At 43.7% G+C, this 72,089-nt stretch overlaps 1 protein-coding gene across 4 annotated transcripts; it reads left to right on the top strand.

The window, feature by feature from the left end:
- Window positions 1–14,928: 14,928 nt before the first annotated feature.
- Window positions 14,929–64,301, top strand: NADSYN1 (NAD synthetase 1). 4 transcript variants are annotated; one of them, XM_056851025.1, is made up of 21 exons: window positions 14,929–15,013; window positions 17,276–17,336; window positions 17,917–18,033; window positions 24,783–24,836; window positions 27,074–27,163; window positions 28,961–29,012; window positions 32,399–32,487; window positions 34,009–34,126; window positions 37,067–37,198; window positions 37,747–37,821; window positions 38,021–38,145; window positions 42,060–42,108; window positions 46,037–46,139; window positions 48,488–48,656; window positions 49,496–49,631; window positions 51,665–51,771; window positions 52,785–52,916; window positions 54,370–54,439; window positions 55,591–55,719; window positions 57,028–57,204; window positions 64,234–64,301. In XM_056851025.1, the coding sequence occupies exons 1-21, from the start codon at window positions 14,929–14,931 to the stop codon at window positions 64,285–64,287; spliced, it is 2,124 nt and encodes a 707-aa protein (XP_056707003.1). In that variant the 3' UTR covers window positions 64,288–64,301. The 4 variants fall into 4 exon arrangements, with proteins under 4 accessions (XP_056707003.1, XP_056707000.1, XP_056707001.1 ...); XM_056851022.1 differs by lacking the exon at window positions 24,783–24,836; XM_056851023.1 differs by lacking the exons at window positions 24,783–24,836; window positions 64,234–64,301 and adding an exon at window positions 60,536–60,571.
- The last annotated feature ends 7,788 nt before the right edge of the window (window positions 64,302–72,089 follow it).

Here is a 72,089-nt window from a genome sequence, read left to right as displayed (position 1 = left end):
CACAGGAACTCTGGCAGGAAAAGAGCAGCAATCTAGCATAGCTGTATGAGGAAGTTTAGATAAATATAAATACATCTTTTCATTAGGTGCTTACACCATTTCAAAATTAGACTGCAGACCAGCCCCAAGTGCAAGGAAGAAGAACTTCCAGCTGTAGATGTTATTTCATTGTATAAACAGAGCGAGTAATAACAGGCTGTGCAACATGTTTTAAAGATAACCCTTTTTATCCGCTGGTGATCGAACCCATTCTCAGAGGAAAGCAAGACACAATAGCTTGGCTTCCTGTCTTGAAAACCTCCAGACTAACAAAGACTACAGTCAACGATAGCCATGCAGATTAGCTTTGGATTTCACACATTAACAGATCACTTCAGGATACAATGGTTCCATATTAACATACCACACCCTCATTAGCACATTATCTTGATACTTACAGGACAATGGTTAGCACATTACCTTTGATACTTTTTGCAGGACAATGATTCAGTTCAAACCCAACCCCTTTTTGACTATATATTACTCTTCCTACACACTTGACACTGAGAGACACTGTCCTTCAGTGTTACTCCTCTGAAAATGCCGGCCACAGCTGCTGGCAAAACGTCAGGAAAGAAAATACCAAGACCACAGTTACACAGCCCGGATAACCTACGAGAACCAATGAACTCTGACCGTGAAAGCCTTCGACAATACAATAGCCTATGTTACATATAGGCATGCTGGATGGAGCCATTGTTCCACACAGAACTACAAGCTGTGTACAAATCAAATATTTTTCTACCTAGCTTGCAACACAACAGACTGGGAGGCAAGTTACCCAACACAACATTTGCTTTATTCATCATCATTGGCATACAAACACAATTCAAAAGGTTACAAAAGGAATGGAAATGTTACACGGTGCCCTTTATAACATGGTTAAACGGCGGTTACATTGAGAAATAGAGCTTGTTGATACTGCCATCTAATTAGCTGTTTGGCGGGCTTTTAAAACAAACGTTTAAAACTGTGCCACCGTCTCCAGTATTTGGGGCGAACGATTGTTCAATGAATAGACGTCTTGATTGTGGGCTTCCTAGAGGCACCTGGTTGGCCACTGTGTGAACAGACTGCTGGACTTGATGGGCCTTAGTCTGATCCAGCATAGCCTTTCTTATGTTCTTATGTTAAAAGACTCTGAGACATTCAGTCTATTTACCAACAGGGGACTTAGTAGTTCATTACGAGATTCTGTGTAGAAACTGCAATAAAATAAAACGCGAGCAACTATTTCTATACAATTGTCACAAGGGCAGAGCCTGTCAGAGGAATTTTCCGAAATCTGCCTTCGAGTAGCGCAGATGGCAAAACATTAAATCTGGCCAGAGAGATAGCTCTACGTTGAGATGGATCACACAGGTGAGATAAGTATGGAGAGGGTGCCCCTAAATTTAATGGGGAACATATTTTATTAGCAGCACTATTTAGTTCTTGAAGTCCTATATCTAATAGTCTGCGTTTTATCCTTTCGAAAGCTTCTTCCTCAGTAAGCATAAGCAAGGAGTCGAAATTAAGGCCGATAGATTTAATTTTGCTCTCAATATGTTGAAACCACCTAAAAGCATGTGACTCCATAAGCATACAGTAAATACGAGAAGAGGGGTCTGCCTTAAAGTGGAGGCGTAACCAGAATTTTACCATCAAGAGCCACGCTCTAGTTTCAATTTGCTTTATTCAATCATTCTCCCTCAACAAAGAAAAGCAGCCAACAGTCTAGGAATCAAACATAGCACTCTAACTTCAAAGCTCTGGTTTCAAGAACCCAAGCGCTTTTCCTGTGCAAGCCGAGACAATCAAGGATTCTTAACCTGCTGCACCGTAGGGTTTTGCCAGAGCCTTCGCATTACTATGCATTTCAGCCACTCATCCCAAGCCATGGATAAAAGGCCTTTTAAAGCCTTCCAGAGCTCTCCCCACCTCCAAACCACCAACAAAAAGCTCAGACTGTGTAGGAGTGGAATGGTAAAGCATCAACAAGCATGGGTGGGGCTTAAAAATACACCTGCTTCACACACATCAGAAGGAATTAATGTGCACGCCCTTCAGTTCTCATTCAATTAAAAATAATAGTTCTGACGTAAAATAGTCACCTAACAGGAATAGTTACACAGAGCCCACAGGGAAGCCTATTGGCTTATTATCTTTTATTAAAGGGAACGTTTTCAAATAGCTCTTATAAAGACACATGTTGTGGGGATAGTTGGTGTTGCAATCCTTTCCATCCATACTCGAGAGCAAGCCTCACTGAACTACTGACATTCGCTTGGGAGAACAGCTGCTTATATGTCAAGTCTATCATGAAGTATCTTCCTGACTAAAAAAAAAAACACAGGGAGCTCTAGTTATACTGTTAAATACTAGGGTTACCAACTCTGAGTTAGGAAATTCCTGGAGATTTGGAGATGGAGCCTGGGGAAGACAAACTTTGTTAGGGGAAAGACTTTGGTGGGAATGCGAAGCCATAGAGCCCACCCTCCAAAGCAGTGATTTTCTCCAGGGGAACTGATGTCTGTAGTCTGGAGATCAGTTGTAACCCCAGGAGATCTCCAGCCCCCACCTGGAGGTTGGCAACCTGAATGCTGCTTTCACCTTCATCTTCCTCCCCAGAACCACAAGGTAAATGAAGCCTGTTTCCTGCATATTTTTAACACTCTCATATAGCGCCAAAAGCCGCACAACAGGCTAATTGTGAGAGATCCCCCTCTCTGAGTTTGCTTCTCCAAATCAGTTGCTCAGACGTTGATACAGAAACAATCGATTTATTGAAGCCTTCAGGAGATGAGACAGGCACAGGTAGAAAGTTGCAAGTGAGGGGCTATACGGGTTTACAGAATATATTGACTCCAGGGCACTGGGGCACTGGGGTTCACACTTATTGTTATGGGAAGTTACAAGCTTGGCATAATACAAAACATCAGACAGATCCCAGGAAGTCTGGGCGGCTATCACACTTCCAAGGCCGCATCGGCCTGAGGGAGTACTGGCAGGAAGAACAGCGGGGGGGGGGGGAAGATACATGGGCCATCAGGCCTGGCGCCTGAGACCAGAAGGTGTGAACTGCTTTTACGAGTTCACTGATAACACAGCAGGTGATGGAAAGCAGAGACACAAAGACAGAGACCCTCACATTCTGCCCCCCTTAAGGCCCCCCCCCGGGGTCCCCGAGAGGACGAGGCTTATCGGGATAAGCAAGGTGGAATTCCCGGACTAAGCGAGGAGCCGCCATGTGGGGTGCGGCCACCCATTCGTCATGAGCGGAGCCAAGGTTTTTCCAGCGAACAAAGTAAAACAGTTTCCCTTTCTTCCATTTGGAGTCTAAAACCTTGGATATTTCCAAATGGGTGTCCCCTCCTACTACGGTAGGAATCTCGTGTGCGGGAGGGGGGTGGAACTGGGGGGCTGCCACATAGGGTTTGAGGAGGCTTATATGAAAGACTGGATGGACTCCTTTCAGAGTTTTTGGGAGGTCCAGTTCCACAGTAACCTCGTTGATTACTCTGGTAATGGGGAAAGGTCCCACATAACGGTCGCTCAGTTTTTTGCAGGGGCGAAGAGAGCGGAGGTTTTTGGTGGACAGATAGACTTGCTCCCCCACCTTGAGTTCCCATCCCGGAGACCGGTGTTTGTCTGCTTGTTCCTTGTACTTGCTTTTTGCCCTTTCCAGATTTTTGAGCAACCATGGCCAGGTGGATTTAACCACCTGAATCCACTCCTGAAGGTCAGGGGTAGACTGGAGCTCTGGCGAGACGGGGGCAGAACCGAAAGGGCCGAAATCCGTCCCGTATATGACTTGGAAGGGACTAAAGCCGGTAGAGGAATGAGGCGCATTGTTATACGCATATTCGGCAAATGGCAGCAGGTCGACCCAGTCGTCCTGGTGGAAATTTACATAGCAACGCAAATAACATTCTACCACCGCATTTACTCGTTCTGTTTGACCATCCGTTTGGGGGTGATAGGCGGAAGAAAGGCCCTGCTCTTCCACTCCCATTAACTTTAGGAAGGCCCGCCAGAATTTGGCAACAAACTGGACCCCCCGGTCGGAGAGGACCTTCCTCGGGATCGAGTGTAGCCTGAGGACGTGTGTGATGAACAGTTTAGCTAAGCCCTGGGCTGAAGGAAGGCCTGCACATGGAACGAAGTGAACCTGTTTGGAAAAGAGGTCTGTGATAACCCAAAGAACCGTTTTTCCCCGACTCGGAGGTAGGTCGGTGATAAAATCCATGGCGATGACTTCCCAGGGACGGGAGGGGCTCTCAAGCGGTTTGAGAAGCCCTGGGGGTTTTCCCATCCGTTTCTTGGCTGTGGCGCAGGTGGGGCAGCTGCGCACATACAACTCTACATCAGATCTCATACCGGGCCACCAGAATTGTCTTCGAACCAGGTGAAGCGTTTTTATGAAACCAAAATGACCCGCTAGCCTGGCACCATGTACAAGTCCCAATACTTCCTTGCGAAGAGAGGAGGGGACGTACAGTTTCCCCCCTTGCACCCACCAAGTGTTGGTACGTTCCAGACCAGTGGGGAGGAGATGATGCTCCTCCTCCTGCAAGGAGGCGTCCCGGAGTCGCTGTTGGAAGGCTTCCGGGATGCCTTTGAGTGTAGGGGGGGTCTCCGGTGGTCGGGCTTGGGACCGGGTGGTGACGGCTAAGCTAGGAACTTCCCCTCGCTGCTCGGGAGTGAACAGGGAGTCGACTGGGCGATCGAAATCGTTGCGATACTGGGGAAGTCGTGACAAAGCGTCGGCTAGGGCATTTTCTTTGCCAGGGACATGTCTGAGAGTGAACCGGAACTTAGCGAAAAATTGGGCCCACCGAACCTGTTTGGCATTGAGTTTTCTAGCCCCCTTGAGGGCCTCAAGATTCTTGTGATCGGTACACACTTCGAATGGCAGTTCGGCCCCTTCCAAGAAGTGTCGCCATATGGTAAGGGCATGTTTGACCGCTGCTGCCTCCTTCTCCCAAATGGCCCAGTTGATTTCAGACTGGGAAAACTTCTTGGAGAAGTAGGCGCATGGTCTCAACCGTCCCCCCTCATCCCTCTGCAATAGGGCCCCGCCCATGGCTACATCCGAGGCATCCACTTGCACCACAAAAGGCTTGGTGCAATCTGGGTGAGCCAAAACGGGTTCGGATGAAAAAAGTAGCTTCAAACGTTCAAAAGCTAGCTGGCACTGGGGGGACCATTGCAAACGGGCTGAGGGAAGCGCGGCGCTAGCCCCCTTGTCCTTGGTACGCAACAGGGCAGTGAGGGGAAGCGCAACTTGGGCAAAGTTAGGAATGAAGTTCCGGTAAAAATTGGCAAACCCCAAAAACTGCTGAAGTTGGCGGCGGGTAGTGGGGGGTTCCCAGTCCCGCACTGCCTGGACCTTGGCGGGGTCCATTTCCAACCCTTGGTGGGAGATCACATACCCCAGAAATGTAATGGAGGGTTGGTGGAATTCACATTTGGACACCTTAGCATACAGTTTGTGCTCCCGCAGCCGCTGGAGCACCTCTCGCACTAGGCGCACATGGTCTTCCATGGTTTCAGAGTAAATAAGGATGTCATCGAGAAATACCACCACCCCCCGAAACAGCAAATCATGCAAAACCTCATTAATTAATTGCATAAAGACACTCGGAGCCCCCGAAAGTCCGAACGGCATGACTAGGTACTCAAACATCCCAAAACAACTGGAAAAGGCCGTTTTGGGTTCGTCTCCTTCTTTGATGCGAATGCGGTGGTAGGCTTCTACCAAGTCCAGTTTGGTGAAGATTCGGCCCCCCTTTAATTGTGCTAGAAGGTCAGGAATAAGAGGGAGGGGGTAAGCATTAGACTGGGTGACTGCGTTCAGTCTGCGAAAGTCAATACACAGTCTTAAATCTCCCGTCTTTTTCTTTACAAAGAAAGCTGGGGCTGAATAAGGAGCCTTGGAGGGGCGTATGAAACCCCTCGCCAGATTGACATCCAGATAGTCTCGCAACACTGTCTTTTCACTAGGGCTCATGGGGTAAACCTTTCCCTTAGACAGTTTGCCTTCCCCTACAATCTCGATGGCACAGTCCGTTTCTCTGTGGGGAGGCAGTTCGTCGCACTCTCTAACATCAAAAACATCAGTAAATTGCGAGTACTCAGAGGGTAATTGAGGAGAGACTGGGGCGGGGGACCCTACCAGTGCGGCGGCTGGAGTCCTGAGTACCCGTTCCTTGTCATGCAACCCACAGGGGTTTTCGGGGAAGGAAAGCACCCGTTTAACCCAATCAATGGAGGGATTGTGCCCCCTTAACCAGTTCATCCCTAACACCACAGGGGTTACAATAGGGGCGATAGTGAAATACAACCGTTCCCAATGTTCCCCCACGGACATAATCACGGCTGCAGTTCTGTGGGTCACCGGGCCCCGTTTAAAGTCACTCCCGTCCATTTGGGAAAAACGGAGGGGTCCCGGAAGCCGCTTGCGCCGGACACCCAACTTCTTGGCAGTTTCCTCATTTATCATGGTGCGGGCACACCCCGAGTCGACCAACGCGGGGACCTCTAACGGGGGACCCCCTTTGGGTAGGGACAGATGGACACGCACAAATACATTGTCCTCTTGGGCGCTTACCATCGGTGGAGCTCCTTGCACAACGATAGGGACGGTCTGCTGCGGAGCCCCCTCTACAGCAGACCGACGGCGTTTTTTGCCGGCTGTTCCCACTCTTCCTCCTCGCTGGAAGAGGGGGACGGGGTAGTGACCTCCGGGGAGCCGTCCGAATCAAAGACGGTATTTGTAATCCGGGACCCCGATGGGACCGTAGAGTCGGATGCCCCATCCTGGGGACGTGCGTGGAGAGCGGAGGGTGCGCCGGAGCGCCGGCTCAGTGGTCCACTTCTGCGGCGAGGCTGGCTGTCGGCGGCCGGTTTCGTCGGCTCGGCCTGGGTTTGGCGGGGAGGGGTCGGACGGCCTGAGCGAGAGGGGCATTGCGATGCAAAGTGACCCTTTCCCCCGCAGATCAGGCAGACGCCGGCCTCGAACCGCTTGCGGCGTTCCGCGGCCGAGAGGACCCCGCCACCCCCTTGCCGGAGTTCCCGGCCACGGTCACCCCGGGGCCTGGGGTCTCGCCCAATCCGTTGCTTGGACAAGTTCAGGAGTTGTTTGCGATTCTCGATGTCAGCAGCATGGCGAACCCAACCTTCCACATCCGGGGGGTTCCCTTGCATGAAGGCCCAATGTTGGAGGTCTGGGTTGAGACCCTCCCTGAAACATTGTACCAAGGTAGCCTCACTCCAGTCCAGAATTCGGCTAGCCAGTGACTGGAACTCACTTGCATACTGCGCCACCGACTTAGTCCCTTGGCGCAGTTGCATCAGGGAGGCTTTAGCCCGCTCACCTAGAGTCGGGTCCTCAAAACGGTTTCGGAGTGCTACCATGAACTCGTCCAGGGTTCGCAGCACCGGCGAGCGGAGTTCATACTGCAACACCATCCAGGCAGCCGCCTCCCCTTGCAGTAAGGAAGCCACGTACTGCACCCGGGACTCCTCAGAAACGAAGGTTCGGCCTTGTTCCCGCATAAAAATGTCTACTTGGACCATAAAAAAGGTCAACTGGTCTCCCGACCCGTCATACGTGACTTTCAGGTCCCGACGGGCCGGGGGGGCAGGGGTTGCGGGCGGAACTACTGGCGCCCCGTCTGGGGGAGCACCGGCTGGAGGTTGCAATTTCAGCGCATCTAGGGTCGTGGCCATCTCACCCATTACGCGTTGCATGATCTCCATCTGTTCCTGCATAGCCCGGCGGTCTTCCTGCCACTGCTTTCGTTCTTCCTCCATGAGGGCCTCTTTGCGGGCCGGGTCCCCTTCGAGTCCCGTGCTGGGGAAGGCCAACCGGCGATCCTTCGCCGCAGTCCGCGAGAGCGACCAGCCCTTGGGAGAGTCCAGCCAATAAGTGAGCCCCCGGGGACGTCCGTCCCGATCTTGGTCGGGGGCGCGACCCTTCGGTTTCTTTGGCTTGGCTCCCTCCTCTTTAGGGTCCGGCTTCTCCGGCTCGTCCGGTTCCTTGGGGGCATCGGGGTTAGGGGTGGTGTCCTCGTCGGCTGACATTCTGTCCAAAGCGGTACAGCTGCAGTCCGAGAGGCAAGGACTTGCAACTTAATGTGAGAGATCCCCCTCTCTGAGTTTGCTTCTCCAAATCAGTTGCTCAGACGTTGATACAGAAACAATCGATTTATTGAAGCCTTCAGGAGATGAGACAGGCACAGGTAGAAAGTTGCAAGTGAGGGGCTATACGGGTTTACAGAATATATTGACTCCAGGGCACTGGGGCACTGGGGTTCACACTTATTGTTATGGGAAGTTACAAGCTTGGCATAATACAAAACATCAGACAGATCCCAGGAAGTCTGGGCGGCTATCACACTTCCAAGGCCGCATCGGCCTGAGGGAGTACTGGCAGGAAGAACAGCGGGGGGGGGGGGGAAGATACATGGGCCATCAGGCCTGGCGCCTGAGACCAGAAGGTGTGAACTGCTTTTACGAGTTCACTGATAACACAGCAGGTGATGGAAAGCAGAGACACAAAGACAGAGACCCTCACACTAATAACTTCCACAGCCAGATACTCCTTTGGATTTGGCTCGATTCTACTACGTCATGCAATTATTAACTATTCTAGCCTTGCAAACGTACACACGGCAGCGTTTTTTTTGGGGGAACTCTGCGTGCTTAGCTAATTATTTCTTCGAGCAACTTACTTGGCTAAACAACCACTAATCAAGCCAAAGAAAACAAGTTGGAATTGCCGAGGAGAAAGCCTTCCAGAGTTACACAATACAATACCTTTTATTGGCATCTCGCCTTTGAAAGTGGGTAGCCCTGTTAGTCTGTCTGCAGTAGTAGAAAAGGGCAAGAGTCCAGGAGCACCTGAAAGACTAACAAAAGTATTTTCTGGCAGGGTATGAGCTTTCGCGAGCCACACGTGGCTCACGAAAGCACATACCCTACCAGAAAATATTTTTGCATACCCTATCTTCAGTTATCTGAAGAAGTGAGCTGTGGCTCACGAAAGCTCATACCCTGCCAGAAAATGTGTTTGGTAGTCTTTAAAGTGCTCCTGGACTCTGGCCCTTTTCGCCTTTCAAAGTTAACCTAAGCAGCATTCAAAACGGCCTCCGCGCATCAGCCCCTCTTTCTAGTCCTGACTGGCAGGAAAGAATGGAGACTCCAATTGCAGCAGAGGCAACGCTTTCACTGGCTGTTTGCTATATATGGAGCTTCTGAAACCTGTTGGGCACCAGCTGCCGACCCACGTGCGTCTTGCTCATTTATGAGGGTCCCAACAATGCGCCGCTGGCTGCTTCGTTACGAAAGCCTAAAGGCACGTGTCTAAGACTCCACAAAAGGAAGCTAGCCGCCACCCCACCCCCCCTTACCTGCACTGTTAGGTGTCAGTTGATCTCTCCGCGGGATCTCAAACGCAGGCAGAACCCCCCGCGCCTATCCCGCCGGCACACTTCTTTTTGTCTCATCTCGGCTCCGCCCCCTGCGCGACACACTACGATCACCGCCCAATCGCCGGCGGGAGTTTTCAGCATCATTCCCTGCTTCCCCGGTGGATTGGTGCAGCGGCCTGAACCCATCGTCTGAGCCGATCTCAGTCGCCATGGCAACCGCCATGGCAACGGGGATTAAAGGACGGCTGAACTGTGTGTGTGTGTGTGTGTGTGAGTGAGAGAATAGTGGGTTTTTGTCATTAAAAAAAATGCATTTCAGCAATCCAGTATAAATGTTCTATTTGTTTTTTTTATTAAATATTTTTAATAACAAATTATTAAATTAAATATATTTTATTAAATATTTTTATTGATTTACTGATTTTCAGCGATATAGGGGTACAAAAGGGAAAAAGGGATAGGGAGAAGAAAAAAAACAGCAATAAATTATTAAAATAATATTTAGCGGTGCAGCGCCTAGTACTACCCCCTTACATCTTTTATTAATACAATTATTTTTCTAGCAGGGTGGATTTAGAAACTTCTATTTGTTTAGAAGAAGAATTGATTTTTATACGCCCACTTTTGCGACCTTTTAAGGAGAATCAAACTGGTATACAATGTCCTCCTCTGCTCCCCACAACAGACACCTTGTGAGGTAGGTGAGGCTGAGATAGCTCGAAGAGAGCTGTGACAAGCCCAAGGTCACCCAGCTGGCTTCCTGTGGAGGAGTGGGGAAACCAATCCAGCTCTCCAGATTAGAGTCCACCACTCTTAACTACTACACCGCGCTGGCTCCTTGCTGGTTTGCAATTGCTGTGGAGCAAACAGAAATTCAACATGTGCAGCATAGCTCTTTTTTGTGCTTTGGGTGTAAAAGTGTCCAAAGGACCAGAATGAGCATGGCATCCTTGGATATTCTGACATGTTTTTACTTGGGTCAAGAGTCATCGCTAAAAATTTTTGTTGATAACATGTCTCAGCAATGGAATATGTAAGCTCACAGTAATGCAAGACACTATTTAAAGATGAGTAGAGGCATTTGGTCTACAACTACATGACCATCTCAAGAACTACAGGACGTGGTTTATCTGAACCTCTTTTCATAGAATGGGCATACAAGAGGAAAAAAAACAGGAAGTTACACATAGACCTTCTTCTCCCAGCAAAACCAACATCTCCTTTTTATGTGATGTACCTGCTGTATTAAACACAAAAATGAATTTGTGTTCTGGGGGTGGGGGGCCCCTGCTCCATTAGATGGGAGCAGAAGAGTATTTTGCCACACAAATGATCTCCCCAACAGATAGCCAGATTCTGTAATAGTTGGCACCCTCTAGCTGTTAATAGTGTGCCAATTATGGGACACATGCACAGCTGGTATTATGGGACACATGCACAGCTGGTATTACTTGCCTTGTGCAAACATTTAAAAAGACATAACTGTGTTCATATAGAGAAACTCTGACCCTTTCCCTTATGCCTGAGCATTCAGACATCAGTAGTGAGCTTAGACTCCTCTATGCCATGTTCCCTGTTGCATTTGCATCCAAGTGTGTGTATATGTGTGTGTGTGTGTATGTATATGTGTGTATATGTGTATATATATATATGTGTGTGTGTGTATATATATATATATGTGTATATATATATATATATATATATATATATATATATATATATATGTATAGACCTTGCTACACTGTCGAACACACAGATGTTCCTGTTTCTCTTTATGTGAGTACAGAATACACATTTTAAAATGTCTGCATAGTTATTCTGTAACTTACTTCTTACTTCCCCAGACTATAAAAAATCCAGGGATAGGGCTGTCAGTCCAATCCTATCCATGTTTAATTCTTTCAACGGGATGTACTCAAAAGTAAGTGTGCACATGATTGCAGCTGTAGTTTGTTTGTTTGGAATACAAAAACAGTGGAGACAGAAGGTCTTTGAAATATTTATTTTATTTACAAATATTCCTACAGAGCATACTGGAAGCAAATAAGAACTCCTATAGCAGTCAGCTGATCTGATAACCTTTCAGATCCCAAAGAGCAACCCAACTTTTAGCTAACTCTGGTCAGAAACTCCCTAAAATTAAAAAGTGTTCCCTCACTAGAAGGAAAATCCTACAATGGCAGCAGGCCAAAAAAGAGACCTAGTTTGGCAATATTTTTATGATGTTCCTCTACCTGTGGACAGGACAGGCATATGTGCAAAATGTAAATAATACAACAAATAAATGCAGTGTTCACTGAATGAAACGACATGAGAAGTGCTCCTTCTCAAGAGGAAGCTCCATTGAACTTGAAGATGACACAAATAACATGTCTGAATGTACAGGATGTTTAGGTAGGCAAACCTTTTCATTTAATATTTCTTAAGGACTGGCTGTGCTCCTTCTGGACTATCCTTGCATTATCAAGTTTATTGCTTCTCTATAGTATGAAGCAGTTGTGATGAAAAACAAGCTGAAATAGCCAGTACAATTTCACCTTTAAAGTAGTACTGAGTGTACACAGTGAGTAATATCAATTGAGAAACATGGTTAATAATAATAAAATAACTGCACTAACTTCTTTTGTTTAGAAGAATCCATCCTGAACATACAGGACCATAAAGACTATCAGCCTTGAAGATCACTATAATTTTCTATTGTTTATTTATTCATTTTGTGATTTATAACCCACCCTCCCTGGCCGAAGCCGGCTCAGAGCGGTTTCAGAGTCATCTGCCAAAGGTAGTACTGCAGGCTCATCAGGTATGTCACATAGCCACAGTACCTCACCTGTAGCAAAAAAAAAAAAAAAAAAACTCCATCATCCATCAATCATGCGTTCAGGATTCATTTAAAAAATGTCTGTCTCATCTCACCAGCAAAAAGGTTTTGAAAGTGGAAAACAAAAGTGCCAAAAATTAAAATACAATGTGAAAAGGACTCCCTGGGGAAAAAGTTGCAGAATTTTGGTGCCATAGAATCATAGTTTGAAGGGACCACAAAGGTCATCTAGTCCAACCCCCTGCACAATGCAGGAAATTAACAACTACCTCCCCCCACACCCCCAGTGACTCATACTCCTTGCCCAGAAGATGGCCAAGATGCCCTCCCTCTCATGATCTGCCTAAGCTCATAGAATCAGCATTGCTGACAGATGGCTATCTAGCCTCTGCTTAAAAACTCCAGGAAAGGAGAGCTTACCACCTCCTGAGGAAGCCAGTTTTCTGCTAGAAAAAGTCTTCCTAATGTCTAGACCAGGGGTTCCCAACCTCTTTTGGCCATGCCCCACCTAAGCATCTCTAAAACCCTGACATATGCTTATTATTCAAAAAGGGAACTCCTATTCGCTACACCTAATTGTCATGGTATAGTGGTTAGTGTGTTAGCATAGAAACAGTGAGACCAGGGTTCAAAAATTCACTGTTAATAACTCATTCTCGAATTGCCCCCCTTAAAAATCAAATTGCCCCCCTGTGGGGCGTGTGCCCCACGTTGGGAACCACTGGTCTAGACGGAAACTCTTTTGATTTAATTTCAACCCACTGGTTCTGGTCCGACTTTCTGGGGCAACAGAAAACAACTCGGCACCCTCCTCTATCTGACAGCCCTTCAAGTACTTGAAGATGGTCTTCTCCTCTTCAGTCTAAATATACCCAGCTCCTTCATCCTTTCCTCATGACCATGAAGGCGTTCTCTCGGGTTACCACCTGCCTAGTCTCAGAAGGCAGGATCACCCAAAGAAGGGCCTCAGAAGATGACCGCAGGCAGCCAAGTAAGTTTGTAGGAGAACAATAACTACCAATAACCATCACTCAACATTTAGGGTTGTGGGGGGACATACAAAATAGTTCATTATTAATACCTCCACATAGCAGATGGGGAGAGGAATTTACAATAACTGTGCCATATTATTAGCTCCACACTTCACATAACAGGGTGAGATTGATACAGTGGCTTACAATAATATTCGTAACAAATGCTTTAAAGAACTATTGTCGAAGGCTTTCACGGTCAGAGTTCATTGGTTCTGGTAGGTTATCTGGGCTGTGTGACCGTGGTCTTGGTATTTTCTTTCCTGATGTTTCGCCAGCAGCTGTGGCAGGCATCTTCAGAGGAGTAACACTGAAGGACTTTAAAGAACTGTCACCTACTCGATATTTATTTGGGAAACACATTGCAGAGATATGTTCCCACTGTAATGTTACATGGTATGTATGCATTATCAAGATGGAGGGAACTTTACAAGGTAAAGATATGGAAGATTTTAAAAGATCTTGGTCAAAAGCCGTCGTATATTGGGACAAACTGGCGAAAATGAATTTTACTAAAACAGTTAATGAGTTATAGAGATATTGTTATTTTTATATAGTATATTATTAATAATCAATAATTTTAATACTGTTCAAACACTTCTCTGGAAGTCAAATACTGGTGGTGGGATACATGTATTAGGGTGGGTGGTGAGTTTTAAGAGTACTTTAAATTACTGTAATATTTAAAATAATTGTATGTACTCTTGTATTTTGTATTTTTGTTATTTTTATTTTTGTATTTTTTCCCATTGTTGTTTCTTTTGTTTTATATTATAAAATTAATAAAAATTTATATAAAAAAAGAAAAAGATGGAGGGGATTGGTTCTTGTAGGTTAACCAGGCTGTGTGACCGTGGTCTTGGTCCTTCAGTGTTACTCCTCTGAAGATGCCTGCCACAGCTGCTGGCGAAACGTCAGGAAAGAAAATACCAAGACCACGGTCACACAGCCCGGATAACCTACAAGAACCAATGAACTCTGACCGCGAAAGCCTTTGGCAATAGATGGAGGGGACTTTCATACATGCTGAATAATGCACTTTCAAAGCACTTGGATTTTACTCTGTGAAACAGCAAAGCCCACTTGCAAACGATCGTTAAAGTGCATTGAAAGTGGATTAAAAGTGCATTATTCGGCATGTGTGAAAGTGCCCGGAGAAGAAGCAGAGCAAGTATGTAACAGGATATCCAGATTTTCCCAATGAACTCAATTCACTAGTAGAGTCCACGTGTCTGTGCCACCTGAAACCATCACACGCTCATGCGGAAGGGAAACATTTCAGCAGGAGAAATAAAAGGGCACAGAAATAAACACACAGACACACACCTGGCTAAGGCAAACCCAATTCGATTACTACCTCCTTCTCCCCCCACCCACCCCCCGAAAAGAAACGCTATCACGCCGAGCTTCCCACTGACACCCTTCCCCAACCAAAACCGGAAGCCAGCTCTCTTCCTCGTCTCTATGGTAGGGAAGTCGAACGCTCCGTGGAGGACTCACGGGCGGCGGGAGGGAAAGGGACGGGAAGCGAAAAGCGAAGCTGGTGGCCTCCTGGCTTTGGAAGGAGGCGGTTCCGGGTTTCTCCCTTGGCGGAGGGGGGGAAGGGAGCTTCGCGGGCAGGATGGGCAGAAAAGTGACGGTGGCCGCCTGCGCCCTGAATCAGTGGGCGCTGGACTTCGGTGGCAACCTGGAAAGGATTTTAAAAAGTAAGCCCCGTGGTTGAGATTCTAAAAGTCGAAAAGGGCCAGAGTCCAGGAGCACCTTAAAGACTAACAAGAATATTTTCTGGCAGGGTGTGAGCTTTCGTGAGCCACAGCTCACTTCTTCAGATACAGCTAGAATGTGAGTCCATCTGTCTTTTAAGTAGAGGAGAGTGAATTCAGACAAGCGTTAGTATGTAAATGTTAACAGTGTGTCAATGCGAATAGCAGGCGTGATGGGATTAGGTGTGTTATGCAGAAGAGTCTGTGATGTCCAGGGGAGAGGTGGGTGTGGAGAAATCAGCACTGGTAATGAGCCATGAATGCAAGGTCTGTATTCAGCCCAGGTAAATGCATTGACAGTCATGCTAGGAAAAGTTGAGGGCAGCAGGAAAAGAGGAAGACCCAACAAGAGATGGATTGACTCAATAAAGGAAGCCACGGCCTTCAATTTGCAGGATCTGAGCAGGGCTGTCAAAGATAGGACATTTTGGAGGACTTTCATTCATAGGGTCGCCATGAGTCGGAAGCGACTTGACGACACTTAACACACACACACACAAATGCATTGACTTTAGTTTGAATATCAGCTATAATTCAGCAGTTTCTCTTTCCAATCTCCCTTTGAAGTTCCTTTGTAAGAGAACTGCTACTTTTAAATCTGCAACCGAATGACCTGATTTTAAAAGGCAGCTTCGAGGCAGGTGCCACGTTGTCCTCTGGATCCTTTCTTTACAGCCTGGTGTCAAAGCGGGGAGATTTCCCCCAGCAGCAGAGCAGTAAGGGGGTGATGCTAAACCAAGCAGGTTTTTGTCCCACCCAGCCTCAGGGAGCTCAAGGTGGTGCATCTAGTTGCCCCTCCTTTTATCTTCACCGCAACCCTGCAAGCTGTATATATTGAGAGAGATTGATTAGTCCAAGGTCTCACAGTAAGCTTGGTGGTGCTGGTGGTATTTCAACCCCATTCTTCTGCATCCTGATTTGACACTTCAGCCACTGTGCTTCACTGGTTCTTACTGCTGTGCTAGTTTACTGTGTGTGTGGACCTTTTAACGGGAATCATAAAAACATGACATGCACCATTTAGTTTTGTATAATGCGTAGGTCAGCTAAACATGTTCATGAGTGTTCCTAAAAAATTCGAGCTGGGGCCATAGATGTTTGCACATGTACAGGTGATAAAATAGAAATAAACTGGAGTTTTAAGTTCTTAATCTGGGTGGAATTTCTCACATTTCTGTTGCTTTTTACTTGTGTGTGTGTGTTTGCTGATGGGGAATTTACTACAGGTTCCAACGAGGGTTGTCCAGTGATGCACTCCAAACAAAACAGAGCTGTTAAAGTAAACCTTTATTATTAAAAGCTTGAGCACCCACCTGAACCTTGATAAAAATGCCCTCCTGAACAATTATGTTTTACATATTTTGCAAAATGACAGCAGCGTGGGGGTCTTACTGGCATCCTCAGGCAGACTATTCTACAAGGTGGAGACCACAACATGGAAAGCACATGTATGTACAGTTGTTGATCTTTCCCATTTGCAGAGTGGCATGTGCAGAAGGCAATAATCAGATGAGCAAAGCTACCATGGCACAGTGCAGGAGGTGTGGGTCCAAGGCCATGTAGGGTTTTGTATGTGATAGCCAGTACTTTGAATTGAAGCCAGTAACAGATGGGCAGCCAATGGAATGACTGCAAAATGGGTGTAATATTCATGTTCCAGCCAACTCCAGATAAGTGAGCTATGGCTTTCTATACTAACTGGAGTCCCTGAGCTGACTTCAAGGGCAGACCCATGTAGAGTGCATTACGGCAGTCTAGTCTTGATTTTACTGTGACATGGATCCAGGTGGCCACATCAGCAGAGTCAAGGTGGCGGGGGGGCATCTTCTAGGCTGAAGAAAGTTTTTCCGCAACTTGCTTCTCCAGCAGTAATATTGGGTCCAGTATAACCCCAAGGCTCTCAAATGAGCAAGGGGCAGCTGAACCCCATCAAAGATGGGAAGCACAGTGTCCTTCAAGATATAGTGCTTCCTGACCAGCATTATCTCCATCTTGTCAGGATTCGGTTTCAATTTGTTCTCTTAGCCATTTAACCACAGCAGTCATTTAACCACCTTTACTGCATAACAGCTGATTTTTTAACAGGGAAGGTAACGGCTGATATGATTCAGAAGTCTAGCACACAGAGTGGCCAATCACATTATCACTTGTCATCAAAAAAATTTTCATTGAAAAGTTATACTAATAACTAAACATTTTTGTTAGGCATTGAAATTGCTAAATGCAAGGGAGCGAGATATCGGCTTGGTCCAGAACTTGAGATTTGGTAAGAATTGCTTAACCTTCTCATATTGAGCCTTTTCTCTTGAGTGCTAAAAATGTATGTCGTTCCTTGCCAGTTGCCTTTCTTACAGTTATGTCTCTGATTTGTCAGCTGTTATCTTGCACTGGGATAATTTAGTTTAGACAACATGATTTTGCCGATGTAGGTGCTGAGGGTGATTCTCACAAGATAAGTTTCCTATAGAGAGGAAGTAAACTGTGCTTATGTGACATAAACTGTGTGTACCTTCTGTATACACTGTCAAATTTGGTGAACGCCCTCATTTACTGTGTACTAATTTACTCTAATTTAGTGTGCACTAATTTACTCTAATTTAGTGTGCACTAATATACTCTCATTTACTGTGTGCACATCCTCAGGAATGTGCTTTCAGTCAGGGCTTGCTGCTGCACATTCACATAATGATATAGATATGCAGTCACTCTACATGATGATTTTTATGTGAGGTGAGCAGTGTTCTAAATGGACACAATGTCAGTATAGCTCTGAGTCTTCTCCTTAGTATATAATATCTGTTGTATAATTCTGGCTTGTTATAGTGTTCTGTTTTGTTTTTGTTCAGTGGCTATGGCTGTTCGGATCATTACTTTGAGTCTGATACTCTCTTGCATTCATTTCAAGCTTTGGCTAAGCTTCTGGAATCTCCTGTGACTCAGGACATAATATGTGATGTTGGCATGTAAGTATTGCATATTCATCAGCTTGGATCCTGCCTAGATTTCTAGGATGCAAGGAGGGAAGGATGATTTTCACCAATTCCTCCATTCTGTTGCCCAAAACACACCCTGAAATGCTGCTCCTGTGGGATGGGGGATCCCCCAGGAATTTGTAGGGAGGAACAAGAGGTATTCTGTTGGGGGGGGGGGAAATCATAAAAATTGTCCCTGCCCTGCACCTGTGAAAATCTAGGTGGAATCCAAGCCATAATGTACAAAATTCCTCTTATCAGGAAACTCCCCCTTTCGCCCCTGAAATGTTGCCTTCAGATAAGATGAAATGAATGTCATTTTATTAGGGGATCTACAGTTTCATTATATTGGTTCCTCCAAAGCTATGTTGCATAGATAAAAATGGTTCTATGCCAAATATGTTCCAAGCTTCTGGTAGCTAAATGTTCTACTATACTGTGTCCTAGTGTCAGTTGAAAAACTCATTATACTGTATGTTGAGATAGAGACAACACTGTGTTTCTAGGTTTACGTCTCTGGTCATGGTCTGCTGATGATTCATGCAATGTAGCTCTAATTCATCACGAATCCATGGGAATTGCATTATTACAGTGGCTGGTTGTTGTAAATAAACAAGTTAGTGTGTCATGGATGTACACGCAAAGGGGATGTCTTGCAGTTTTAGCGGCCTTGAGATCACAAAATCACACTAGGTTGGAAGAGACCACAAGGGCCATCCAGTCCAACCCCCTGCCATGCAGGATCCCACAATCAAAGCACTCCCAACAGATGGCCATCCAACCTCTGCTTAAAGACCTCCAAAGACGGGGACTCCACCACCTCCCGAGGCAGCGCATTCCACTGTCGAACAGCCCTTACCGTCAGAAAGTTCTTCCTAATGTTTAGGTGGAATCACTTTTCTTAGTTTAAATCCATTACTCCATGTCCTAGTCTCTGAAGCAACTGAGAACAAGCTAGTTCCCTCATTAACATGGCATCCCTTCAAATATTTAAACATGGCTATCATGTCACCCCTTAACCGTTTCTTCTCCAAACTAAACAAACCCAGCTCCCTAAGTCTCCTCATAGAGCATAGATTCCAGACCTTTGACCATTTTGGTCGCTCTCCTCTGGACATGCTCCAACTTATCAACATCCTTCTTAAATTGTGGAGCCCAAAACTGGACACAGTATTCCAAGTGAGGTCTGACCAATGCAGAATACAGTGGTAGTATTACTTCCCTTGATCGAGACACAATACTCCTATTGATTCAGCCCAGAATTGCATTGGCCTTCTTAGCTGCCATATCACACTGTTGACTCATATTCAGTTTATGGTCCACTAAGACTCCCAAATCTCTTTCACATGTACTGTTTTCAAACCAACTATCTCTCATCATGTACCTGTGCCTTATGTTGTTTCTTCCTAGGTGAAGTACCTTACACTTATCCCTATTGAAATCCATTTTATTGTTTACGGTCCAGCTCTCCAGTCTATCAAGGTCATTCTGAACTCTGACCCTGTCCTCTGGGGTGTTAACTACCCCTCCCAACTTGGTGTCATCTGCAAATTTAATTATCATGTCCTCTATTCCATCATCCAAGTAATTTATAATTTTTTTAAAATAGTACCCGTCCCAGGACAGACCCCTGTGGCACCCCACTGGTCACTCCTCTTCAGGATGAAGTTGTGCTGTTAATGAGCACTCTTTGGGTTCAATTGGTCAACCAATTACCAATCCATCTGACAGTAGCATTATCCAGCCCACATTTTACTAACTTTATTTCAAGAAGATCATGGGGGACTTTATCAAAGGCTTTACTGAAATCAAGGTACACTACATCTACAGCATTCCCTTCATCTACCATACTTGTCACTCTATCAAAAAAAGATATGAGATTAGTTTGGCATGACCTGTTTTTGAGAAACCCATGTTGACTATCAGTGATCATGGCATTTCTTTCTAAGTGCTTACAGACCATCTGTTTAATTATCTGGTCTAGTATCTTACCTGGTGTCGATGTCAAGCTGACTGGACGATAATTGTTTGGGATTTCTCTCCCCCCCCCCCCCCGTTTAAAGATGGGGACCACATTTGCCCTCCTCCAGTCTGCTGGTATTTCTCCTGTTCTCCAGGAATTCTCAAAGATTATTGCCAGTGGTTCTGAGATCAGTTTTTCCTTCCCTTCCCAAGCCGCGGCCTACTACAGGAAGGACTGATGAAAACACAACCTGTGCTCCCAGTTCCTTCACCTTTTTACCCAGAGCTGTATAGTCCCTTTTAATACTTTCTGGGCTGTGCTGGGCAGTATCGTTTGTTCCCACATGGGTAAGCAGGAAGGGATAATGATCTGTGGGTCTAACAAGTCTATCCAGACTTTCCGTCACATCCCAGGTGCATGCTCCCAGCAGACAGCACACCTCTCCAGATGACAGGTCTGGTCGACACACTTTACCCTCTACCCCTCTCAGTAGGGAATCCCCAATAACCAACACTCGTCTCCTCCTACAATGGGGAGCAGAGGTTTGAGTACTGTCATCCATAGGGACCTGAGAGACCAGACAGGACTGGGTGCTTAGCCTTTGTTCCAATAATCCAGACTAGGGCTGTTAAAAAAAAAATTCGGGAAAATTCCGATTTGGGAAAATTCAGCCCATTTTTATTCGGGAAATGCCAAAGTCCGAACTCGCCCTATTCGGAGTCATGGAATTTGGCTTGAAATTCGGCATTCCTGAATAAATTCGGCTGAATAAAGCAATTTAAAGCACATTTGTGGCTTTCCGAGGCTCCGGGGGGGCATTTTTGGAGGTAGCGGTCCCAATCTTTCAGGGTAGCTTGGAGGGACCCTACTTGCAAGAACCCCCAAGTTTGGTGAAGATTGGGTCAGGGGGTCCCAGGTTATGGGGTCTGGAAGGGGTCCCCCCATCCACCCATTGGAATGAATGGGAGCAGGCAATCCTTAATGTGCATCTAGAGAGCGGTAAATTCAAGGCAAAACCTCCCATTGTTTCTCGTTGGCTATTTATGCATGGGAGGTTTTGCCTTGGTTTTTCTGCTTTCTAGATGCACATTTCTGAATTCTCAAAACTCTGCAGGGGGGCTTATTGTTGAGATTTGGAAATTTGGATGGGGGAAATGTGCATCTAGAGAGCAGCAAATCCAAGGCAAAACCTCCCATTGTTTCTGGGGCAGCCAGAGAGAGACTCACCGACCTCCAGACGAAGGTGGCAGCCAGTGAAAACAGCAACAATCACACTTGCAAAGAGATCAAGCCCCCCCAGGACAGGTAACCCCCCCAAATAACACTCCACAGAGGCAATCAAGCCCCCCCAGCAAAACAGCCCCCCCCCAAACCAGAAGACGCAAATTCCTAACGAAGGAGAACAACGGGCCAAACAGAGAGAGACTCACTGACGTGGGATTTACTAAAGCGAATGACAGGCTAGCCCATTAGAAACAACAGAAGCGGCTGCACAGCCCATTGGAAACAATAGGAGCTGAAAGGAATAAATGCGCAGTCAATTCGAGAAAATATCTATAAAATGATGTACAGATGGCATTTAACACCTAAGAAGATTGCAAGGATTTACAAAGTGACATCCCCTAAATGTTGGAAATGTAATAAAGAAGTTGGTTCTTTTTATCATATGTGGTGGACTTGTGATAAAGCTAAGGATTTTTGGGATATGATTTATAATGAATTAAGACTAATAGTACAAAAAAATATACCCAAAACACCAGAAATGATGCTATTAAGTATGATACCTGATGATTTGTTAATACAAAGGACTTTTTTGATTTATGCGACAACAGCTGCAAGACTGCTTTATGCAGCAAAATGGAAAGGGGCAGACACTCCTGGGAAAAAAGACTGGATTATGAAAATATTTGAACTGGTGGAAATGGCAAAACTTACAGCTACTTTAAATCAAAAAGACAATGTTCAATTTATGGGGGAATGGGAGGCTTGGATGAAATACTGTGAATATGAATTAGGACTGGGGAAAATGGAAGAGTACCTTTTAATCTGATCTAGATGACATTGCTAACATAAAGAAGTGTAATCAATTATTTTAATAGTATATTGTGATTGAAACTTAATTGAGATATAAGAATAATTAAGATCAGACCATATCACGATGGGATAGAATACTTTATTAAGAGGCGGACGGAGGTGATGGGGAAGTCAGTAAATTTTCCTTTATTTTTTATTTTTATTTAGCATTTAAATAATTATAACAACATTACTTATGATTTAGTTTTTTATATTACTTTTATTGTTGTTTGTTAACATGGAAAATTTATATTATAAAAACCAATAAAAATTTTCCAAAAAAAAAGAAAAAAGGAAACAATAGGAGACAGCCAGAGAGAGACTCACTGACCCACAGTTAACTCCAGATGAGGTTTTCAACCGGTGAAAACAGCAGAAAGCACAGTCCCACACAGAGGCAATCAAGCCCACCCCCTAGCAGAACAGGTAAACCCACCCCCCTTTGGCTTCCCCCCTCACAAACACACACAGAATCTGCTTCTCCCCCCCCCCGCCTACACACAGGAAAAAAGTTATAGAGAAAAGCCCCCAAATGGGTCAAACTGTGAATATCTTCCATCAGGAGCAGGGACTGGGAGTCAGGACTCAGGAGTAATCCAATATGATTCTAGCAGCAGGTCAGCTCAGGATCAGCAGCACAGCAGCAGGACTCGTGGCAGCCAGCGAGTATTTCTTCTCTTCTGGCCAATTCAGAGAGGTTCAAATGGGAGAATCCCTACTCTGATTGGCCAGAAGAAGACCCAGCTTGGCCACCGGTGTTTGGTAACGGTTGTCTCTCCTGAAAGGCAAGTTTGCTTGCCTTCCAGAAAAGAGCTTCTTTTCAGGAAGGCGCCGTGGGAGAATGCCGATTTGGGGACGCCAAATTTGTACAAATTTATTCGGCGTCTGCCCGAACTCGGCGAATTCGGTTCGTCGTTTCCCCGCCTTTTTTGACTTTGGCTCTATCCGAACTGGAAACCGCCGAATCGGGGAAAATTCGGCTGTGTTTCAGTTCGGATGAACCAAATAGACAGCCCTAGTCCAGACTCAGCATCTATGGGGAGGTTTTCAAACCGATTGCTAAGCAGCAGAGGAACGGAATGTCTCCTGGCTTTCCTATTCCTGTGGGTAACATTCTTCCACGTGTTCTCCTCCTGAGGTTGGTCACCCTCCCTACAATAAGTTATGTGACCCTCCTCTTGCCCTCTCAAGAGTATTTTAAGACTTCGGTCCATGAACTCCTCACCCTCTTTTGTAATTTTCAGTGTGGACAAGTGTGCCTCAAGTCCCTTTACTTTCTCCTCCAATAGAGCCACCAACTGGCACTTACTACATATGTAACTGCAGTTACCCTCAGGCAGGAAAACAAACATTCTACAGACCTTACACGTCACTGCCTCCGCTCCCTCACCAGCCATTCCGCTTGAATTCATTGCAGACATGGTATTGTTTCTTGTACACTCCCCCAATGATAACCCTACCAATAGTCTCACGAGACTCACCGGTTGCAGAGTAAAGAACAGAAACAAAACTTTGTTTCAAGGCCCCCAGACACAACCCCAAACACAACTCCCAGGCGGCTCGCACCTCTGGTGAGGAGGAGCCTTTTATAGTGCAATGGTGACTCAGCAAAGGGCAGAGTCAGGCCCAGGCACACAGCCCCTCCCACTCAGACTAATCACTCCCCTAGGGCAATGAGCTGCAATCACCTGCAACCCAGGCAGAAGAAGCGGCCAGAATCAACACTAACTCAATTTTAAAATGGGTCATCATAACCGAAAAGTCTTTCTGGCTACATGGTAGACCAGAGGCACCTGAATGCATCAGTGACTTGGCATTCCCTCCAAGTGTTTGCAGAGCGGTGGCAGAGGAAAGGTGACCCAGAAAAACTCTGCTCTCTTTACAGTGTAAAGAACAGAGATTCAGGTATTCTTTTCATGTCTGGTACCTTCAGTGGCCATCCGTATGAGTTAACTAAATTTTAACAATAAGCCCTTGTTTGGTTGGTTTTTTTATTGGAACGCATAGTTCCTTAAAGGGTTACATTTGAAACATTCTTAGTGATTCTGCGACTTAAGTTCATACATGCCTGTTTACCACTCAGTAACTGCAGCAGCCGTCCTATGTGAAACAATCATGCCAAATGACTCAAGATACAGTTTTCATTTCAAGCACTATATTTGACAATGGTGTCAAGTTGTAAATCCTGCTGTGAGCCTTCAAGTGATGAGCTGCTGAATGATGTGCATGTACATGAGAAAACTCTGTTATCTCCACTTGGTCATCTTAATTGATCTAGGAATAGATAATTTAACATCTGATGTGTGTGTTAAGTGCCGTCAAGTCGCTTCCATCTCATGGCGACCCTATGAATCATTGTCCTCCAAAACGTCCTATCTTTAACAGCCTTGCTCAGGTCTTGCAAATTGAGGGCTGTGGCTTCCTTTATAGAGTCAATCCATCTCTTGTTGGCTCTTCCTGAGGCCCTGGAGAGCCACTGCTGGTCTGAGTAGACAATACTGACTTTGATGGACCAAGGGTCCGATTCAGTATAAGGCAGCTTCGTGTGTTCATGTATGTTCCTCTTTTCCTGCTGCCTTCAACTTTTCCTAGTATGATTGTCTTTTCCAGTGACTCTTGACTTCTCATAATGTGACCAAAGTACAACAGCCTCAGTTTAGTCATTTTAGCTTCTAACATCTGATACTGTTTTTTATTTCCGCAGTCCTGTCATGCATCGAAACGTTCGCTACAATTGCAGAGTGATCTTCCTAAATAGGTATGTAGCTATGTACACTGAAAGTACTCTTTTAGGATACTTCTAGTTGCTAACTTGTGTGTGTTAAGTGCTGTCAAGTCGCTTCCGACTTATGGCGACCCTATGAATCAATGTCCTCCAAAAACCCCTATCATTAACAGCCTTGCTCAGGTCTTGCAAACTGAGGGCCGTGGCTTCCTTTATTGAATCAATCCATCTCGTGTTGGGTCTTCCTCTTTTTCTGCTGCCTTCAACTTTTCCTTTGTCTTTTTCAGTGGGACAAAGCAAAACTCTTGGAGGAAAATCCCATACCTTGTGTACAATGAAACCTTTCTAACCTTTCCAGTCTCCAAGTCTTTCCCAGCAGCCAGTACATAGCAGCACTGACTGGAAAATGGGGGTGAACATGTTTTGCTGCACTGTCTATTTCATAATGACACCTGCAATCAGTGTATCGATCCAGTTTTGTCAGTCAGAAAGGGAAGATCTGAACAATTTTATGCCTCCTTTCTTCTTGCTGACCTTTCCCAGCAGATAACTTATGAAGTTGCTAAATTTTGCCTGCAGGCTGGTGGGTTGCAAAAGCTGCTAACGGGCGGCCAATTCCTGAGGGGAGGGGCTGCGCCAGTGGCTGGAGGCAGCACCGCCGTGCAGCCTCCAAAGGAGGATTCAGCCCACCCCAAAGGCAGAAAGCTGCCCTTACTTGCAAGCCCCATGGATCCGCTCCATAGCGTTCCATGGGGCTATGCCACCTAAATAGGTGACATAAATGCAAGTAAGGGCAAAAGGGGCATTCGTCGTCCCAGAGCTGTGCTGCCACGGCAACGCAGGAAGTCCGGCGTGTGTGGCCCAACACCAGCATCCGTGCCATTGTGGCAGCGCAAGTGGCCCAGATGCCAGCACATGTGGCACAGATGCTGGTGCGGGCCCTTGTGGACCTCCAGAGAACTTTCGCCCACACAGTTCAGGAATGGGCTGTAAGTCTTAGTATTTTTTCCTGTTCTAGGGAGGAGAGTTTTATTCTTCGTTGTCCCCCTTTCAACTTGTGTATGTTACATTATATATGTATTTATTTTAACTATTTGTTAATTTTCTGGAGCTGATTTTGTGTTGAAATAAATGATGATGATCCAGCGAGTCTTGTTTTCTCATAATGTGACCAAAGTACGATAGCCTCCATTTGGTCATTTTAGCTTTTATGGAGAGTTCAGGGTTGATTTGATCTAAGACCCACTAATTTGTCTTTTTTGGCAATCAAAGGGATCCGTAACACTCTCCTCCAACACCACATTTCAAATGAATCCACTTTCTTCCTGTCAGCTTTCTTCATTGTCCAACTTTCCCATCAATACACAGTAATGGAGAATACTATATCATGAATTATATTGATTTTGGTTGCCAGCGACACATCTTTACACTTAAGGATCTTTTCTAGTTCCTTTCAAGGCTGCCCTTCCCAGTCTCAATCTCCTTCTGATTTCATAGTCTTTTGGTTGTTGATTGAGCCAAAGAATAGAAAAGCTCTAACCATTTCAGTTTCTTCATTGTCAACCTTATAGTTGTGTAATTCCTCAGTCGTCATTACTTTTGTCTTTTTGATGTTCAGTGTAATCCTCCTTTGGCACTTTCTGATTTACCCTTCATCAGGAGTCGTTTCAAATCTTCCCTCTTTTCTGACAGTAATGTGATGTCATCTACATATCACAAATTGTTACTATTCCTTCTACCAATTTCATCTAAATCTAATCTAGTTTAAAGAAGAAGAGTTGATTTTTATATGCTGACTTTCTCTGCCACTTAAGGAAGAATCAAACCGGCTTACAATTACCATCCCATCCCCTCCCCACAACAGACATCCTGTGAGGTAGGTGGGGCTGAGAGAGGTCTGTGACTAGCCCAAGGTCACCCAGCTGGCTTCATGTGTAGGAGTGGGGAAACCAACCCGGTTCACCAGATTAGCGTCCACCACTCATGTGGAGGAGTGGGGAATCAAACCCAGTTCTCCAGATTAGAGTCCACTGCTCCTAACCACTGCTCTTAACCACTACACCACGCTGACACACTGGCTTGCATTTAGGTGTATGTTTAATTTGCATTATTTTTAGTAGAACAGCTAAACACATACTTAATTGTCACTCTGTTGAAATCTCTGGTCTTTAAAATGCTTAACTGATTGGATTGTACTCAAAGGACTTGTTTTTATGGTTTTATTACACTTCACATAGTCATGAGGCTTTTTTTTTTTTTTTTGATGCAAGGAAAATCCTCCTTATAAGACCAAAGATGGCTTTGGCAAATACCGGAAACTACAGGGAAATGCGATGGTTCACTCCTTGGAACAGATCACGGTAAGCTGTGTACTTCACCCTTTATCCTGTGATATCTATTAAAGATAATCAGGTGATCTTTGATCTTTTTCACAGCAGTCCTTCAGAAGTATTTGCCATGTGATCTTACTCAAGCTTTTAAAAATCTTGCATTAGTATATATAGAATTTCATGAGAGTTATACCTATGTATTACAGCAGCATCTTGCTTTCAGTATGCTAATACTGCATTATAATGCCTTAGATGTGAGACATGGAATATAGATTGGTGGTGTAACACTGGTTGCTAGTAGATTATGCTTCATTCAGTGCTTATATGCATGCCTCTAAGTCGGCAGGGGTATGACAAACACCAGGCTTGTAAGTTGTAACAGTCCCTGAAGTATGCTGTGCATTCCAGGGGTGTCAAACATAAGGCCCGGGGGCTGGATTTGGCCCCTTGAGAGCTCATATCTGGCCCGCAAGCCAGCCAACGCAGCCATTCCCCCTACTCTCAATCTGGGCTGGCGAGGCACGGCCCAGCCCAACCAAGTGACATTTATGTCATATCTGGCCCTCGTAACAATTGAGTTTGACACCCCTGGTGTATTCAGTCAATTTAGCATGAAATGTCCTGTCTAGTCAATAACGTTAGCAAACATTTGCTAAGCCATGTTTAGGAATAGAGAACGCTTGTGTGTGAAAAGCAAAAGTACAGGCTGAAGATCAAGGGCATGGCACTCTGGCCCAAGAATGGCTTGCTCCATAGCAGTATGGTACCCATGCAGTGCTGGAAACCTCTCTGTGTAACCAAGCCCCTCCCTCCCACCAGCCAGCACAGTAAGGGGAAACAACCCTGAAAGAGCTAAAAATGGTTAGAGCCTGATGAGCCAGGCAACAGAAATAAAGATGTCGATTAGAAAAATTGGGGCACACTCGCACTGCGGAAGCTGAGGGGAAAGGGCAAAAGAGGCAAGGAGAAGGCAGAGAGCGTCCATGAACACATGAAACTGCCTTATACTGAATCAGTATAAATCCATCAAAGTCAGTATTGTCTACTCAGGCTGGTAGCAGCTCTCCAGGGTCTCAGGCAGGGGTCTTTCACATCACCTACCTGCCTAATCCCTTTAACTGGAGATGCCGGGGATTGAACCTGGGACCTTCTGTATTCCAAGCAGATGCTCTGCCACTGAGCCACGGCCCCTCTTCATGATACTGGGCCGGCATCAGCCCTACAAAGGAGGGGCCAAAGATGGGCCAGTTCTGCTTTTCATTGTCAGTGGAGCTTCCTGCTCGAGTAACCCTTGCACACAGAGAGGCTTGGCCAGCCTGGCTGAGCGCAAAGGGTGAGCGAGGCTTTATTAAATGTGGTTTCAATAAGGCTTTCGGTTTATTAAAACGATCCTTTCCCAGGTCTCTCCTTCTGCCTACTGTTGATGCAGGACCCACGAGCCTGGCCTGCTGTCCAAGGGTGTTACCAGCCCTTGGAGGGGGAAAGGTAAACGAGCCCCAGGTGCAATTTGGGACTTGACATATTAGGGACTTGATAAAGTACCTGCTTTTGCTGCTTGCCTTGGACTGCAAAACTGGGGGGAAGGGGGGAGGGAGTTATCAAGTTCCTGGCAAGCCACAAAGGTTCCGTTGGCTGAATGAACCACAAGGTGAAATAGGCCTGTGTTAAACCCTTGATACAATTTTACTATTTGGCTAGTTTGTGAAAGGTACAAAACTAACTTATTATAGAATGGATACTTACTGAAGATTTATGGCAATCTATTATCATTTAGCATAAAAATTGTTTTTTTTTTCATTCTTATTTGTAGCATAATTTGTTTTCTAGGCAGGTGGAAGACTATTTTCTTCCTAGAATGATTCAAGAAATAACAAACCAGGTAAGGTGTTCCCCTCCCTCACTATTAGCATGTTTTTAATTTCAGCATTACAGTGAATGCAGATGACTTAGATATGGCATCAATGCCTTCGACTGGAACAATTCTGCATATGATTGCACTGTAGGTTGCTTAATGTGTATTTGATTTGATTTGATCCAACAGTGCATATTTGACTTGATTTTTATCCAACCAGTTTATTTGTTTAAGGAGATCAGGATGATGTACATGCACATAATTAAGCACCCAAAGGTCAAGAAACATCCAAGGCCAAAACAAAATATGCATATATTTATTACAGGCTAAAATCAATAACGTACATAAGGCCCTGCAATAGCCTACCAAACCAGCGTGCTCACGTAAACATACAACACAAATAGACATAAAATCACAAAATGAGACTTTTGACCAGACCAAACGTATTTCAGGCAAATGGCCTTCTTCAGTGGTCAAAACAATCACAGTTCCAGACTACAAATATACATAACATTCTAAAGATCTTTATGACTGTAGGCACATTGTGTTTGCAGGATAACAATTAATATATATAACTGCAAGATTTTCTCATCTGTTTTAGGCTTCCATACAAATAGGAAACTAATTCCCGTGTGAGTTTCTCTCTTAAATGAGGAGATGTTATATTTCAGCTATAAATAAAATGATCAAAATGTCATAGTTATAAAAATGTCTGAAAGTCTGGAGTAGTTATGAAGTATTAAGGTCAAGCATGTCTATATCCTTTTTCATATCTGCGGGGAAAGCATGTCCCATTTCTTAACTGCAGGGAATACAGTCTACACCTCTGTGGTGACTCCCACAGTGGAACAATCTTCCAGGGGAAGCACATTTGGCTCCTTCTCTGCTGGCTTTTCACTGTTTAGTCAAAATGTGGTACTTTCAGCAGGTATTTCATGCTGATGAATCGTTGTTGACACTTATTTTCCTTCCACTGTGTGTTTTTTTTTTTTTTTTTTTTGCCTCTCTCTTTGGTTAATTTGACTAGGCTGTGTACGCTTATGTCAGTTACGATTGTGGCTTTATGTTGTTGTTATTTTTGTACACTGCTTTGGGTGCCATCCTGACGGCAGAAAACGTGGCATATAGATTTCAAATAAATCGTATGCTACAGAAAGGACAGCGGCCAATGGTTAGTTAATTATTAGTGCCTGAAAATGTGAGCCATAGATCACATAGCAGGTTGAAACCAAAGGCAGAACTTGCTTTCAGTACAATGAGCCTTCCTGCAAAGGAGCACAGCTTTTCCAGTGGAGGAAGGCTCCTTGTATCAGAGGAAGACTCTACCCTTAGCAAAACAGAGCATTTAAATCTAACTCGTTTTGATTACTAGCAAAGGAGGTTGTGGGCTGTCTAATGTTCCAGACTTCACTTTCAACTGTAGCCAAATGGTTGCCATCTCCTGGACTGTATTACATACTAACCAAAGAGACACGTGTCACCTCCATCCCAGACGGGTGTCAAGCCCAGACGTTATGGACAGAGGCTCCCGTACTATCCAGCCAAATGGACAAGGAGGAACAATGAGCAGGAAAGCCCTCATGGATAATCAGATGGAATCCATTTTCTCTGTACCAGATCAAGTCTCCAGCTGCAGCCATTTTGCAGGGAACGACTGGACATGCACGCAGTTCACCCAACCCTCCATCTGCATGATTGATGGCTCATCGGAAACCTCTGAGATAACAGTGGAAGAAGATTGCGCCTCCGGCGTCAAAGAAATGAGGCAATCGAGCACAGCCCCGCAAACCTTTGTCTTGGACCGGATAATCCCATCTCCCGACTCTCCCGGAATGTGCTTAGTCAATGGTTTAGGTGTAGCCTGTCTAAATTGCCCTTTGCCCCACCTCTCAGCCGACCATCAAGGTCTTTGTTTACTCAGGGAACCACGAGGGGTAATCGCATCAATCCCCACCCCAGAAAGAGTATAACTGGGGACGCCAGCACACACTAGAGAGTTCCCTCTCGCACTCCCTATCTCTCGCCTACTGTTACTCTGTCGGTCTGGGTAGTGCTGCCTGACCGCGTACTCCTCCCGCCTTGCTGGTCAAGTCACGGGAACCCCCTGCCCCCTTCTCCCCTTGTCTCTGCCGCATGGAACCCAGGATTCCGTCTTCAGGATCAGGTGATTATCTCCCCATCTTCAAAGGGATCCTGCCAAATAGGCGAATGTTCTACTTTTACTACCTTTATTCTCTTGACTCTGTTTGTACGTTATGAAAGTCTGTTTTGCTTGCGTGCATATATATAATTAAGTAAAAACCTGTTAAACAAAATCCGTTGCCTCCGCCTTATTCTGGGGGTCATGGGACAGACTCTGGTATACATCGGTTATATCCCGCTTAGTTACGTCTTTTGCCAGTTATTAATCTGCTATTCCCCATTTCATAATTTAACCAGGCTATTTGGCTAACACAACTTTCATGGGCCTGTTATCAGTATATCAGGGTGTGTTCTGGGTGCATTCCAGATTGAAGCATATTGGCCTGATCTAAAAAGCCAGCTGATAATGCTAAGGGATAACTGTAGTCAGCAAGTGCTAACTAGAGCCGCACAGCCTTTGTTTTACTCTGCTCTCCTATAGGAAAAGGAAGTGCTTTAACTGTGCCATTGCATTGTATAAATAGATTGCATTTAGCTATCCTTGTTATAAATTATGCTTGAATGGCAAATGCAGTTGACTTAAAGTTTGATTTTAGATCACGTTGGTGATGGTGGAAAGTACTGTCAAGTCACAGCTGACGTATGGCAACCCTGTAGGGATTTTAAGGCAAGAGACATTCGGAGGTGGTTTGCCATTGCCTGCCTCCATGTTGGGCTGAGAGAGTTCTGAGAGAACTGTGACTGGCCCAGCAGGCTTCATGTGGAGGAGTGGGGAATCAAACCCGGTTCTCCTAGTTAGAGTCCTCCGCTCTTAACCACTACACCATGCTGGCTCTAGATAACATTAGTAGAGTTCAAATCAGGTTATTATGGTGCAAATGATGGGTTCGGTCCTATGAACTACTGGCACAACACTCAGATGGAAATGGATGTTCTCCACAAAGATGCTGCTGATGGAAGAGGGCAAAGAGGATGATTTTACCCCATTTCCCTCTGCTTTCTGCAGCTACCCCATCCTATATCCTTTATATCCACAGCATCATCAAGCATGAGTTTTTCATTGGTCAAAAGGGGCTGATGCTGAGAGAAGGAAAATAAGAAAAAGGTCTGCATCCATTGGTATCTTGCACTTGTAATTAGTAAGATACACATGATTGTATGATATGATAGTATGATTTATCATACTTTTCACCAAGTATCTTTATTTCTGTTGATCAGTATTTCTGGATTGTAGATTACTGGGTTATATACACTATCTTTGCTTATATCAGGAAAGCGTTCCATTTGGAGATGCGGTTCTGGCAACATTAGATACCTGCATAGGGAGTGAGATCTGTGAAGAGCTGTGGACACCAAACAGGTAAGTCAGGGCTGAACTAACATGAAAACATTTGTGGAACTGGTTCAAAACCTCCCTAAACTGATAATGCTATAAACACTGATGGGTTTTCTATGTAAGATGATGTTACAGAGAGCATGTCTGTATAATCAGTACCATGGCAGTATGTAGAAGAGATTATGTATATTATTTTGAGAAGATTTCGCTCTTGGGATTTCTGTGTTCAAGAAAGCCCTTTAAGATGACTATCAGTGGAATCTTAGAACACTTTCTTGGGAGTTCTTAGAACACTTCTAAGCTCCACTGAATAGACCTGACTAGGATTTTGAGTAGAATTGCTTAGAATTATCACTATGTTGGCATTATACACAATATTTTTAGCCACTTTCAGTGGCGATCCCATCGGTTGTGGTTTTTTATGATCATGTAACTCTGCTGACAACGATATTCTCTGTAGCAGTGCTTGGAGCCAGCTGGATTTTCATACTTTTTCCTCGAGGCCAGTGAAAGTCCGGAAGCCGTTGGTGAAGGATACCATATGAGACTGCTGCCAAAGCTGCAGTGCTTTACATTTAAGGGCATAATCTAATAAATGTTGCAATTAGGGCAGAATTTTCCCTAAGGCGGTAAACCTACATCTGAGCTGTACCACTTCAGACTGTGAGGGAGAAAAATACCATTACTGACTGGTCCATCATAAAAACACCTACACGTGGAAACCAGCATTTGTAGGAAACTTCCCCTTGCCGCCCATTTGATCAAGTGAGGCAATACCTGCAGTGGTTTACCACTGCCACAAGACTAGGCCCAAATCTCATTCTGTGGCTTTCAGTAAGACTTAGTTGTGATTAATTTTTGCTGAATTGTGAACAAGATGTAAACCTGGCCGGGAAGTATTGGATAATGTAGGCCATGGATTACCAGCCTGCAGCATGGGGGCCCATGAATGGGACTTGTAGGAGATGTTTACGACACATCTTTTGCATTAGCAAGAAGGCTCCGTGGGCCTATTTATGCCGTAGAATCAGGATTACATTCTTGCTTCAGTCCCCTAAACTTGTCCTTTGCCTGGTCCTGTGCCCTATAGGCAACGCTGATATTTGTTCATGTTGTTAGGTTCTATTGATTATGACTAGCTTACCAATTATTCTTGTATACTGTTTTGGGAACCTTGTATCTGGCTTGAATGTAAATAGTTTAAATAAAATAATACATGAAACAGCATTGAGGCATTTGCTGTGGTGAGTACGGTGCTACTATCACAGACATTGGACTTGACTTCTGGGTGACTGCACCAAAAAAGTTGACAGCCCCTACCAGGTACGGGCTTCATTCCATGAAGCTGCTCTGGCTCTGTAGGTAGTGGTATCTAGATTAGTGTACCTGTTGCTGAAGGATCCAAAATGTTGTCTCCAGTTTAATGCTCTGAGCTGTTAGCAAATGCAGTTTTTATTTTAACCAGACAGCGAGTTGCCCTCCCTGGGTTAAGTCTCATTGATGTCAGTGAGTTTTTTTTTTTTTTTTGATTGCTCAATTTTACAGTCCCCATATTGAAATGGGAATTGATGGAGTGGAGATCTTCACCAATTCTTCTGCAAGCCATCATGTATTAAGGAAAGCTCATACGCGAGTGGATTTGGTAAACTCTGCAATGACAAAGGTACATCTTTCTGAGAGTTTTTCCTTCAGCTTTGACCATAGGTGAATTCCCAGTTTTATATACTGAGGTCTAATTCTGGACTATGTAAAACCAAAGGAAACCACAGCTATTTAATTCCATTAATTTTGTCTTTAGGCAGATGATCAGCTTTCAGAGTCTTAGGTAGCGAAGCAATCATATCTCAAACGATGGTGATCTCCAGCCTCTTCATAGGGTCAACTCACACATGCATTTGAAGAAGAAGAGTTGGTTTTTATATGTCAACTTTCTCTACCACTTAAGGAAGACTTAAACCAGCTTACAATCACCTTCCCTTCCCCTCCCCATAACACACACTTTGTAAGTTAGGTGGGGCTGAAAGAGCTCTAGGAAAACTTTGACTAGCCCAAGGTCACCCAGCTGGGTTCATTTTGTAGGAGTGGGGAAACAAATCCAGTTCACCAGATTAGCCTCCGCCCCTCATGTGGAGGAGTGGGGAATCAAACCCAGTTCTCCAGATCAAAGTCCACCGCTCCAAACCACCACTCTTAACCACTACACCACGCTGGCTTTGAGCTTTTTTATTTTACCATGTGGCATCTGCCTTATGTCAGAGGGTGAGAGACATCTCTGAACTGTAGCAGCCAACAGGTACAGCCTGGGATGGCCAGAAGCGTTCTGAAACGGCAGTGACTGAATAAAATTGGCAACATGATTATGACAAATGAATGATGCCTCTAACTGACTATGGCCATTTCCACATGGTCACTTTCCCCGAGTTCAATGTTTATGGGAAGTGGGTTCTGCCCCCCTCTGGTCCACATGGGTCACCTTTCCCGAGTTCAGTGTTTATGGGATGTGGGTTCTGCCCGTCCCCCACCAGCAGTTTCCTCACAGTATCATGGTGCATTTGTGTACCTTTCTGGTTCTCTCTGGCTTTTCTCCGGTACTTCCCAAACCTGCTTTGCTGCGAAGATTAGGAAAAGATTGTAAGAAAGACTAGATGGCTGCCATGTGGGTGGTAAGGTTCACATTTTCCCAATCCCCCCAGATGGTTGGCATTCTCCCTGTCCCTGTAACATCTGTTTCTTCCTCCAGTGGGGGTGGAGGAGGATGGGCACTGCTGCAGGACTAGGGTGGGAAACTGCGAGGGCACCTGCCACGTGGAAGCTCTGTTGCCACTGTGCTGTATCAGTAGCACAGACTGTCCTTGTGTGGAAAAACAACAACCCTATATCAGGGCACAATTATGCTTCGTCATGTGATTTTGCAATCAAGAAGCGATTATGTCGTTAAAATATAGCCGATGTGCATGTGTGAGAACAAAATAATTAGGTGTGGGGAAAGATCTTTTGTAATGCCAGCATAAGTAGGTGTTCAGTGTTGTCTGATTGCCCCCAAGCAAAATTAGTGAGATAGTTAATGGTTATATTTATTTATGAGGCGTTGAGTGGAGGGGGGGGACATGAAGTCTGGATGGCTTCAAGATCCTGCTAAGAATTGTCTTCCACAGTCTATAGTTGACACAAAACACTTAAGACTTTCTGTCAAGAACAAGCTGTTAGGGAATCACAAATTTGTGAAAATATCCATTCTAATGTGTTCTAATGAATACAGAGCTGGTAATTCTCATGGCAATAACCTGTATTCTTAGCCAGTGCCTAAACTGGAAAGCCCTGGAGAGAAATGTTTTGTTGTCTGTGGGTTAAGGAGCAAGAGTGTTGGAAGAAAGGCCAATAATAGTTCTTAATCTCTTTCTCTCATTTCAAGTTTGGTGTCATTAGTACTAAAGGTTAAATGAGGGTACATCTAATTATTTTTAATCTTCACTGAAACCCAGATAGAGAGCCAGCGTGGTGTAGTGGTTAAGAGCGGTGGTTTGGAGCAGTGGAGTCTGATCTGGAGAACCGGGTTTGATTCCCCCCACTCCTACACATGAGCAGTGGAAGCTAATCTGGTGGACTGGGTTTGTTTCCCCGCTCCTACACACGAAGCCAGTCATAGTTCTCATAGCCCCACCTACCTCACAGGGTGTCATGGAGGAGAGGGGTGTTCATGGCTACTAGTTAAAATGGATACTAGTCACGATACATACCCATTCTCTCCATGATCAGAGGAGAATGCCGAATATATTGGGTGCTGTGAAACACAGGCAGGATGGTGCTGCTGCAGTCATCTTGTTTATGGGCTTCCTAGAGGCATCTGGTTGGCCACTGTGTGAACAGACTGCTGGACTTGATGGGCCTTGGTCTGATCCATCATGGCTTTTCATATGTTCTTATGTGTCTGTTGTGGGGAGGGGAAGGTAAGGTAATTGTAAGCCGATTTGATTCTTCCTTATGTGGTAGAGAAAGTAGGCATATAAAAACCAACCCTCCTTCTTCCCTTTGAGTCTGGTTTGTGTGTGTGTGTGTGTGGGGGGGTTATAACGCCTCTAATTCTTGTCTGTCCATTCTCAGCTGCCAGGGAGGGTGTCTTAGCACCTTCCTCCATAATGCCTTTCTTGTGACAGATAGTGGAATCCTATGCAGCACCTCCTGCTACAATGTGCCTGAACAAAGCCAGGGCTGGCTTTTGGGGAAGAATCAGGTGGGTGCCAGGCGACGCATCAGTGAGTGCCATGGCACCCGCTGGCACCGTGTTGGGGATCACTGACATCTAAGGATGGTGGGAGCAGGTTGGGGCAGGAGTTTCCCGGCCTTTGTCCCTTTTCAGAAGCTGGAAAACACCTGCAGGTGAGATCATGTGATTTTACTTTCAGCTCTTTCTGTGGAACCATACAGTCCCGAGTATCAGGGAAGCTTGCTGCTACTTAAGCATATTGGAATAGGTCTCAAGACCTGTGTAAATTTTGCCATGTTGCTTCCCTCTTGGTCTCAAGGCCAATAACATGTCAAAAAGATTGACATTATGAAATTTGCCATGGGTGTGCTTTGACTTATTTTTGATATTGTTTTATAGAACGGCGGGATATATATCTTGGCTAACCAGAAGGGCTGCGACGGTGATCGTCTGTACTATGATGGTTGTGCCATGATCTGTATGAACGGCGCCACTGTTGCTCAAGGACTTCAGTTTTCTTTGGACGATGTGGTAATGGATAGACATGGGCGTTATATTTGAGAGTACTAGATATTCTTAAAATAACAGGCCTACTTATTAATGCTGGTGTATATTGGGAACTTTAGTTATCCTATGGCCATCAGTGAGAGCCAGGGTGGTATAGTGGCTGGTGCTGGATTTTGCCTGGTGAAGCCCAGGTCCAAATCCCTGCTCAACTATGAAGTTCATTGAATGTCGTTGAACCAGTCACTGTCTCTCAGCCTAACCTACCTCTTGCTTGTTGATGTGAGGATGAAATGGGGAAGGGAACTGGTACCTTCTGCCTCAAGCTCCTTGAAGGGCAGGATTAAAAAAGTGTTAGGTTGGGCAGTCTACTTGGGCACCTGGTTGCCCACTATGTGAACAGACTGCTGGACTTGATAGATCTTGGTCTGATCCAGCATGGCCTTTCTTATGTTCTTAAGTACTTGCATGTGGAAAATATGCAAGAAAAACACCACTGCCAATAGAAACAACTCTTAGCAGAAAGTGCTTAAACAACTCAGTACTGTATAAGTTGATCCTTTTGTCTTTCTCAGGAAGTCTTGGTTGCCACCCTCGACTTGGAAGATGTCCGAAGTTACAGGGCAGAAATATCGTCTCGAAATTTAGCAGTAAGAATTTCTTATCTGTATTCTGCCGTCTGTTTGTTTATGTATTTAACAAGGTATGCAGTAGGTAGGACACTTTACGAAACCAAAGCTGAAGCTTAAAGGGGATGGTGGATTCCAGAGCGAATGAAAATCTGAGAATGTTTTTACGGATAAATCCTATTGCTTCTGATGTTTTCTTGATTTCCTTTATATCAATTAGGCAAGCAAAGTGACACCTTATTGCAGGATTAAAGTAAAATTTGCCCTTTCATGGCCTGATGACATAAGCACACCTACAGATGAGCCAATCCAGTGGAGGTATCATAGTCCAGAGGAAGAGATCAGGTAGGTGAAAATTTGACAATGGGCAGCCTGATCTTATCCCTTCCTGTAGCTGTTATGTGGTGGACAGAGACATGCTCCCCATCTGCTACTGTAGTATATTGTGTGAAGCTGGATCCCCATCTTGGGGCCCAAAGGTGCCATGGGGTGCCTGCCAACACCTTTCCTGGCACCTGCAAAGTGCTTTCAGAAAGGCTGGCTCCTGCCCAGTAGATTGCCCATTTTAAATCCAATTGGCTATAAAGGGGAGGGGCTGTGGCTCAGTGGTAGAGCATCTGCTTGGCATGCAGAAGGTCCCAGGTACAATCCCAGGCATCTCCAGTTAAAGGGACCAGGCAAGTAGATGATGTGAAAGACCCCAGCCTGAGACCCTGGAGAGCCGCTGCCTGTCTGAGTAGACAATACTGTCTTTGGTGGACCAAGGGTCTGATTCAGTATAAGGCAGCTTCCTGTGTTCATGTGTGTATTAAAATAACATTTCAGCAACAGCTGCCACTTCAGTGTTGGTTTTATTCTCTCTCTCCCCCCCCCCCACTTTCCCAGTGCATTTTTAAAATGTATCCCTCTTATCCCCTGCTTCCCAGGTGGCTGTGCCCATTGTGCTGTGTCAGAATACAAAATGTGCCCACAGGCTTGGAAAAGGTTGGGGACTCATAGTGTAAGGCAGGGGTGGGGAACGTCAGGCCCGGGGGCCGTTTAAGGCTCGCGAAATCATTTGGTCTGGCCCTTTGTGGGTCCTGGCAGATCTCTAGCTCAGAAGGATCTAAGACTGGTGATCTGCCCCCTCCCACAGACAGGAATAGCCTCTATTCAAGGCAGATGTGAGTTTGTTTTGCCGAGAAAAGGAACCTTTTCCCCTCCTTGCAGAAGAGTCGTTAGCTATGGAGCTGCTAGGACAGCCCAAGAAACTGTTAACCCTTTCCCACCCAGGCCGTGGAGAAACGTATTCCCTCTGTACTACAAGAGGGCTGGGGGCGGAAGTGGCGAAAATGGAGGGGTTAAAGGGGGCAGGGCCAGAATGCCCATGCGGGGGGTGGGGAGTTCTCAGCCAGTGTGTCCTCATTTCATCCCTGCAGGCGGAGGTAGCGGGAGCCGGCTGTAGAATCCGGCCCCGACCATGCGGAGCAGGAGCAACTCCGGCTGCCTGCTTGGGGCTTGGTCGGCTAATTTTTAAGTTGATAATTTAGTATGGCCCGCGAATGATGTTATAAATATACCAATGGCCGTTGGCGGAAAAAAGGTTCCCCAACCCTGGTGTAAGGCAACCGAGCCAAGGGTAGAGCTCTGCCTGCTTTGCCTCTAATAACAGGAGCAAATCTCCTGGCTGCACAATCCAGTTATTACAAGACCCAACTCATTGACCTCAGACAATCCAGTGGGAGGCATCATAGACAGAGATAAGCATTAAAAACTGAAAGCTTGGTGCCTAATTGTCTGCTTTCTATGGTATGCATATCAGAACACAGTTGCCCTAGTTTAGTTTCTGCAGTGCCATTGCTTCAGAGGCTCTTACACCAGTCATTGAATCCTTAATAAATACATGTTTTTCAGTATCCACACAATTTTTTTTGCTTGCGCTGTTCAGAATTTCAGTGCTATTATCAGTGCCCTCTTCCCACAAACTAAGTAGGTCATTAACAAATTAAGTAGGTCATTAACAAATAGTGGTTCAGGTTTTTGTGCTGGGTGGACAAATTCTCTCTTAAGAGGGTGAGTTTTGCCCTGTCAGGATAGTCAGTTTGTTCCTGTGAGAGTGTTAACTGTATGTTTGTTAATTATAAATCATTGGCTAATGCAGTTTTGTCCCAAATTGTACTTTTAATTCTTTAGAAAAGGATAACTAGGATAAGCTCTAAAACTCCTGGTCTGAGATATTTTATTTTATTTTATGTAACTTCTTTTTATTTAATCTTTGAGGGGATTGATTAGAGTAGATCTAGAACTCCTGATTGAGGTGAACAGAACTCCTTACGGTGTGTGAAGAGTCAGATGCTTTCAGTTTCAGCACTCTGCTGGAGAGTTACATTTTATTTTATTTTATCTTAGTTCACTTCTAGGTTATTTTACCTAGGGTCTTCTCTAGGTTTTATTTTGCTATTTTGTTATTTTAAATTGGTTTTATCCTTTTTAATTGGCTGCTATTTTAATAAAAATAGACCTAGCATATGACTTGCTTTTTCTCTCCCACTCCCTGTAATCTTAGAGGGCATTGATTAGAGTAGCTCGAAAACTCCTGATCTAAGAGATTTTATTTTATTATATGTAACTTTGTTTTATGTAATCTTAGAGGGGATTGATTAGAGTTAATCAAATAACCTGACCAATGTATTATAAGACATTTTTAATCAGTTCACCAAGAGAGTGTGAAACATCTTGGATGATGTGAAAGACAATTTGGTAATTGAAGAGATAAATAAGCATTGGGAGGATTTTTTTAAACTGGGTTTATTACCACAATTAGAGATTAATCCAAGTTGATCTCATTTCCAACTTCTTCCCAAAGCAGTCTACAAGGTATCCTTTGTGTGTGTGTAAAGAGCTGTCAAGTCACAGACGACTTATGGTGACCCAGGAGGGGTTTCAATGCAAGAGACATTCAAAGGTGGCTTGCCATTGCCTTCCTTGGCACTGTGACCCTGGTATTCCTTGGTGATCTCCCATCCAAATATTAACCAGGGCCGACCTTGCTTAGCTTCTGAGATCTGAAGAGATCATGCTAGCCTGGCCCGTCCAGGTCAGGTCCTCAAACTAATACATAAAGTGTTTTGGAACAGTTTCTAATGTATGAGCAGGGGACATTTCCACTTTCTACAGTCAATCACTTCTCTACCATTGCTTGAAACTATTTGATTACGAGCATTAATTCTTCTTTACTAATGGGAAGGAGTCTGACTAAATCCATCTTGCAGCTGATCTTGTTGGCATCATTGTAAAACATCTGCTTGTTTTTTGTCTTTTTTAAAATACAAAAGTATAAACTAAAGATAAAAACAAAGAGTGATTTCAATATTTGAAAGTATGTTTTTTCCTCACCCTTGACCATCAAGCATTTATTAGTTTATGAATAAGTACTTTAATTTTAAACATATTCAGTGGAATATTGTCGAAGGCTTTCACGGTCAGAGTTCATTGGTTCTTGTAGGTTATCCTGGCTGTGTGACCGTGGTCTTGGTATTTTCTTTCCTTAAGTACCTACAAATTAACTACCTACAATATTCAGTGGAATTGAATTTTAATGGGACTGTCTTTTGAGCTATATTGCAAACCAAAATCCCATATGATGCATCTATTGTTAAGCAATACCATTTCAGACTGTACCACATGAGAAAGGCTCCTCTGTTTAGCTTAGTGTGCTTAGGAACTGCTGTCTAAAACTAGTTACTGTTAAGTGTCCTTTTCTAATATAACTGTGTGAACTCGTTTTGTGGAGAAATGAAGTGTACTGTAGTCTCAAGGCTGCTGCTTTTGTGATGCTTTGTATTCTTCCAGCCTAAAATACTTTCATTTTGCCTCAGTCATGAAGAATGCCATGATGTTTTTAAAAAAACGTCTTTTTTTCCTTTCCCAAACACGTAAGGGGGCCCCTGAATGTTTTCTTCCTGCTTGCTTTTTGCATGCACTTGAACAGGGAAAACTACATTTTATGCATATCTAATGAATGCAGTGCACTTATAATATCAGAATCTAAATACACATGTTGCATAAGAAACAGCCTTTGCCTGTTGTCTTCAACAAATGGCATTTTTTCCTCCAGTGTAAGTAACTAAGTAGTGAGTGTGGTGGGCATAATATCAAAAAGAGGGCATTGCATGGCTGATGGCTGCATCAGCCCCTGGAGACCCCTGGAGAAAAGATTCCTGCATAATCTTGAGGAGGGATACTTTCCACCTTGAAATATCTGCTCTGTTACTTTTCAGCCTTGGCCCTGCTTGCTGGCTTTGGGACTACTTAAGGCGTAGTGCACAGGTAAGGAGAATATCCAGTCGCCTAAATTTTAAGCAGCATATTTTTAGTACTAATGATGCTAATAGGAACCGGTGCTTGTGTTGTAATTTAGGGTTGCATTTTTCTTATACCTTGCTGCTGCTCAATCACTTTTGAAATCAGTAACAAATGTAGTATTTGAAGAGGCAGTTTCTCACTGTGGAAGAAGCTTCTTCATAATTTGGTCTGCTTGATATTAATGGCATTAACGGCCTAGGGGAGATGTTAGGAAAATCTACCATGTGCATGTTTATCAGCAACAGAAGGGACAGGTGAATTACCTTGTAATTAGGACACTGTAGGGCAGTTTTAGTTTGTACTCTAGGAATGGGATTAGTATTTAACTGCAGTGGCATTGATTTGCAGTGGCCTGTGCGTTCTAAAGCTGTGGTTCCCAGCCTTTTTGGTATGATGAACTATAAGACCAAATCTGCTTGGTATGGTGACTCGCTTGGGGGGGGGGGGGAAAGCATGCACAAATCAAACCAAACCAATATTTATTACTATCAAAAGATCAGTCAACAGCAATTTAACAGCACAGTTTACATACAAATATAAAATTAATATGCAAAGGGTAACAGTCATAGTCTTAATGTACTGTAATTAATTATACCTAAAGGTTATTAAAAAGTCAGGAATATCTGCTTCCTTATCTACAAAGTCTCAGCAAAGAATCTGGCCACTTTAGAGGTGGTCTCATTGGAGCAGTCTATAAGGAGGAGATATGGTAGAGTTTTTCAGATCTTTCTGGAAACTTGGATAGAGCAGGGATGAGACATGTGGAATGGATGTTCTTATAAAATGGACAATATAACAACACATGATCCACTGTTTGGGTAGGGGATACACAAATCTGTCCCTTCCAGTAGTTCTGAGGGCAGGCAATTAAAATTGGCTAGCGTGAAAGCTTGATGGTATTTGGGGAATTCTTAAGTGTAAAGATAGTTTACTGGCATGAAGTTTTGGTTATGATTCCCTACCACTGGATAGAGGTGTGCCTGAGCTCTGTCAGCTTGAAGAGCTGTATCCCAGGTTCATTAAGTATTTCTTTAGCTCCTGAGAACCCGAAAAGGCATAGTGCTAAGGGGGAGAGGCCGAGAAGTTGTATTTTATTCTCAACCACATCCACCCAACCTGAGCAGTAGCTTGTCAACTAAGGCTTCCTGTCGTCCCCGGATAAAACAAAATGGTTCCTCACAGAAACTAAATGGAATTTTAGTTCGCTCCATCCTCCCTCCCCCCCGTTTGCACTCTGTCTCCCGCCCGGCATCTGCACCACAATGGAGACCCGCCCGAGTAATCGCTAGTATGATACCAGGTCCCGCGGAACAATGCTGGGGAGCTCTGGAAGATTGTCTAGCTATTGCACGCGTTAATTTCTTGTATGCGTTTTCTTAAGTCGTTACCGGCAGTTAACTTCTGTATTGTTTCTTTGTATCTAAACTTAATCAACCTCATTGTATGTACCCTATATATGTACCAGTATTTCCCCATGCCTGTATTCTAGCCTTAAGTTTCTATGACTTGCTGAACTTGCTGGCTTTTAAACTCACGACTTCGTCTGGAGTGAAGTCCCTTATGCAAGGAATGCAACGAGGTACTGAGGTCTGACATAGCTCTCCGAAAGAATTAAGGGGGTTAATCCAGCCGGGTACGTGCACAAATCAATAAAACTGCAAAAGCCTAGGACCTGTTTTCACAGGTTTCATGATTCACTTTTAAGTCAGCATCCTCAGCTTTACAAAAGCACTGGCCAACCTATGTGAGATAGTGTATACATAATTTGAATTCTGAGCGAGGCTTTAAAAAAATAATTTGGTGATATGATGAAGTGACACTTGTGGCCAGATGTAAGCCAGGTCAGACTGGATGAGTTGCAAATTAGATTACCTGAAGAATGCCCGGTAAAGTCTGCAGTACCGGAGGCAAGTGTGAAAACTCTTAAGGAAAACTTTTTCATGGGCAAGAAGCGTGACTGACAGCCCATTCCTGAGGCTGGGGGGCGAATCACCTTAGGAGATGATGTGACCCCTATGCCGGCATCCATGCCACTTGCGTGGTACAAACTGGCACAGACGCCGGTGTAGTGCCACTTATGCTGGCCCTCCTGGATTGTGGTGGCAGCACAGCTGTTGGACGCCGGTGTGGACTCCCACCGGCGACCTCCTGGCACAAGTCCCTGCGCCGACATCCCGGGAGGCATTCCCAGGGCGTTCCGGTGGGGCAGAGCTGCCTTTAGGGAGCTTTCTTTTGGGAATGCCCCCTGAAGCAATGGTGGTGCCACACCACCTTTTTGTTGGCGCAGCATCACTGTTTTCAATGGGGCTTCTCCCCCCTTTTTTTGAATTTTTATTTTTTTAAAATACTTTTTTTTAGCCTCGCAGAGGCTGGGAAACCTCAATGGAGGCACTGTGGCAGTGCCTCGGCCACGCCGTCCCCGGCCGCTTCTTCTGTCAGGAATGGGCTGTAAGTCACATGCCATAAGCGAGGCAGAGCTGTTGCAATCAATGACTCTTCCCCAGGGCAACAAGTTATTAGGGATACACATCACTACCTTCCAATTATCCCAGACTGGTGAGAGGTTCCGGACAGGAGATATGATAGAGCTTTCACCAGATAGGAAGAATATCTTGATACTACAGAGCCCCAGCAAAATGCTTGTACATTTAGTCCTGAACCTTTGTGCTAACCTTACAGCATTAGAGAGTCTTTTCCCCCTCACAGATGACCATACTGAGCTGCAATACCATGAAGCGAAACTGACTCTGTAATAAACTGGTTTGTTTTGCGTAACTGTACTATGAAGGCTGCTCTCGTATCGCTTCCAGTTAGTTGCTTGAAGAGCTCACAGATGGGGCAGAGACTAGTGGAGCAGTCTGGTCACTGGAAGTCTTTTACACCCCTCTGATTCCTGTATCTTTAGAAGATGCTGTACACACTGTCCTCCATAATCACGAGGTTTAGCTTCACTTTGGGGATGGGATAGGGAAATAAGAGATGAGCGACGTGACATTTTACACCTCAGTTCTCTTGCATTTCAAGCATTCCAGGCTTGCTTAAATGTGGCTGTCAGTAGTTACTCCTTATCATAATGACATTTCAAGTGCTACTTAGAAGTCTCATAATATAAAGACCGTTTTTTTTCTGCATTTTATACTGACTGAAAATGTATTAGCATTGGATATAAGCACAGACAAGTGGAAATACTTCTTTCCTCAATGAGTAATTAAATTGGGGCAGTCGCCACCCATGGATGCAGTGACGGCCAAGAGTGGATTTAAAAGGGGGTTAGCTGGATTCATGGAGGATAGGTCTGACCCTAGCCACAGAGAGTAGAGGGAACTGCCTTATAAACCTCTGAATGCCATTGCTAGGGAGGAAAAAATATATATGCTGAAACCAGGGACCCTGGTGGTCCCTTCCAACTCTATGATTCTATGAAAATTACCTAGCAACAAAACAGCAGCATAGATGGCCCCAAATAACTTCAAAAATTAACAGACCTGAACAAGGCTACTATTGCTAAAGCATGTGTACCCACCATAAATGATTATATTCAATTTAAATGATTATATCCAATTTGCTGGGGAGGAAGCATCATGGGAAGGCCCAGGTCTCTATGCCCTGTTTATTGGTCCTACAGGGCAGCTGATTGGCTGTTGTGTGGGGCTGGATGGTGGGCTAGATGGATCATATGTCTGATCCAGCAGAACGCTTCTTATGCTATTATAAAAGGGATTTCCTTGCACTAAAAAATCTTCAGGGAGCAGTCATGGTATTCTTTTGGAATTCACGCTTCAATCAAAGGCTAGTTTGCATAATGGGAACTAAAGAAACATGAAGATTTTGAGGAGACGAGAGACCTGGTTCCCAACAATGTTTTTTTTCTCCCTTCGCTGCATCTGTTAAGGGAGGATTTCTCTTACCGCTTAGTGGTGGCGTGGACAGTTCGGCTACAGCCTGCATTGTGTACTCGATGTGTCTTCAGGTTTGTTCTGCAGTACGGAATGGAAGTAAGTATGCTCGAATAGCGAGATTGTCAAAGGTTAGCTGTAGATGCCAATATCATGAGTTTCTTTTTCAGACTTTCACATCAACTTCTGTATGCTGAAAAATCCTTGACTGTCTTCCATAGAACCTCTGCCTGCTCCAGCAGATTCTGGGGCATATTCTAGGAATGCGCACTTGGTTCCTCTGTGGCATTGATTAGGAATGCTGGACCTCACCGTAGATCTGTATGAACTAAATGTGCTTTAAAACACCCTTTCTTTTAGAGCACATTTAGTTCATACAGATCTATGGTGAGGTCCAACATTCCTAATCAATGTATTATCTCGCAGACCTCCTCTACAGGGGCAGATCTGTAGCAGTTGGCAAGCTGTGTTTCGTGAAAGCTTACCTTCCATTGCTGATGTTCTCAATGAGTCACCCCGATAAGCTTTCAAGAGACCCCAGTGGTCACTGGAACACCACTTTTTTGAAATACGCCCTGCCACCTACAATGTATACCTTTATGTATTTTGATTTCAGACTTCTGGTACATTTAAAAAAAATTTTTTTTTGGTCTAGCTAGTGTATAATTTCTAAAATGATAAGAAGCAAGTATTGGAGCCTTTAGGTCACACAAGAACTCTTTCGTGGGCTTAGATATTTTAGTTCCTAATACTTATTCTACCTGGATCACGACGGGTAGCCGTGTTAGTCTGTCTGTAGCAGTAGAAAAGAGCAAGAGTCCAGTAGCACCTTAAAGACAAACAAAATTTCTGCCAGGGTATGAGCTTTCATGAGCCACAGCTGAAGAAGTGAGCTGTGGCTCATGAAAGCTCATACCCTGCTAGAAATTTTGTTAGTCTTTAAGGTGCTACTTGACTCGTGTTCTTTTCTACTACTTGTTCTACCTGTAGCCTAAAATGTAGGGGAAATTACAAACTAATGCATAAGGGCAATATTACTTGCAAGAAATTCTTTCAGGGGGATTCTTTCTGGGTGTTGTATGTTTTGAAATACCTAAAAGAAATTTTAGCTTTGGAAAGAGTTTTTTTTACAAGATATTCAATGTGAAAGAATAATGGTTCTGAGTCAGCTAACATTAGTGCTATTGAAAGCATCTACCAAATTAACTTAAGTCCCAGTGCTTTCAACTAGTTTTTGTCATGACTAATTTTAGATGGATCAGGACAAATATACAGAAAGCATACTATGTATTTATTGAAAACATTTTAATGTCGGTCTTCCACAAGTTCCAAATTTATTTCGTGACTGCATAATGTTACTTAATTCTCATTTAAGTAGCGATAATTCTTCTTATTCCAAGTCATTATAAGAAGAGTAGGTTTTTGTACCCCACATTTCTTTACCTTAAGGAGTCTCAAAGCAGCTTACAATCTCCTTCTGTTCCCCTCCCCACAACAGGCACCTTGTGAGGTAGGTGGGGCTGAGAGAGTTCTGAGAGAGCTGTGACTGGCCCAAGGTCACCTAAAAGACTTCATGTAGAAGAGTGGAGAATCAAATCCGGTTATCCAGATTAGAGTCCACCATTCTTAACCACTGTAAAATGCTGGTGCCCAGCCCAAGTTAAGCAATGATTAAAGTCCCATTGACTTCAGTCGGAGTGTTTTAAGGATGTGCTTGACAATTGAGTTGAATTTAACAGGGCAGAGCTTAGAAATGTTGAATGAATGAAAATGGTTTACATTTGTTGAGAGCAAAAATGAATTTATAACCTGGAACCTAAAACATTGTTCCACTTACACATCCCCCATTGTGCAAGTGGAAGTTTATTATTAAAGCTACACAAATAGTCACATGGCCTTGCATCCTGAAATAAATTTGTACTTGTGCAACCGGCAGTAGGCTTTTCATGCAAGCAGTTCTTCTTTCACAAAGTCAGAGCATGAATGGATCTGTGCTTAACTCAAGACATTTCCACATGTGCTATGTTGGGTCCATGCATTGTTTTCTGTAATCAAAATATTTGTCTGAATGCTCTCTGGTTTAATTGTAGTTTAATATACAAAATCTGAATGAAAATCAATCCATACATTGGAAAATATTTAAATCATATGATTAAGTACCCCTAGACAACAGAATATAATTTTCCCCCCCCAAATGAAATGAACACAGTGCCATCCTAAGCAGATCTACGCCCTTCTAAGTCCATTGGACAGACATATTTTAGAGAAGGTGGTCTTTCATCTCTACATTGTTGTGTAAGCTTAACTGTATGATTAAGCTGAAGTTTGAATTAATTAATAAGCAGCTAACTCCTACATCCTGTCACAGTAAGGCATGAAAAGATGTATTGATTTGGCTTATCTCTTACTTCCTCCTTTACTTATTTTTCCCTACTTGCTCTCTTCAGATCAAGGTGTACTGAGTGATGTGCATAAGACAGTGAATGATAAAGCCTACACACCAAAGGATCCTCGAGAATTTTGTAGACGCATCCTAACAACTTGCTACATGGCTAGTGAAAACTCTTCTCAGGATACATGTGACAGAGCCAAATCTTTGGCTGAAGAAATAGGCAGGTATGGAAATACTCAAGTTTTAAAATACACACTGTGATGGAAAGCTTACATGCCTCAGTTCAACTCTCCTTACAAGAACCCCCACATTTGGTAAAAATTGGTTTAGGGGGTTCAATTTTATGTGCCCCCATTTTTCCTCCATTTGGGGCCCATAAAATTGGACCCACAATCTTTACCAAACTTTGGGGTTCTTCTATTGAGAGTCACCAATAGCTATGCTGAAAATTTGATGCCTCTACTTTTAAAAAAAGCCCCAGCCCTGAAAGATTCCCCATAGACCATAATGGAGCAGAAGGAAATGGGGAGGGATTTAAACTTTAAAGCTCTGTGGAGTTTGGTGCGAATATGCCAAAACGGTTTTCTTTTCTTTTAAAAGGGGTATCTACTGCTGTAGCCGGTGATCCCGAAATGATCCTAGAGAAAAGCCTATTTTTTTTCGGTTTGGGTTTGCTGAATGTACACCCCTAGTAAATGGTGGCACTGTGTGAATGAAACAATGTTGGAGCCCCAGCCCCAATAACTCAGAGTGAGGGTTTGTTATTAAAGGGGGCTGGGCTTCCCTATCTGTGGATTTCTCTGGGAGTGATGTTTCAAATGGTCATGGCTCTCTGTATATTTTAAAAGAGACAAGCAAGGTGGGGAGTGTAACGTCCTGATTTACATGTGACCCACAACCTGAGAGGTTTAAGAGGGTGGTAGGCACTCACTGTGAGTGGAGAAGGGGCAGTACAGTTACTTTGGCAGCAGCTGCCACCAGTTTAGTTTTCTTCTCTCTCACCAGGACTGAGTTGTAGGAATGCAAAGACCTAATTAGAACTAATATGTGCTTCTCTTCCCAGTTATCATATAAACATAAACATAGATGGAGTTGTGAAGGCTGTTTGGGGGGTTTTCAGTGCAGTGATGGGACGATTGCCCCAGTACCACGTGTGTGGAGGCAGCAGCTGTGAAAATCTGGCTTTACAGAATGTTCAGGTACAATAATATAAAAGTGTGATTTTCTTGCTCCAAGAGGAAAAATATGTTTTCTCTTTTTGACAGATAAGAAGCTGCTAGATTACTAGATTGAACTCTGATTTCTTCCTCTTAAATCTCAAATAAAATTAATGTTTCTGTTGTGGTTTAACTCTGTACTGTCTCTTGGCAACATCTTTTGGCTCCGTTATTAGGGAAGGAGTGATTCACTTTATTTTATTTATTTCTTTGTTGGATTTGTATGCCGCCCATTACTGACTAGGTCAGGCTTTGAGTGGCTCACAACAAGAATACAATACAATAAAAATATCATATATTAAATAAAGTTAAAATAAATTATATTAGTTTTTTAAAAAGGTGCCACCAAACTACAAGCAGTTAAGAAACAGTGTAGGGTAGCCATGCAGAGGGAGATCTCAATCAAACAAAAGCACCCCCTAATCAAAAGAAGGAAGTGGAGGGAGAGATCAGGAGAATGGAAAGCGTTGCTGCCCTCAACCATATGCCTGGTAGAACAGCTCAGTCTTACAGGCCCTGTGGAACTGTTTTAAGTCCTGCAGGGCCCTGATCTCACTAGGCATAGCATTCCACCAGGCTGGGCCAGGGCTGAGAAGGCCCTGGCCCTTGTTGAAGTCAACCGGATACTTTTCGGGCCAGGGATCACCAGTAGGTTCTCTCCAGCCGAGCAAAGTGCTCTTTGGGGTGTATATCTGGAGAGGTGGTCCTGCAAGTTCGAAGGTCCCAGACCGTTTAGGGCTTTAAAGGTCAGTACCAAAACCTTAAACCTGATCTGGTGCTCAGTCTGGAGCCAGTGCAGCTGGCGGAGCACTAGTTGGATGTGTGCCCTCCAAGGGGTCCCTGTGATGACCCACGCCGCTGCATTCTGGGCCAGTTGAAGTTTCTGGAGTAGCCTTAAGGGAAACCCTGTGTAGAGTGAGTTACAGTAGTCTAACCTGGAGGTGACCATTGCACTGTGGCTAGGTTGGGGCGAGAGAGATAGGGCACCAGCAGCCTGATTTGGCAAAGATGGTAAAATGCCACTCTGGCCACATTAGCGACCTGTGCCTTATTTTCCTTTCCTTTTATCCCTTAGAAGCTCCTTGATCAATTGATCTTGAGCAGCATATATCTAGTGTTGGAGGGATATAAGGACTGAAACAAATCTTGCCACTGACAATGTAGCCTTGGGGTCCCTATCACTTAGTAAAAAAGGCATTATGTCAGTCACAGAGGCATTGGATTTGTATATTAAAAGGGGGGAAATATAGTGTGATAGAAGTTCCTCGTAAAAGCGGCATTCCAAAAGGGCATGGGCTAATGAGTCAATAGAGCCAGAAGAGCAAGGGCAGATCCTGTCTGAGTATGGTATATTCAGAATTCTGCCCTGCATTACCATAGAAGGGTTAGCATTCAATCTAGCCAAGCAAAAAGCTCTACAGAGACAAGGAGTTGTTAGGTAATATGTATAGGCAGGCAGACCACGTGGAGGGGGTATTCCGAAGAACTGGGATGAACAGACACGACGAGCACGAAAACTAGTGCTGTTATAATCTAGCTCTTTAATGCGCTTTTTAATTTTGGCAAAAGCTTCAGTTTTCCCAAGATCTGATAACATATCGTGCGAGAAACCCAACAACGCCAGTTTCTCATCTAAGATTTTTTGCCATGACGATTTAAAAGGGTCATGCTTCAGAGAAGCTAGAAACCCCTCAGTGCTAAAGCACAGTTTAAGGTGTAGTTTAAAGGCAGCCAACCACGCCCTAGCTTCAAGTGACATTTGGCCAAACTCGGAACGAAGAATAACGCCAGCAACACATCGAGGGGCATTTAGGAGTTTTCGTAAGAACTGAAGCAGTGGACGATCTATAGATTCATTGATGACTGTAATCCAGATGGCAACACCAAAGAGGATAATTGGGGTAATTTTCAGGTTAAAAACCTGAATAGCCCCTGGAATATATTTGCCACCTTTGGTGTGAAAAAGTGCCTCATTTTCATTTTATGCATATCTTGTTTCCAAACTTAATTTCTAGGCTAGAATAAGAATGGTGTTTGCCTACCTGTTTGCACAGCTCTGCCTTTGGTCTCGAGGAATACCTGGAGGACTGTTAGTGCTTGGATCATCTAATGTGGATGAAAGGTGTGTACGTCTTAAAGAAAACCGTCAACTGGCTTGTGCAAATGTCTGAAATGCTGGCAGCAATGAAAATACTGTTGTGTTTAAGCATGAGATTAGTAGCGGTCTCACTACCAAAGATAATTGTCCCATTTTCTCATGTGTCCCAGTGTGGTGATTCAGCGGATGTTTAGGAATTCAGAAAAGTCTTTAAGCTCTGTACTTCAGCAATCAGGATTTAGGAGCAGGGAGAAGCATTCTATACTTTGTTCTAATCTTGTTAGCTTGGTTATGTCTGTATGGTATTTAGTGCCCAGTCAGATACATGAAGGTATGTTACCCTTATGTGTGCATGTGTGTAACATACCTAGGGTCTTCTCAGCCAATTTCGTGTATCAAATTTTAAAAAATTGCTGGTAAATTACACTGGCTGAATATTTGAACAAACAGAATCTAGCTTTATCTGTGGTTATTTGATGAGATGGCAAGAAAACGTTAAATCTGAGTGCAGAGGTTTGGGAGTTTATGGTGGATGGGATGGGGCACCCAAGGGATGCTGTGGTTTCTTGCATTTTCTCCTGAGTAGCTCATTGTGAATTCTTCTTCCATGGAAGTCTCTGAGAAACAAGAAGGCTGAATCTACTGTGTTATAGAGTTGTCTTAGATGGCTACGGTTCTGAGAACCTTAGGTGCATGTGAGAGCTTGGCTTGCATGGATATATTTGGTAGCTTTGCCTTAGTCCCTACCGGGAAGGTATCTTCGCTGCTTTCAGAAATCGCTTTCTGAAAGTCCTCTTAGATGCCGAAGCATCTTACAAACTAAGAGTGGACCTGCTGCAAGAAAAGATCAATGTCTAATGTCTGGCTGAGTTAGGAAACAAGTCATGTGGTGCTTTGAATCTCAGGATTTGTCCTCAGAAAGCATTAACAATGTTCGCACTGTTCCAACAGAGCGACATCTCATGAGCAACTGCAACACACTCTCTTTTTTTAATAGATTGAATATTAACTAAAAATATCTGTGCTGTTCCCCTCAGTCTTCGGGGTTATTTCACGAAGTATGACTGCTCCAGTGCTGATATCAACCCTATTGGCGGAATCAGCAAGAATGATTTGAGAAGTTTCATACAATATTGCCTTGAGAATTTTCACCTAACAGCGCTTGGATGGTGAGGAGCAAAATATAAAGCTTTGGCCCTGCGTATGTTCTGTTATAAATTGGATTAGAATCTGGACACTTCTTCCTCCTGTATGTTACTTAGTGTTAAAGAACTGTAATTCTTGCATTGTGACATGGATCAAGGGAGTCACAATCCTTTGGCCAAATGGATGTTTTTTCAGGGCTGAGCAGCTCCCTCAGCCCTAGCTGGAGTTTTCTTCCTTGCTCTGGAGACAGGAGTTTTTGTAGTGCCTGAGCAACAGGAGTTTGGAGCTGCATAGTTGGTCCTCCCTCAGCCTTTGCTGAGCCAGCGTGGTGTAGTGCTTAAGAGTGGTGGTTTGGAGCGGTGGACTCTGATCTGTAGAATCGGGTTTGATTCCCCACTCCTCCACATGAGCAGTGGAGGCTAATCTGGTGAACCGGGTTGGTTTCCCCACTCCTGCACATGAAGCCAGCTGGGTGACCTTGGGTGAGTCAAAGTTTTCCTAGAGCTCTCTCAGCCCTACCTACCTCACAAAGTGTGTGTTGTGGGGAGGGGAAGGGAAGGTGATTGTAAGCTGGTTTAAGTCTTCCTTAAGTGGTAGAGAAAGTCAGCATATAAAAACCAACTTTTCTTCTTCTTCGCTGGAGCTGCCAGCAATGCTGGTTAATGCTGCTCAGAAACTGATGCATGAATTAATTATCAAACTATGAACCAGACTGGGGTGAAAACTAAATAAACAATACTTAGAGCTTTATGTTGGCTTAATAAAATGGCACGTCTGCAGGCTGGTTGCATCAACGCCAGATTGCCCACAATGCCCCACATTCACAAAATTATTAAAAATATTGTATAAAAATTACCTTCCGCCTATGTGTATAAGGTGTATATAAAACTTAAATGAATGTTGTGTTTAGACTTGGGTCCCATCCCCAAAATATCATATTATATATATGCAAATATTCCAAAATACAGAAGGATCTGAAATATGGAACACTTCTGGCCCCTAGCATTTCGGATAAGGGATACTCAACCTGTAATCATTTGCCGTCTATAATTTACAAACACAGTCATACTTATTTATGGTGATCATTTTTGGATTTTCAGTAGGTGGAACACACTCAGCCATCGATGGAAGTTAAGTCTTTTCCAGCAAGGGTCAGGCTGAGCAGAAGGAAACCCCAGGAAGGGCCAGGACTAAATGGCAGGGCAAATACTTTTCATACAGATGATTCCAGGTTCATTCCTTGGTATCTTCAGTTAAATAATCCCAGGTTGCAAGTGTTGGGAAAACCTTTCTCTGCTTGTGTTCTTGGAAACCACTGCTAATCAGCACTGGAATAAGTGGGCCAGTGGTCTGACATAGTATAAGATAGTTTTATATCATCAGCCCTGGAAGGAAGTTACTCTTTCAGGTACTTCTCTCTTTCTTGTCGGAGACCTAAATCCCTCCTTACCTGATGGATTTCCTTTTCCTACACAGTATTCTTTCTGCACCACCAACCGCAGAGTTAGAGCCACTGAAGGAAGGACAAGTAGCTCAAACGGATGAGGTAAAGAACAGTGAGGATGAAACCCACTGTAAGTCTTAAATATGGTTGTATAGACATTTGCACTTAAAAACAAATCAAAAGCAAGGAAAGCCACACTTTCTGACCTGTCCTGGATAAGCAAATCAGTCCACATTTGCATACTTCTCCAACAGCATTTCCGCTGCACAAGGCTTCCCTAGTATTGGAGACTGCACTGAACACGTACAGAATGCTCTTGCGCTCACATAATGCAATGGCATCTTTCTGGCAGGCTTCTGCACATTCCTAGCATGGCCCGTAACACAGAAGTTTTTTGGGAATCCTCAAAGCCCAGAGAACCACATCTCTAATTGGTAGGGTGCCTTCTTTGTTCACTATGGCCTTGGATTGTGTATGGAAGGTGGTGATTTAAATCCGGATTAATTTAAAGCAATTTGAAAAATTAACTGAATTATCCCACTTTGTTTTGACTGTTTTTCTGTACTACTACTGCCACGTAGTGTCAAGAGTTGGCAGCCCAACTTAGAGGGTGCTACAGTAGTCCAGTCATGAGGTTACAAAAGGACGAGTTGGTGTGGCCAGGTCAGCTAAGTCAGAGGAGAGAGTTGGCAAACCATATATAGCTGATAGAAGGCACTCTTTTCAAACAGCAAAGCTGGATCTATGAGTACCCCAAGGTCTTAACTTGCTCTGTGAATGTCAACTTTGCATCCAAAGCAAGTGGAGCTATTCCTCCCAAAGCATCAGTCTTCCCACCCAGCATTGCCTCCATCTTTGCTGGATGCAGCTTCAGCTTGTTCTGCCTCAGCAACTGGACCACAACCCCAAAGCATTGGTTCAGAGCTGAGTTGGACACATCTGGAGGCTTAGATAATGAAATATAAAGCTGTGTGTCATCTGCATGTTGATGGCATCCAGCCCCAAAGTTTGTTCAGCAGCCTTCTGTAAGTATTAAAGAGCATGGGTCTTAAACAGAAAGCTTGGAGAAGATATCCCCTTAAGCTTGTAGAGTTAACTACAAAGCAGATGGTATTTGCGCTAGAAGAATCGTGCATATGAGTCAGTGTAAAATGGCTTTTTATGAGTTAGGACATCAGCTGTGAATTCATGTTTTCTTCTGTTTGTCCTTTCTCTTATTTTGTGTGTGTCTATGTATGTGTGTCTAATTTCAGGCAGACATGGGGATGACATATGCTGAGCTCTCAGTCTACGGCAAATTAAGGAAAATAGCCAAAGCAGGACCTTACAGTATGTTTTGTAAGCTGATTAACATGTGGAAACACATTTGTACCCCAAGAGAGGTAACAAAAATTTCCTGATGTCCCCATTCCTCACAGATCAGAAGGGTAGTTTCTTAAGAGCAGTCTGTTACACTGTACAATGTATGTGTTATGTTGTTTTTGCTGCTTTTTGTTTTTTGTAATCTGTTTTCTGTAGCATTAGATAATTCCTGTGTTTACTGTGGACACATACAACATTTTCAAGGACACATTTATTGTTTAAATGTGAATCATTTTGGCAGCGATAGATATGCCATAATGTGTTTGCCACTACATCATGAAATAGTTCAGTGTTCTCAATTTTACAAACTTTAACTTGATATTAAATACACTATTGTGACTTTATGCTTAAGTATGTGACAGCATGAGACCCATTTTTCCAAACAGTACATTTTATTTTCTGTACCACCAAATTTATTTTCTAATTTCAACATTTATTTTTTTCCTGACTCTCAGATGGCAAAAATTAAGACAGAAGTGTTAAGTTGGCATAGTTTTTCATGTTCTCTCAAATAACTGGGTATATTTGTGGAGGGTGTGTATGTAGAAAACTAAGGCATTTATACTGTTAACTTTCATAAATTTGCCAAATATTCTAAATCAGAATTGATACATTTTATGTTGTTAAAGCAGTAAAATTAGATTTGATAGGAAAGAGAATTTTGTAAGGCTTTAGCATTTTCAGAAATATTGAATCTCTAATTCAGACATCACGTCCATCTGCCCTGTGAGGGGAGAAGAGAGTATTTGAGCATGGCTCTCAACCAGACCGATCACAAACAAACTGAAATATGTTCAAGATGTGTGAATTGAGACTGATTTTATCTTGTGTGCTCTGATACTTTACATATCTGTATTTGAGATGCCTGTGAACCCACCATATTGTTGTTGTTTTTCCTTCCTTCTGGTCTCCCATCAGTTGCTCCATTATTATCAGTCAGATCCCCTGGGCATTGAGATACGTTATATTTGTAATTAATATTATGGGGGAGAAATTAAAATGGCACTATTATTAGATAGGTTTTTATGGATAGGTTTTTATTTGTATATATTTTAGATAAATTCCATATTTTATTGTATTATATGTTGTTATATTGTATGGTTTGTATGCTGTGAGCCTCCCTGAGCCCCGTTTTGGCAGGGAAAGGGTGGGATAAAAATCTTAATATAATAATAATAAGAAGAAGAATAGTGAATAGAAGATGCTATATTCCATGTGTGTAAAACTAAAGTGTTGCTACTTTCTAGAGAACTTTTCTTATTTAGACTTCTGATTTAAGTTTACAAAACTTCAGTTGGGGCCCTGACATGCTGTGTTTTGTACACCAGGTGGCATCAAAGGTTAAGCATTTCTTCAGAACATACTCAATCAATAGACACAAAATGACTATTCTCACCCCATCCTACCACGCTGCAGACTACAGTCCTGACGACAACCGGTTTGATCTGAGGCCTTTCCTTTATAATTCTGCCTGGTCCTGGCAGTTCAGGTGTATAGATGAACAGGTAAGGCCAGCAGCTGTATTATATATGTACTGAAGTAATGTAAAACCCTAGTGGGCAGAAAATAATAATTATAAAGCGCTAAAAATTCTACAGAAGTGGATGCTAAAGATAAATATAGTAAAGCAGATAAATGCTAAGAAAGTCCAATATGCTCATTTTATTTCTGATTGGTTATTTTTGTTTAATTTATATCCCGGCTGTACTCTGACGTAGAGCAGGCTTCAAGAATAACTGGGTACCCTCAGGCCACCCAGTGAGATTCATGGATGAAGACTGATTGTAGTCTGGGTTTTCCATATATAGCACTGTAGCCTCTGTTGGACATGAAATTTGTTTAAAAGTATTTAGCTTCTAGAGCTATTTTCTGGTCCTCTGCATTTATATCTATGAGTACTGAAATATGTAGTGGCTCTCTTTAAGGGATCACAAACCTATCTTCCACCCCAGATTTTGTGTGGGGGTTGATGTGAGCAGGGAACTGCTGAAGTCTGTCAAGCCAATGTTGATAGCTATATGAACTGTGTTTTCGTGTGTTGGTGGCATGAAGTGCCATTCGGAAACCTGCATTGTTTCCCACAATGTTTGCTGTCACCTGCATGTATCTTTGCAGGCAGACTGCAGATATTCATAGCTGTGTTACTTCCTTTCTTTTGCAGTACATGCTCTCACACCTGTACAAAAGTGAGCTTATCCCAGTCAAAGCACCCATTTTTATTACTTTATTTCATTTGCGTAGGGCAGGTTTGAACCTAAGGAAGGGTTATTAAGCCATAACTGAAGCCTTGCTAGACGTCAATGTCGCGCCGCGTCTGGACTTCTGCGACCCCCGGGGTCTCTGCCCTGGAGAAGGGTGGGGGTGGGGGAGCCTCCTCGGCCTCAGACCAATCCGAGGTGGAGTCAGAGCTTTCTCCTCTCTCGGATGTTGCCAGGTTGACGGCCGACCCACGTTTAGCCAGCACGCAACCCTCTCAGGCTTCCTCCTCGGCCTCGGCTCCCCTCTCGCCCTATATCCATCCCTGGCCAGAGAGGCCCCGCCCCTCTCCCGCTCCCGTCCCTTCCCCCCTGATCCCTTTCAGGGCAGCCACTTGTTCGGCTCCACCGGGATCTCCCACAGCTGCGCCGGCCTTTCCCCGACCCGCCCGTGCCCTCCCGACCATCAGCTGGTGAGGGGGGGTGGAGTCCGGTGGGCCGCGTCATTCTGGCTGCGTTGGGCCTCGTGGCTCCTCGCCTGGTTGCGCCGTCCCTGGGTAGCTGTGCCCCGGCCGGCCGACTGCCTGGGGAAAGAAAGGAACTGGCGTTGTTGCCCCCCCGATTCTCGATGGGGGGCCGAGGGATCCGGCGAGCTCCCTCCGCCTACCCCGTGAGTAGCTCTGAGCCCGGGGGGTGGGAGGCAGGGAGACTGCGGCCCGGGAATCGGCCGGTAGGCCCATCCCGGGACAGTCAAATCTGCCATTTTGGCTTTGAGGTAGGTGGACTTCCATCAGTAATGAATCTGGACTTGGATATGCCTCTATCTGAAGGATGGGCACTGGAAGGTATGGAAAGGATCAAGTAGCCGTAATACTTATTACTCGCTTGTGGTTCCAGACACAGCCTTAACTTTTTTTATTTTTATAGAGAGAGAGAGTTTCTACCTCCACATTTTCCCTGCCAAAGATTTACACCTTGGTTGCCTTTAATAATAAGTTTATGCATGCAATAAAATCCTAATTCCCACGTCCCTGAAATGCCAGACATGCTGTAATAGTATCAAACTTCCTGGAAACTCAAGATAAAAGATGCCATGTGGGTCCTGCTTTTTCCCCCCTTTTTAAAGAGTCTTGTATTGTTTTTCCATCAATTTTTCCACATCTCGAGACCTGACCCAGTCTTAGTGAAGTCAAAAGCGCACCAAAAAGAAAAAAAAAATCTTGCTAGTTTCAACAAGAGCTCATTTGGGCATTATTGCAGGGTCATATTTTTAAAATCGTTCTGTGCCTGTAATAATTTATGGGCATGATTAATCGGGGCTTAAGTATCTAATTATCCAGCCTGTTGGTGCAGTCATTAGCTTTTGCCAGGTGCCTGTGCGATATTGCCAGTGCTCGCAGCCTTGTGTGGTGGCAGGGCTGTATAAAGCGTGGTGCTGGCAGTCTGATGCTTTGCTTCCTTGGTGTGCGTAACAGGAGGGATGGCACCCCTAGTTCCTGTTGATTCTCCAGGCCCCCTTTAACCAGTCTTGGAACTCCTCTCTCACAGCTCATTCCTGAGCTCTGAGGGTGAAAGTCCTTAGGAGGTATGCAAGGGCCTGCGCCGGCATCCGGGCTGCTTGCGCCAGTGCCCAGGCCACTTGTGCCACCAAGAGTGGCACAGACCCCGGCGTCGGAGCGCTCACAGCAGTCTCCCTGTGCTGCTGTGGCAGCACGGCCCTGGGACTCCAGCTAGGCTTCCTTACGGCATCCTGACGCTGCACCTCCGTGCACCGGTATCCCAGGGGGTGTTCCTGGGGCAGAGCTGCCTTTAGGCAGCTTCCTAACCCCTCTTCAGGCCGGGAACGCCCCTTTTGACCTTACCTGCAGTTATGCCAGCTTTTTAGGTGGTGTAGCCCGTGAAACACTATGGGGCAGTTCCACAGGGCTCACAGGTAAGGGCATAGTTTCGGCTTCAGTGGGGGAGGGCTGAATCCTCCTTTGGATGCGGCACAGCGGTGGTGTCTGCTGCTGCATCTAAAGCAGTAGCTTTTTTTGCAAAGCTGCGTAGCTCCCAACATTTCCCAGCGGAAGTGGTACCCAATCTTGTTAAGCCCATGGGGACTTCTGGAATTCTGAGAAAGGGTAGTGGGCGTCAAGAGACTGGCTTGCCTAGCAGCCTCTTGGGCTTATCAGAAACATTGGTTCAGGCTTGGACCTACCAAATCATAGAAGCTTTTCTCTCTCTGGGAACTCAAGGTCATGCTGACTGCAGTTTCAGAGAGCAAGATAAGGAGAGATGGGAGTCTGACACAGGGGCCAGTGAAGTCATGGGGCCTAGAGGTTTCGAGGCCAAGAAACAGGGAGGGAGTTTCGCCTACACACACAATCTCGTTAGCACAAGGACCCCTGGGTGGGGAAGGGGGCTTGCCTAATTGGGCCTATGTACAGCTACAGAGTACATAGTCTCATGCTGGTAACACCTGATTGGTTAGGACCCCTGCTAGCCGTATATGTGATTAGTTAATGACACCTGGCCAGCAACACATTTGATGGGTCAGCTAGAATCATACCAACATAGACAGTTTGCCATAAAGGACAGTTTGCCATTCTAGTCTTTGCCCATTGGCTGGATTGTATCTGCCTTTGGGTCACCTCTTGAGTCTGGACCAGGTGGACCTTGCTAGCTGGAACACCTGTCTTGGACTTTGGCACTCTGTTGGACTCTGTCTGGTCGGGTAACATCTGGATTAGAGAACCAATGCTTGTAAAAGTTCCTTAGGTTAGAGATATTTTACTTTTTTTCTTTTCTCCTTGTTGCACACTGCTCTTACATTGTATATCACTGCATGTTTCTTTAATAAATATTATTAAATATATTTTGTGGTGTTCTTGGGTTTTGGGGCTTCAATCTGAATCCAGTACTTTAGCCCTATTGGCTACAGCTACCAGAGTAATTGTTTTGTGGAACTCAGATGTTGAGAATTCCATGCCAAGCATCCTCCTATGATACACATGAACACATGAAGCTGCCTTATACTGAATCAGACCCTTGGTCCATCAAAGTCAATATTGTCTACTCAGACCGGCAGCGGCTCTCCAGGTTCTCAAGCACAGGTCTTTCACATCACCTACTTGCCTAGTCCCTTTAACTGGAGATGCCCGTGATTGAATGTGGGACCTTCTGCATGGCAAGCAGATACTCTATCACTGAGCCACTGATGGGGGCTGCTATTTTTGAACTGGCATTCCCTGTGGGCCCAAAGCTCTCCTGGGATATTCTGAAGCACCTCCTCCTCCAATGAGATGGAGGAAAGATCTCCTCACAAGGAAGCATTCCCAGCTTTTGCTAGAAATGGCCATCTGTTATTTATTCACAGTACCCTCTGCCATTTAAATAAGCCCACTTACAGCCCAGCCTACCATCTGTTGTTGGTGTCCACTTGCAGGAAGATCTGTGAGTAAGTAGGTGTGCCAGCTTTGCTGCTTGAAACTGCAGGCTGGTATGTCTGTGCATGAGTAAGCTATTTCAAGTGACAGGTTTTCAGAATGCAGTATTTCTTGGAGACATCAGTTTAGATTTGGGAAGGAGCATTGTTAGGAACTTATGTACTCTCCAGTGAGGGACTGTTAATCCAGATGCAGAGCTCTAATCTTGGTATACCACCCAGATAGAAGGCTGCACAAACTTTTTCTACGGTGTCCTGGGACTTATCCTAAAAACAGCAGGTGGCGCAGACAAACCGCCAGAAGAATATAGTGTAACATACCCTTTGCCCCAGTGCTGTGTAGATGCAGAAAGAAAGATCAAGTTTTTAAAAAGCCTCACTTCATCAGACAAGCTTTTAGGTTGTCGTGGCAGTCTGAGCTGATTATTTATCTGTGTTTGAGCAAGACTGTTTCTCAAAAGCAGGAATTTCTTGTAATCAGCTTTTCTATTTTGGGAAGTGTTATTTTGAAGACTTTTTGGTGTCCGCAATCTTTCCTTAAAGGATTACCCTTAAGGAGAGTTTCATCTTAACTACTGTGTTCCTCTAGATGTAATAAAGGATAAAGATGATGAAAGCAAATCAGAGCTATGGTTTCAGTTAAAGGTGGATGGAAAGAGAGTCAATTTTTCCTACCTTTTCTAATTTGAGCTATAACTCATGAACCAAGTGACCAAAATCAAAGGTTAAAGCAGTATTGGAAAGCTAATAAATTCCCCTACAAATAACTAATACCAATAATGCCTCTATACATTACTATTTTTAATATAAGGCATAAATGAAAGAAAAAGTCATTTTTTTCACGTTTATAATGTTTAGAGCATATGGTGCTTTACCTAATCCAGAGAGTCACCTGAAGTGTATTAGACAATTGTAGATTATTCTTTTGCCTTTCCAACAAGCCATAGCAAGAAGTAATACGTTTTGATATGCCACAACTAGGTACATAAGAACAGATCCATGTCTTATAACTGAATAATAGGTAACTTTGTGTTACTGCAAAGAAACATAATTTTGTGAGTTCAGCAACTGTTCAATATACATATACATATGTTCTTATTTACAAATCTTACATTATCATCATTTCCTGAATCTTACTCTCTGAGGGACCATTTATAATAGCAATAGTGAGTTATAGCCTCAGCTGTGGTTTCATCTGTGTTTGTGTTTTGAGATTTGCCCCTTTAGAGCTACCGTAGTCTGGTTATATTTGTATGTACCAGTATTTTATATTTACACTGGAACCCCTACCATCTAGGCCTTGGATAATTTGGAAAAGGTATGTTTCTCAAATTAGCAAAAGTAGGAAAAATGGGCTTTGGCTATCTTGCTGACATCATAAAAAGCTTAAGCTACCAATCAGAATAAATCATAACACATAGACATAACACCTTTCAGAAATACATAAAGAAGTTTTGCCACCTTACCTGATATTGACATTTGGTCTGGCCCACGAGGTTTGAAAAGTTCTAAAGAACTCCGTAACTTCCACACCAACCTGTATTACTTTGGGTGGTTTTAATAAAAGGTATTATATGATTGTGTTATTGGCAAATAACTCTTGTATACGTGTAAGCTGGCGAGGCCCCTTATCAGTTAGTGAACTTTCTAAATAAATTATGTGGACTCCTAGTATCCAGAATTGTGAGTTTAGGCCTTCATAATATTGGCATTGTTACAGAACCAAGGGAACTCTACTAAAATTGTTGCTTGCATGTTAATTTGTTAAAAGAAGAGGTCACAGCAAACTTTTCTTGTGCAACGGGGGACAAGCATGACTTGTTGTTGCCCTTCTGCACTCCCTCCCTTGTGTGGAGCATGATTGAAGTCTCCCTTATTCAGGAATCCTTGACTCAAACCACAGTTTGCCATGATGTCCAAACACTGGAGGCTGTACAAACTGGAGGTTGTTTCCTCACATGAAACCTGGTCATTAATCCTGGTCTAGAATCTGGTTGTGTGAAAGAAACAAACTCTAGTTTGCCTAGGCATTTGGACATCGTTGCAAAATGAAAGGCTTCGGAGACAAGGAAGGCTTCGTTTGTGCTCCACACGTGAGGGGAGAGAGGGGTGGGAACACAGCAACACACTGGGTTCCTGCCAGTCACAAGCAAATAGAAGCTCGTTGTGATGTCTGGATGCAGCACTTTCTTTGTTATTGATTCCTATATACATACATCGTTGTATATTGTGTATTGGAGATGTTTGCTTTTTATCGCCTTGTAGCTTTGGTGATTATTTTGTTGCACTACTGCAATGCGTCCATATTCATAAATTAATGTTAAGGGTCAGCCATGGCATTGCTTCAAATTAACAGTCTCTTCTGGCTTTTTTAGGTCCTAAATTCATGTTATGCACAAATGTATGTTACCACATCTCAGCCATCGTTCTTCCCTTTTGCCCTACCCCAGAGAAGTGGTCTTTCAGAAGGGTGGTATTTGGAATAGGAAAGTAATGTGAGGAGAAGGATAAGCTGCTTCTCTGTTTCAAATTGCTCCCTCCCAAAACCACTTAAACAAAAATGCTTGTAAGAAACACCCAAAGGCTGTTTTATGTAACGTCTAATTTGGCTGTTTATCTGAACTCTCTTCCAACTGTTCATCTTGATAAAAAAGCAAATTTGTTTTTTACTTAAAATGCATAAGTCCAATTGTCTAGGTGCCTTTGGGGAAGATATGCACACAGGTTTTTCTGGGAAGGAGATTTCACCTTTCTGGTATCATTGCTGAAAAGGCCTTTGCTGTGTGGATGCCCATTAAACTTGCAGCGAGCAGCACACAAAGAAGAGCCTCAAAGGCAGATCTTAATTTGCAGATAAGTTCATATGGAAGAAGGCAACTTTTTACATAGCTGCTTATCCTTTTTATTTACAGGTTTCTAAACTGGAATCGAAGGAAGTGAATTCGAGACTTGAAGATGTGGTCTGACTCTTCTGTATGGCTGCTGTGAATGTATGACATGTATGCCAAGAATCCAGTAACCTCAGATGTTAAGATTCAACAGACTTTCAGTGGTTGACTGAATTTTTTTTATCAATAATGTTTTCTGTTTTTTGTTAAATGCAATGACTTGAAGAGAGCCACAATTTTAAGAAGAGAAGAATGACCCGAAATTCACAGGAAAAATGGGGGGGGGGGAGGTGGTTTTTACGTTTTAAATCAACCTTTTTGTTGGTATGACCCATGGAGCATGGCACCAGTATTACAGAAACTGTGTTCATCTGAATTGTAGGCCAACCTTTCACTATAAGTAGCAATTTTCCCAAAATTAAGATTTGATGAAGACATGAATCCATTGTACTTTGGATATATTTGCAGATTTTAGTTGGCCAAACAACATATTGGTATTATTATGTTATTTATAGGTCAAGGGATGTGATTTGACCCTCTAATTTACATGTCTTTGTTTCAGTGCTCTGGGTGGGTGGTTGCAACTTTTAGAAAACGAGTAGTAGCTGTGTCTGAGGTTTTGGATGAAGCATAAAATTTTCATTAATACTTGGAACTGTTGGGCGACATGGAAATAATTAATACGACCAACACCAGCCCTAGCAACCCCAACCTTCAGTGTAGGAAAATATTTGCTTCTCTAATGAACAGTCTGCATATGATTTTTCTCTTTTAACTTGTTGAACCGAAATCATAAAATTTTACAGCCACTGGCACATGTGGACATGAAAAATGATTTTCCTCCATTTTACTGTGCAATAAATTCACATTTTAATGAATCTAATTGGCTCTGTTTTTATTTTTCATTTTTTTTGTTATTTACATAGGTTTAACTAGCCTGGTCTGGTGGTTTGAACAGCAAAGCGAGGCATGTTAGTGGACTGTGTGATTAACTTTAAACATGAATATGTTGACGTCACTGTGGCCCAAACAGGGACTTCTGGGTTCTGTTCCTAGTTTTGGCATTTATATGTTATGTGATATCTAATAATTTCTGAAAGTTTAATCTCTGAGGGCTTGTGCCTGTGTTATACTTTCTCCATATTACTTCAGGGGAGTTGCAGTATGCCACCATGTTATGTTAGGGGTAGCTACAATTTACCTCAACAGCTTCTTGCCTATCTCTGGTGAGTTACTTTCTGCCAGTGTCAAGGCGGGTATATAGTCCTTGAAAGGCAGGATTTTGGCCTTGGTTATCCATGCTCTGGTCACATCCAGATTATGTTACAGTAATGTGTTCTACTTGGACAGGTGGGAAGCTTCAATTGGTACAAAGTGCAGCTGCCAGATTGCTGCCTGACATTAATTATGGGGAATATATGTCACTAGTTTCAGAAGAACTGCACTAGCAGTGTCTCCTCTTCTAGGCCCAATTCATAGTATTGGCACTAAGCAGTCTGGGAACCAGGTATGTAAATGACTATTAGATGTTTGCTGCAAGGATGTCTTGGTGCTCTCTCTGCACTCTAAAGTAAAGTGGGTTGTCCCAAAGAAGACTACTTTCTTGGTTGTGGTATACTCTCCCTGCTTCCATTCTCCTGGCACCAAGCCTTTTGAGTTTTTGGCACTATCAAAACTTACCTTTTCTCCAGGCATTATGTTGATTAGTTTGAAGAAGGGAAAGTCTTCTTATACAAAGGTGAAGGTAGTCCCCTGCGCAAACACCCGGTCATTACTGACCTATGGTATGATGTCACATCCTGACGTTTACTAGGCAGACTGTTTACGGGTGGTTTGCCATTGTCTTCCCCAGTCATCTACACTTTACCCCCAGCAAGCTGGATACTCGTTTTACTGACCTCGGATGGACGGAAGGCTGAGTCAACCTTGAGCTGGCTACCTGAAACTGACTTCCTTCGGGATTGAACTCAGGTCATGAGCAGAGCTTTTGACTGCAGTACTGCAGTTTACCACTCTGCGCCACGGGGCTCCTTATACTATCTGCTTTATTTACATACATTTGGTGCTGTTTTCCCACTGGTTTTAAAAGGTATTTTATGCTTTTGTATTTGAAACAGTTAGATCCACTGGTTTTATGATTTTTCTGAGGGGGAGGGGTTGTGTATTACCTGTTGTATTTTTATGGGAAACTGCCAAGAACCAAATTGGTTGAGAGTCCAGGATATAAATGCTTAAAATAAGTTGCTGCCTGCCATGTGGTGACTTGCTGTAGAGTCTGCTCTAGGGGTATGTAACTGGCATGTTGATGGCTGAGTCTTCCTCCCCTAGAGCTCTTCTGGCCACCAACTACCATCTCATTCCAAGGACATCTCTTCTGTGACCTGTATGCTTCCCTTCAGCTATTCAACACTCATGTCAATGACTAGGCTTGTACACGGATCATTACTCTTTCAAACCATCATACCATTGACATTGGGACAAAGGGAGTTATAAACCCATTTTCTGTGGACCCACTGATATAATTAGTAGAATCAAAGGACACAATGTTTTGGTTACCATTTCAAGGTGCAGGTGTTAGGAGTTCATGTACTGGAAAGAAACTTCCTATGCTTAGAAAATGAGCATATGTCAAAAGCAGAAGTTTTTCATGCTTTTCTGCATTACTTAAGTATATTTTTGTGATCAGGATGCCTTGCTCATTTGGCCTCTGACCTAATAAGCAAGTTGTCATTTGGTTTAAATGGGTTGCTGTGGTAATCCAGTAAATGATGGTATGTTGGCGAATGCTTTTTATGTATTTATTTTATTTACAAATTTGATGCCCCTCCTATCTGGCCATTCAGGACCACCACTCTTGGACCTAGTTCTCAATAAGATGGATAACCTGTTTCTGGGCTATTCAACTTCAGACTGCCTTCATATATACTCCTACCTATAGAATAAAGCAATACATCCCTGACCAACCCTCCATCCCTCAAAAAAAACCCTCTTCCATACGAACATTTGCGACACATCCAAAACCAGATTTTGGAGAGAAGAGTTCCAATCTAGCCCTGTCCCTCCAACTAGTGTTCTAGAACTTGTAGAACCTTTTTTTTTTTTTTGTATGGAGGAATGGCTGCTTTTAAGCTTAAAAAAAAAAACCCTATGAAAGTGTGTGGTCTTATTTGGTTCTTTGAGGCATATTCCTCAAGGACAAAGAGTATTCAAGAAATATTTTTTTTCCCCTGTGGTGATATAAGGAACATGCATTCAATGGGTAAGACTTCTTTTTTTCCCCCATGAAGGAGAATGGAGAGAAAGCTGCACAAATGATCAGATCCTGGACAAAAACGATTTTTCCCTTGATGTTTTCTCCTCAATAAAAGGGCGGACAGCATTTCACCAACATGCTTTCAAAAAAGAGATGAGTCTCTGCGCTCAAGGAAGCTTCTGCATTAGCAGAGTTGGGCAACTGTTCCATTGCTGCAAGTGAGGTGATGGGGACGGTTTTGAAACATGAAGTGCTCTGTGAAGGGAAAGGGTGGAGCCAGAACCAAGAAAACCATTTCAACTTTTTCTGGGAAAGTATAGTATAGATTTTGCGTCTAGCTATTTATAGGATATGCATCCTAGGGAATGGGGCTTATACTATGCTTTCCTTCCACACTCAGATTTACTCCACATGCACACATCCCAAAAGTGGCATATTTAAATGATGTTTTCCCCATGTGAAAGGCTGTGAAGAAACATTGCCCCCCCTCCCCAGCCATGCATGATATAACAAGAGTAACCTAGTGTTGTGGGGAAAGTGTTGAACTGGGACTGGGAGACAAAAGTTCAAATCCTCACCATACTATGAAGTTAAATGAGCCAGACACTCTGTTGCATGTCTACCACCCTGATCTGAGTGGAAGCGTGAGATAAAAATGTGACCGGTAACACTGAAAAAGCTCTGTCTATTGTTCCACATGTGAGGGAGGTTTTTAATTGGGCTGCTACTTAATTGCGGATTTTTCACTCTTACTGCTGCTGAAATGTTATTGAGGTGTTTCTTGCTGCTTGATTAAGGTTATTGTTTATTGCTTTGATGATAGATTGTGGTATGTGTAGGTTTTAATTGTGTAGATTTCCCCCCCCCTTTTTGTTACTTTCCTTGGGAGTGTACCAAAAGGTAGGATGAAATATTTACAAATAAATAAATCGGTTTGAAGTTCTTGCTTGTCATTTAGATTGCTCCCACAAAGAAGCAGTTTGCTTCAGCCTTTATGTGGACCTTTGTGGTACTTAAATTAGCCTTTTAATTCTCACACTCGCACAAGCCGCATACAGGCACATGTGCTTGCCTATGAGCCTTGCTGGACTCTTTGTCACTCCCTCCACACCTGGAAAATGGGTGTTAGTTGCAGCTTCTTACCTGTTTATTTTGCTTTCAGTGCCAGCCTCTTGAGAACTGGAGCGCTGAAACAGTCACTCAAATTAACTAGCATTCAGTGGTCTCCGATGTCTTCTCCCAGTAAAATGTGCTTAAAAGTTTAAAAGGTGATACTACACATAAATTAAGCAAAATGGGACTGGTGCTTTATGCTTAAGAAAAGCATGGGAAAGTGTTCAGTGCAGAACAGGGTCTTTTAAAAAAACATGTATAAGGCCCATGCAGTCAGGTATCCCCACCCAATTTCCACTGTCACTTCAGTAAGTCTATTTATGATCCACGATCTTATGACTGTTGTTTAGCTATGCTGTCTCTGGCTTACTGGAACTGGTCTCTCTTTTTTTTTTTTTTTAACAAAGCACTCTGAGACACTTATGACTCACATAAAACCAGCTTCTTTTCCAAGATCCGGAAGCCTGGCTCTCGCTTGCTGGTTTTAGATTGCTTTACACTAAGGTAGAAAATGTCATCAGTGTTTCATGCGTGTGGCCAAAATTACTAAAGAATGTGAGTGGGGTTATTGGATTCACTGTTAGAGTCTTGATGGACAGCTGATTTTTAATATGTTATTTCTTCAACTGCAAAAAGATTGAAAGGATCCCCCCAATGTTAGTAATTAGGGAAGCTTTGTGGAAGCCTTTCTTTAGGCACCTCATCTGCACACTACCATATCCCTGTGTCTTTGACAGTGATGTGGGATGCCTAGAAAACTTTATGGAAAATTATCTGATGTTCTAAATAAAGCATGATATGGGTTAGTATGTTTATTTTGACTGATATTTAATCAATTAATAAAAGTATCTCATGTTAACTTCATATTCCAATAGCAATAAATACTTGGACTGAAATATTATATTAGGACAAAAACATCACCAATCGTGCGGTTGAAATCTTCAAACAAATCCAAAGCTGTATGTAGAATCATACTTGTAAAAATGTTAAGAGAACGTATGTGCTTCCTTTGTGTTATTTACGTTTAAGAGGGGAAAAAAATAAAAGCAGTGAAAACCCTTTTAGCACACCCAAAGAACAGCATTGTCATGGATGAGGTTGTCAACTTATTTATTTAATACAGAAGGAACTCTCATCTACAGTGGGGCACATCATCACTAGCATTACTTATCAGTTCTGTATTAGATAGGTGATTACAATAGCCCTTCCACCATGTGAGAGCCAGTGTGGTTAAGTAGTTAGTGTAGGACTGGTATCTGGGAGACCCAGGTTTGAATCCCCACTCGTGCCATGGAAATTTGCTGGGTGACCTTGGACCAGTCACACACCCTCAGCCTAACTTACCTCACAGGGTTGTCGTGAGGATAAAACAGGAGTGGAGAACAATGTAAGTTGCTTTGGGTCCCCATTGGGGGAAAAAGCGGGCTGTAAGTAAAGTAAATAAAATAAATGTGAGAGTAGATATAAGTAAGCATTTTAGCTTAGGTTTTGATTTCACTTTCACAGAGAATCAAGTGAATTCATGACTTGTTTTGGCATTATTATATTATTTCAAATTGATACATGGAATCTTTCATATAATTCCTAGGGATAATCACCTGAATATTTTAATTAACATTTTGAAACTGCCAAGCTTGCCTAATATTGTCTTGCCAATGGTTTTCATTCATTATTTTATGAAGCAATGCATCTTTAGAAATGGAACATTTCCAACTCCACATCTCTGGTCTTAATGATATTTTAAAAGTGATGATGGCCATATGGAAGAACTTAGCCATGTGATTGTTGCACCCACTATCACATTTAAACTGGACCCTCAGCTGTAATGTGCGTAATGCTAGCACAACTGATATCCCTAGCCACAGTTTTAGCATACCGGGGATCCCTAGACACAGGGCTTGTGCAAAGTTGCACTGGAAAGCTGTTCTAGTCCACCAACACTGTGTTTAAATCAGGCCTTGTCTTTGAAACTGGAATAGGGTTGCCACCTCTGGGCTGGGAAATACCTGGAGATTTTTGGGGTGGAGCCTGAGGAGGGCAGGGTTTGGGGAGGGGAGGGACTTCAATGCCATAGAGTCCAATTGCCAAAGCAACCATTTTTCTCCAGATGAACAACCATTTTCTCCATTGGCTAGAGATCAGTTGTAATAGCAGATCTCCAGCTAGTACCTGGAGGTTGGCAACGCTAAGCTGAAATGAGCAGCTGTGGAGCAAAATATGAGAACTTTGACAAAGCATCTTTTGCTCTTCACGCTGCAGGAGAGATGGTTAAAGAATGTGGCTGGGTGCATGATTATGTGTATAAAAGCAGTGGGTGGGGTGTCCTTGGGATCAAATGCTTGGGAGGCTGGGCGGGGTGGGGGGCAACCTCCAGTTTTCTGACCTTATTTTTCAGACATTACTAAAAAGAAATTCCTTTATTCTTAATACAACATGTGCTAACTGATCCAGCATAAAGAATGTTCTATTCTGCCCTTATAAATTAGCTGGGGGATGACTGCTGTGTTTGTGTGTGTGTGTTAAGACATCACAAGGGATATATTTATGGTGCTGGAAGGAGGGAATGTACAGACTTTGGAGAACTAAATAAAAAACAAGCAACCCCCACCCCAATATTAATGAAATGGTAGGGCAGTGCTGCATAGGAAGGACATGGCTGCTAGACACCAAGGGCAGAAGAGAGGCTTTTTTTTTTTTTAGTATTGTATGTACAGAGAAGCCTAGCATATACTCATAGTTGTTGAACAGTCTGCCTCACATATGGGATCGCATAGTGAAATTGTTCTGTAATCCTTATGTCTTGCACAGCAGGAAAAAGATTATGGTTGTCTGAAAGAAGGCAATCTATTGTAACAGATGTTGGAAAATTCCCCAGGAATTCTAGCTGGAATTTAAATCTGGCTGTGCTTGGAGTCATGTGAAGTGGCTATAATTCAGATCTCGTCACCCAAAATGGCCACTGCTTGGAGGCTGCTTTAAATCATTGTTAGTGGTGCCGCTTTTCTACACTGCAAACCATTTGACTAGAGCAGTTCAAGACATAGTCTGAAGGCTGGTCGGCATGCTGCAAGATTTTTGACAGTATGGAGCAATCTCTTCATCATTGCTGTGAGCCATTGCTCGCAGATGAAGAGTTTACTGAGAACTACCTGAAAAGTATGTGGTGGCTCTTTCGGTGAACACTTGGTGCCTGTATGGTGCAGTGGTTAAGAGGGGTGGACTCTAATCTGGAGAACCAGGTTTGATTCCCCACTCCTCCACATGAAGCCAGCAGGGTGACCCTGGGCTAGTTACAGTTCTCTCCGAACTCTCTCAGCTCCACCTACCTCACAAGGTGTCTGTTGTAGGGAGAGGAATGGAAGGAGATTGTAAGCCGGTTTGATTCTCCTTAAAAGGGAGAGAAAGTTGGCATATAAAAACCAACTCTTCTTCTACTCTCTCTCGCCTCTATCTGATTTCAGTCACAAAGGATTATGAATGAGTAAACATGAATTTACTCATTTTCTTTTAGCAG

This window comes from Euleptes europaea, chromosome 6, assembly GCF_029931775.1.
Source record: "Euleptes europaea isolate rEulEur1 chromosome 6, rEulEur1.hap1, whole genome shotgun sequence".
Taxonomy (NCBI): domain Eukaryota; kingdom Metazoa; phylum Chordata; class Lepidosauria; order Squamata; family Sphaerodactylidae; genus Euleptes; species Euleptes europaea.
Note: the sequence above shows the minus strand (reverse complement) of the source record. Positions and strands in the feature narration are given on the sequence as shown.

What these genes read in the sequence shown, in the direction of transcription:
- NADSYN1 (XM_056851025.1), top strand. Translation starts at nt 14,929, where the DNA reads ATGGGCAGAAAAGTGACGGTGGCCGCCTGCGCCCTGAATCAGTGGGCG. An exon ending in AGAGTGATCTTCCTAAATAG is followed by an intron (nt 24,837 to 27,073) that starts GTATGTAGCTAT and finishes TTTTGATGCAAG; the next exon opens with GAAAATCCTCCTTATAAGAC. An exon ending in TATCGTCTCGAAATTTAGCA is followed by an intron (nt 37,822 to 38,020) that starts GTAAGAATTTCT and finishes TATATCAATTAG; the next exon opens with GCAAGCAAAGTGACACCTTA.